Source organism: Ananas comosus, linkage group 10 (assembly GCF_001540865.1).
Source record: "Ananas comosus cultivar F153 linkage group 10, ASM154086v1, whole genome shotgun sequence".
NCBI lineage: Eukaryota > Viridiplantae > Streptophyta > Magnoliopsida > Poales > Bromeliaceae > Ananas > Ananas comosus.
Window position 1 is genome coordinate 3,583,494 of NC_033630.1, and position 67,822 is coordinate 3,651,315.

The window sequence follows — 67,822 nt, forward strand, 5'->3', positions numbered from 1 at the left end:
TATGTTCAACGTGCGATCGTCGATTTGGAACTCCATCATCAAGAAATAAATCGTAGTAAACAGCAGCTTTCACTACCGATAGGTGGTTGACCCAGATTCTCAACCTCCCTCCCCCCTCTCTCTCTCTCTTCTCTCTCTCTCTCTCTCTTCTCTCTCCTAATATATATATATATCTATAGAGATCAGATGACCGAGAACGAGAGATTTTTTTTTGATATTTTTATAATTTTGTAGGTCTTCTTGATCTAAATGGTATCTGTATATATTTGTTGTACTACAGTTTTTCCTTGATTAGAAATATTGCTTAGATGATTGAGCCACTAGGTGGACGGGTGGTGGTGAATGGATATAATTTAACGGGGTCACCGCATTGGTGAAAATGATCAAAGATGGCCAAATCTAACGCCGATAAAAAATTACAAGCTACCAAATATTGGTGTATTTATAAGGCACTATAGCCCAGACTCTCTCCTCTTCTCCCCTCCTCTCTCTCTCTCTGTTCTCTCTATATATAATACTATATATTAGTATATATATATATGCTCTCCGAGCACACCTATAAATTCAACGTAGAAGTTAAAAAAGTCAAAATTATTTTAAGATTAACAGGCCCCGGGCCCCCGCCGAGAGGGCCATAATTACACTCTTCATCTGTTCCGATCCGACCTGATATGATGGACCACAACTACAGTATGGTAATGGGTCCTCCCCAAACCCCTCCGAAAGAAGACAGAGACAGGCACTTTGAAACACATTGATAAGCATCCAGCCTGTTCAACATCCCAATTATCTATTCCAGCCTCCAAAAAATTAAAAAAACCCCTCCACTGTCACCTCGGTGATGATATCTGTTCAAGCTTCGTCAATTCATATATTATTCACATTTCTAAGCTAAATTTTTTCTAAATAAATAAAAGCAAGGATATAGATCACTCATTCTTATTTCTTAAAAAAAAAAAAATTTCCAGCCCATACGGTGCGAGTAAATGAAATATTTTAAAAAAATTATTTATTTTTTAATTTACGTATTTTTTATTTTAATTATTAGCCTACACTCTATCTCCTTCACCTCGCACACTACCAACTCTATACTCTTATTTGCGCTTATCAGTATTCTTATATCCCGGTATTATATTGCATCATATTTGATCCTATATTTCCAAACTTTACATTAGTATATCTTTGACTCCACTTTAGAATCTTAATATCACTTTAACTCTGACTAAATAATTAATTCTATCCCGATAGACTGCATCACAAATCACCTCCTATACAGTCATTGCTATCATATAATTAAACATTTATACTACTTTTACATAAAATGATTATCAATATTTATCAATAATCTACTAGTCGAGCGTAATCTATATTAAATTTATAATTGAAGAATCTAAATAGTGTCGGCTCGGTCACAGTTTGAGACCAGTTTGTGACTGTCTCTTTCTCTCTCTCTCTCTCTCTCTCTCTCTCTCTCTATATATATATATATATATATATATATATATATATATTCCAGCAACTATAAATTTAATAGAATAAAAAATTAAGTCAAATTATTTTAAAATTAAAGTGTCGCAATAATACACCCTCTCATCTGTTCCATCCCGACTGGATATGATGGCCACCAACTACAATGGTTGGTGGCCCGTCCCAAGACCGGCCGAAAAAGGACAGGACAGCACTTGAAACACATTGATAATGGATCCAGGCCTTTCAACATCCCAATAATTCCAGCCCAAAAAAAAAAAAAACTAGGTGATTGATATCCAAGGTTTCAAGTTCGAATTCTATTTGATTCACATTTCTAACTAAATTTTTTTCTAAATAAAATAAACGAAACGAATAGCATACTATTCTATTTCTTAAAAAAAAAAAAAATTTCCAGCCCATACGGTGCAGTAGATATGAAATATTTTAAAAATAAATTATTTATTTTTTAATTTTACGTATTTTTTATTTTAATTATTAGTTAAATTAGTTTAACTAATAATAATTTAAATCGGTATATGTGCGTTATAGATTTTTATACGGTAAATTGCATATTTGATTATTCAAACTTTAATTTATTATGATCTTTGGATCCAACTTTTAGAATTTATACATTAATTGACTAAATATTAATTTATCGCTAACGCAAAAGTGATATAGCAGTATTGCATCAATAATTAAAATGTTATATTACTTTTACATAAATGATTAATCAATATTTAGTCAATTAAAAGTTCGAGCGAAAGATTATAATAAATTATAATTTGAAGATTAAAATATTGTCTGGCTCGGTCACAGTTTGGACCAGTTTGGACTGCGTCTTTGTCAGATATCTCCAAATTAGCATGGAAGGAGCGGGGATAACTGAACTAGATACTGGGGATGTTAAGCAGCTTTGGACTGAGACTACTCAGTCCCCGAATGCCAGGTAGAGAACGAATAGGCTCACACATTTGGCGGCAATCTGGTGGGTGGTATGGACGAAGCACAACAAGATCATATTCAGCGGGGGGTCTCCCGATGCTACCCGTGCAATTGGTCGTATCGCATCATTGACGGAGGCTTGGACCGAAGTGCTTGACCCGTGACCGTTCGGTAGTCCTGGCAGTCTCCATCTTGTTTTGTCTTTTGCTTGCTCGCTTCTAAGTTTTGTATTCCTTTTTGCTCTTCCTATTTTGTTTTCTTTTGCAGTTTTTGTATTCCTTTTTGCTCTTCCTATTTTGTTTTCTTCTGCGGTTTCTCCAGTTCCTTTAGGAGGCCTTAACTGTCTCCATTTCTTGTACGCTAAATTCATTTGGCTTAATGAATGAAGCAAGCTACCTTTTTCTCAAAAAAAAAATATTGCCTGGCTAACTAGCTCATAGTTTGAGGACCAAACATACAATTTACTCGATTTTATAAGAGTAACTAATTAATAAAGCATTGGCACGAAGAAAGGTATAGAGGTAGGAGTGTAATGTGTTTTTCGGGCTGAAACGGGCTCACTGGCCTGAATTTAATTTCGGGGCTGGCCGTGCCGGGCCCAAATTATCTATCCTCTGGCCGCCCGGCACAGCCCTTCGGCCTGGGACGCACGGGCCGTGCTTCGGGCCGGCCTAATAAAATATTTATTTTTAAATTTTTTTAAATTTTTTTAAAATATAAACATCCAATATTTTCATTTAAAATTAATATTTTGATTAAAATAATAAAAAATTATAAAAATAATTATACTAAAATAAATATTTAATTTTAAAAAAATAAATTTGTATTATTTTTTTTAAAAAAAGATAGACTTTGGTCCAATGAACCAAAATATTTTGGTCCATTGGACCAAACTGCACCTCCCAAGGTCTGCCTTGGGAGGAGAGCTCCTGGGGAGGCCCTCCTCCCCAGGAGCTCAGACCACATGGCCCAAGGCAGTTGCCTTGGGCCACGGGGTCCGGGTTCGGCTCGCACGGCCCAAGCGGGCCGTGCCGTGCCGAGCCGCCCGCTTTTCCTAGGCCCGACACCATCCAGGCCGTTTCGGGCAGTGCCATGCCCAGCCGTCAGGCCCCAAAGGGCGGCCAGCACGGCCTAGAGCCTCGGGCCGGCCCGGCCCAGCACGTGTGCTACAGTACCCGTGCCGGGCTTTAGCCCGGCCCGAGGCCATGCCGGGACGGGCGGCCCACGTGCCGCCCGGCCGGTTTTACCCCCTATATAGAGGCTAGCGCGCAAAGCAATCGAGAAGATGATATATGTACAAGTAAATAGCTAATATGAGTGTTAAATAATTAAAACACATTGTATGTCTATCTATATAATTTCTTATAATAATTTTCGATTAAGTAATTTTATTGTTGAAGAATAATTCTGCAAGAACTCGTCAATTAAATGTGAAAAATAAGAAATAATATAATCAGAAAATTTTAAGTTGGCTAAAAAAAAAGAAGATACAATAACTGCAAGGTAATATAATAGCTACTATTTATTAAAAATATTTTATAAAATTATAATATGGAATAATAAATAAAAATTTGTTTTTTTTAGATAAATAAAAATTTGTTCCGTGTAGTAAATATATCATTACATTTTATACAACAGAATTTTTTTTATATGCAATTTTTTCTGCAGTTTATGCCCTGTGGACTTGTGGTTGCCATTAATTTATTGAATTACATTTTGATTTTTATTATTAATTATTAAAAAGTAGGTGTGTTTCATGCTGTATATTGATCAATATCACGCAGATAAAAAATACTGAAAGAGAAATTAATGATACACCTTTAAATTTAAGGTTTAAGTACAAAAATCTCCATGCACTTTATCATATATCTTAAATATATTCCTATAAAATTTTTAAACAATGACGCTTTATGATCTCCTGTCAAATAGGTTTAGTAGTTTATAGATTTTATTAATTTTTGACGAAAGTGTTAATGATGGTGACGTGAAAAAATAACATGCATGAATACTTTTTTATGATTCCTCTTAAAGTTGGATACTTAAAAGTATATTTAATTAAAAGAGTTTAAATGAACTTTAAAATATAGTATCTTATCTCAACGTAACGCCGTTAAAATTAATAAAAAATAATAATAAATATAACGTACTAAAGTGCAGAGGTGATATCAAAGATATTTGAAACATGAGTAGAACTGTTATACTATCGAAAGTATAAAATAGTTAGTGCTTTCGATTTTTTAGTTCTTATATCAATCTCATTGATCATTTCTAACTATTGGATTAATATTATTAAGCAATGGGGACCTCTCAACCCTAAGAGAACCGCTATCATCCCAACCATAAAATCTTTTATTCAAAGACTAAAAAATTTAAAGCAATAATTATTTTATGCTACTCATAGTATAGTAATTCTACACTTAAAACATTGAGCTCTTTATTTACAGCAATAGCTCCAGCATTTTGCATCAGATTGTCCGAGATAGATTCTTCTTATATTATACAGAAAATAAGAAAGGATGAAAGCATTCCGATACAGCATATAAGTGATTAAGTTGGGTCACATGGTGGGGCAGATGGACCCAGGGTCTTCCTCGCAGACGATCTTGCAGCCGCCGCCGGAGCACCGGGGACAGCCGCCAGCACCGCCACAGTGGCCGCAGCTGGGCGGGGTGACGACCTTGCAGCACCAGGTACAGCCGCCAGCACCGCCACAGCGGCCGCAGCTGTGCGGGGGCCACGATCCGCTGTCTTCCTTCCCGCACGTGCAGCACTGGTAGCATCCGATTCCTCCTCGGTGATCGGGGCGCGGCGACGGGCACGGGCACGGGCACGGCTGCCAGCAGCACCTCGGCCACGGACACGCCGGCGGCGGAGGGGGAGGAGGTGGCGGTGGCGGTGGCGGTGGCGGTGGCGGGGGCGGTGGCGGTGGCGGTGGTGGTGGCGGGCACAGTGGCGGTGGCTGGCACGGCCACGGCGGAAAAATACACACCACCTTCGGCGGACACGGCTTCGGCGGCGGCGGCGGGGGAGGGGTCGGCGGCTTATCCGGTGGCTTCGGCGGGGGAACGATCTCGATGCCCGTGATCACGTCGCAGGCCATGCAAAGCAGCTTCCTTTTCAGGCCCTCGGCATCGAAAGGGCCGGAAACTTTGACGGTGTTCTTCTTCTTGTCGTATTCGATGGTCTGGATCTTCTCTCGTTCTCCCAAGTTAGCAAAGAAGGAGAAGGAGAGGCACAGTAAGTAATGTTAAAGAATGTGAAATATTGCAGTCTGCTCCGATACCGTATTTAAAGAAGTAAATTTTGAAAACAGCGTTTTCATATTATGAAATGCATGGCAAGCAGTGCAAGACAGGGACGGAGCCATTGTCAGACTCACAGCCGCCATGGTCCCGCTGGATTTTTAAAAATTATATAGAAATCCTTTATAATAAAAATTAGAATATATTATAAATTTTAATTTTAGGGGAAACAAGTTCGCTATTTTTTTAAATAAACTTTATGTTCCAATTTTTTTTCGAACCTCTTAGTTCTTTTTCTTCAACTACTCTTTTATTACATTATCGCTATTGTCGTCAACAATAGGTGGCCAGTAAATCTGACAAACTCTTTTTCGTACTATTCGAGGTCGAATTTTTTCTTGCTAAATTTAAATCACTTTGTCCCTGGTGCAAGGGAAGCTTGAATAGTAGAGAATACGTACCTTGGAGCTTGCACAGAACCTTTCTGATCTTCTTATAGCAGTGGCAGCATTCCAGGTCTACTTTGATGATTAGTGTGGAGATCTGCAAGAGCAAAAGTGATTGGCATAGAAAAGAAATTGAGCACAACAAGCAAGCAATGCAGCTGATGTGGAGACTGATCAAAATTGAATTGCTAGGAAAGTTAAAACCGATATCGCACTTTGTATTTTAAGGCAATATCAAAGGTTCTGCCGAGTACATATGGACTGAACACTGTAGAATAGAAATGTTGAGACTTCAATTAAGGTCGAGGAATTAAATGAAGTTTGAAGTCCGACGAGGCTCAAATTTGTGAGCTCTTGTTTTTTAACTTTCAATATCATGTTAAATTATGAAAAATTAATAATCATATATGTAATGATCTGATTTATTAGTAATAATAACTTGTTGGACTCAAACTACCGATCCAAAATGTTTAAACTCAGTTATCATTATTAGAATGGAAACTTCAATGGTTCATCCGATGTGCACTCCTTGCTAGGCAATTTTCGGCTGGTATTCGATTCTGATACCAATTGTAATGACTAGTCCGTTACCAATAATAATTTGTTGGGTCCAAACCACCGGTCTAAAATACTTAAATCCAACTATTATTATTAGGATGGAGGCCTTATATATTTTAATCAAAATTATTTTTTCATCCAATATAAGATTATTAAAGCATTAAAGTGTATCTCTAAAACATAAGCTATTAAATGATGGTATTTTTAATATTTATATTCAGTAATGCTAAAAATAAGCAGCATCTTTCGTTATCTCCAAAACAAAACATCAATGAAATTCTCGGCGAGAAAAAAAGCGATGCTAAAAATAAGCATCGTCTTTCGTTATCTCCAAAACAAAACATCAATGGGATTCTCGGCGAGAAAAAAAAACAAAAAGGAGAGAAGTATCAGAGAATTGGAAATTTGAGCACCTTCTCAGCCATTGCTTGAACCGATTGATGTAGAGACCAGCGAGAAAGCAGCGAGGGAAACAAGAAGAGGCATGCTGCTTTATAAAGCTGTTGAACTTCGAAGTCTTTCAAGTTACAGAACGCAGGGCGGAGCCATTGAGGGGCCACAGTGGCCATGGTCCCCCCTTCAATTTTTTTAAAATTACATAAAGGTCCTTTATAATAAAGATTAAAATTTTTTTCCTGAGAGAGGTAGATAGCACGCTACCCGCTTCGTTTATTTCAGTTAGAAATAAATTTAGCTGGATATGTGAATCAACTAAAATTCGAACTTGGGTCTCGGATATCAACCATCAAGTCCTTTGCCACTTGCTCTAGGGAAGGTCGATAAAAAAAAAAAAATTATAGATTTTAATTTTAGGTGGCCAAATTAATTTTTTTAATAAAATTTGTCTTTTTTTTTTCGAATTTTTTTTTGTTCTTTCCCTTCAATTCTCATCGTCTTGTTCCTCTCTAAGTATATTATCGTTATTGTTGCTAGTAATAACTGATCAGTGAATCCGACAAATTTTTTTTCCTTACTATTCGAGGTCAAATTTTTTTCTATCAAATTTAAATTTTGGCTCCCCGAATTTTAATTTCTGGCTTCGTTCCTGCAGAAAAGAACTGAAAAGAAAGTAAGCAAAAAGAACAGACCAGTCCCTGTTAGCGTCTGGCAAAATTTGTATCATAATACTAGAGAGCTAAAGATAGGATGCCATTTAAAATTATGCTATATATAAAATTATTGGGGATAAAATTAAGAGTAGTACTATTTATAATGTGGTTTGTAGTGCATATTTTTTTTGTTGTGCAATATGCAATTTTGGTTGGTGAGCACTCTAGTGGGGTCTAGTATTGGTTTCAGTGACAGTGAGAGAGCCATGGCCATGCATGAGAGTTGTTGCGCTAGGGCTGTCAACGACCGAACAATAGCGAGAAAAGGGTCGGCTCGTGTTTGCTCATTTATTAAAAGAGGTGAAAACGAGTAGATTCGTTAAAATATCAGCCGAAAAAATTCAACTCATACTCTTGGATTTATTGTGTTTGGCATATTACTCTTAGATTTAAAAATAAATAAATAAATAAATGTACACTTTGTTAGCTATTTATTATTAGCTAAAATAGGTCCAATTTTCTGAGGTTAAACAATAAATCTAATATCAAGATGGTTTGAATTAGGTTGAGCCCTTAAGTGCAATAGGTGCTTTCTTTCTATCAGCACATACTTTTGAAATAATTAATTAGTGCTTACAATCCACACACACTTCGGTAGATAATACAATATATTAATTGCGTCCAGAAAATTCAATATTAAATTCGTGTCTTTTAATTTCCACTGAAACCAACGGCATTGACAAATATGAGAAAACATTTGAAATACATGAGCTTGCCACTTCCTGTTTGCCTACTAGCCATCAAGATAAGGATTTTAAGGATGGCAAAAAAAAAGTGAAGATCACAATTTCTGCTAGGGTTCTGTATTCATTCATCCCGTCGAAGTCAAAGTGTCGAAGAAGAAGAAGAAGAATCGAAGAAGAAGAAGAAGAGAGGATTTCAAGTCTATTTTGAAGTTGTAATATGTGACAAGATGAAGTTTAGGTTGACAACTTTGCAAACCCCTTAATGATGTTGATTTGTTTCTTTAAGGTTTCTTCAATATTGTTTACAACCTAATCAATCTACATTGCTAGTCACTTTTACCCCTTAATGATGTTGATTTGTTTCTTTAAGGTTTCTTCAATATTGTTTACAACCTAATCAATCTACATTGCTAGTCACTTTTACTTTTCCGACAAAGGATTTGGTGGCTGGTATCTGAAGTTCCAAGTTCGAATCCTAGTTGATTTATATTTCCAGCTAAATTTATTTCTAAATGAAATAAACGAAGCTGGGAGTATACTACTTATCTCTAAAAGAAAAAACTTTTACTTTTATGACTGCTGTCACTTTAAAATGATAATATTAGAATATTATTAGTGATTAAGAAAATTTAAACGCTAGAAGCTTTTGATTTCTTAATGACTTAAGTCTAGTTTGGTAATATGGTGGTTAACATGCTTCTCCCGTCGTGGCTTAGTTTGGTGCATGTGATGCTCTAATTGATCAGGCGCGGTTAGTATTTTTTATAGCGAAGAAAAATTTATTACTTGTACAAAGTGTATGCATATATTTTATACACAATATTTTTAAAATTCTATTATAAAAATTTAAATTCTCTAATTATTTATGTATAGACTTTGTGCTATTGATCACATCTGTGAGATTAAAATTTGATTTTGTAATATTAAAATATTAAAAAATAGATTGAACGCAGGTACGTAGTCCACTAAAACTTTCGGGTGTACGGAATCTCTTACAACGGTTAAGAGGGTTAGTTGGGGAAAGCATGTCGCTTTAAGCTCCGCCCCAACCACTCTTTAATGTAACTAGCGATAGCGATGTGATGTGGTGGATATACTTTGTAAGTTCTTAATTGCATATGTAAATATATATAGTATGCACTATTTATATAGAATTATTTTATAGAGTCAAACAGTGTCAATTTTGATGTAATTATTCAACACATATTTTATATGGAATCAATTCCAATGTGAAAATATTTTTTGAAGCAAAATAGTATAGTTTATAATATACTTATGTTTTACGTCATTTTGTTCAAAAAGTACATCTCTAATTTTTTTATGTTTGTATAATAATAATAATAATGAGATATACACTAAGCTGTTGTTAGTTGGATGTAATAATAATTAGAGAAATGATTCGGTACTTTTTTTTTAAAAAAATAAAAAAGATCTTAACCGTTGATTAATATAGGGTAAAAATATAATTTTAATACTTAGCAGGTAAAAGGATTATTTTATTCTAGGTTAGTTTGGTAATTAAACAATACAACATTTAAAGAAACTTTTAATTGGGGTCCTAAATTTACGCATTAATTGGCACTAATTTAGAAAATTAATTGATTAACCAAATTTATGCAATTATTAGGCATTAATTTAGGCATCTACTTTAATGTTTTAGTGTTTCTAAAATTATGCATTAATTTAAATTATAGGAATTTTAGAAATAGTTTTATTTCTAAGTACGAAGTACGATGAATTTAAATTTTAAATATTAAATACTTAAAATTTAATAGTGAAATTTAAATTAGAGGAATTTCATATTAGTGCTAATAAAATTGTAATGTTGGTAAATTTTTTTTCAACATATTTAATATGTTTAAGAAACTTTTAAATTCCTATAGTTTAGACATTAATTTTGTATCACTTATTTAAAAAATTTTGAATGTAGGTTAAAATATTTATAATTTAAATGTATTTAATAAGTTAAAAAAAAAAAAGAATTGTTCTACTTTAGACATTAATTTTGTATGACTATTTAAAAATATTTATAATGTTGGTAAAAAACTAAAAAAAAATTAATATCCTATAATATGATAAAATTTGAAAATTCTCATATCGAACTAGAAAAAAATTAACTATTTCATTCTTATTTTATTAAAAAAAAATTTAGAAAGCAATAGGAATGGAAAGAAATTTTAAAGCATAGTTTCTTAAAATTAAACTTATTTACAATATTAAACAAATAAACAAAGAAAAAAGAAAAAATTAAAATATCATACTGTCAAATCATTTGAAAATTTTCTTATATGAAATGCCAAATTATGAAAGGAAAGATAGAGAGAGAAAAAGGAAACAAAGAGAAAATAAAAAATTTGAAAATATAGTAGAGATAAAATGACTAAATTGCCTATGTATTACAAGACAAAAATATCCTTTTTTGAGATACCTGGTAACCGGTACCTCTCCCAAAGTGATCTGCTATTGCAGGTCACAATTTAAAAAAAACTAAATCTAAGCCGTTGAATACGCGTGAATGAACGGTAACAAAAAAAAAAAAAAGTGTAGAAGCATTACTGTAATAATTATAGTAAAATTGTAGATGCATGTATGTGATTAAAATGCAGCAGTTATTGTCACATTTTTTTTGATTGATTGAATGTAATAGAAAGTGTTGCAAGAATGAATAATTTATTTAGTTTCATTCCGTTAGGAATTGTATATCTAAATTTGTTACTTTACATATATAATTGTGAGATCATCTCTAATGTGTGTGTGGGAGCCCGCGAGTGGGAGCCCGCGCGTGGGAGTCCAACTATGATACTTTTAAAAGTATCAAGTATTTGATGTTTGTAAGTTTTTCATCTTTAGATCTATTCTTTTGACCAATTCGACTTAAATTTTGTTATTTTATCAATCACGCACTCAACTTTAGGGGACTGTGAGTGTAGTCTGGTTATTGTGCTTTTAAAAGCACCAACACACTTAGTACTAGTAAAATTTTTCACCGTTAAATTTATTTTTTTTGACCAATTTTATCCCTTAGATTATGCGTTATTTCGCCAACCACTTATTTAATTTTAAGAAACCACTATTATCCTAAACTTAGAAAGTTTTATCTAAAAATGGAAAACTTCTGAGCACTAAAAACTTAGTGCCATTTAAAAACGAGGAGTGCTCGGATTGTAATTCTACAATAACCTCAATGCCGTACCTCTCTTTTTGTCACTAGTCTTACTAATTTTATTTTTTTAAAAAAAAAATTCTCAACACTTTTTGAAGAGTAATTGTATGGATTACAAATTTTTTGGGTAGCAGACTTAACATTTTTCGAGAAGAAAGAGGTGTCATAAATCTATTATAACTTATTTGAATTGTAGTAGTTGTTTTGCAGTAGCTTTTTTGAAAAAAAAAAAGAAAAAAAGATTGACTAGTTTTGCATTTTTGCAAAAAAGGCCACATTTTTATTTCTACATAATTGAATTGATTTTATTTTTCAATTGATAAATCTATTATAACTTATTTGAATTTTATTATTGACTCTCAAAAGTAGTTTTTATTTTATTATTCTTCACTTGATTCCAAGAGTAGAGGATTGCAAAATTACAGGAGATGATAGAGAGAAAAAAATATGGTAATCTTCAAATTGAAGAAATATATACTTTTAATGTTTCTAGAAGTATATTTATCCTTTTTTATAATATTATTATTTTCTTGATTGGTAAGTTTAATGAGAATGGAAAGTTCATCTTTAGTAGTTTTTCATCAATTTTTGCAGACTATTTAAATTAATATTTTTTATTTTATAGAAATAATGATTATTTCGATAATGTCTATCCACCACATCGCGCATGCAACTACACTAGTTTAACATTACAAAAGATAAAATGGAGGAATCCAAATTATATTGGACCTTAGGGTACACTTTATTCGGGCAAAAATTATATGGGCATGGTCTCCAAACTATCAGTTTGGGGACGGTGCCGATAGGCACCGCGTGGTCTGCGCGCGCCCACTGCATGACCAAAAAAAGAAAAAAAAAATATCGGGCATGATTTGGAAGGTGAGGAATGGAAGGTGAGGATGGGCCACGGCGGCGCCCATCGGCATCGTCCCAAATTGATAGTTTTGGAAGGATGCCCATAAAATTTTTGCCCACTTTATTCGCCGGTGGGTGCTCTGTGGATCCCGTACGGATTAGTGAGAGCGAGTGAGAGTTACGCGCACCTCGTCGGTCGGTGCTCTGCTCTGTGGACCCAAACCATCGCCCTTTCTCTCTTACGTAGTTTCACTTGTAATACCGTACATCATCAAAGAATAGAGATGCGACGCCCTATTTCCTATATATTAGGAACATTTATTATAAAATTATTTTAATTTTAGCACACTTAATTTTTTTAATTTCTAAAATTTAGCCATCTCCTAACATATATAAAAAATTTAGCTTTATTATATTTTATATACGAGATTATTTTAAATCCTGAAGTGTCAATCACGATATTTATTATTTGCAATAAAATTAATTAAAAAGATTTGTGGAGATGATCTAATGGCGGCGGGGAGTAGTCCTAAATCTTTGTTTAGAGCAAACGATCGATGATCACAACCGAAAATGAACCATAACTCCCCATTAGTCCCATAATTTTTTTTCTTCTTTTTGTTTAAGAATCAAAAAGGGATTAGTAAATCCCAAACCAACATTATCAGGAGGCCGAAGCATGAAATGAACTTTTTCGATTTAAGCATTCGTCGATCGTGGGGAAGCATGTCATTTTAGGAACAGATTCCTTTGTTTCGTGGAAATCTATTGAAGATTCCCATGGAGATAAATATCATCCTTAATTAGTTGATGCTGGTTGGTTGTTTCTCACATAGTTTTGTAGGATTCGAGCAGTGGGTGATTGAATTTTTTTTTTTTTGTTTTTTTTCAAGCTTCGAGGCCTAGTTGTCTCAGTTTGTAGCTTAGTTCATATCCTTAAAGTAGAATATGACAAGAAAAGTAACAAAAAAAATATACGTGATTCGACTTATAGCCTCTCGAAAAAGTACGGAAGAAAGTGCTAAATTATATAAAATAATTATTTTTTCAAAAAAATGTCACCTGAAAAAAAAATTATGTTTTTATTATTCAATGCTTCCTTCGTGTCTAGACTCGAAAATGATACTTCTATTATTTAATTAACAGAGTTTTTTAAAAAAATGCTTTTTTCATAAAAAAAACTCATATATTCTAATTTCTGTCTATTTAGCTTTTAAAATAACTAATTTTTCTTGTGCTTTTCTTTTTAGTTCACATTTTATGAGAAGCAATGTTTTCGGTTTCTTTTAATTTTTTCCCCGAAAAACAACTGTGTTTTTCCATTTATTTGCATAAGAAAAGCTACAAAACAAAGACACTGACAAATATAAGAAAAACACCAAATTACATGAACTTGTCATATACTTCATATTTCCCTGACAGCAGCCATCTAGATAAGATTTTTAAGGATGGCAAAAAATGTGAAGATCACAATTTCTGCTAGGGTTCTATATGCATTCATCTTGTCAAAGTCAAAGAAGATCGAAGAAGAGGAGAAGAGAGGTTTCGAATCTATTTCAAATTATAATGTGAGATAATATGACATTTATGGAGAAAGGGACTCAAACTAAGGATAATTAAATAATGTTACGAGGATGATGGGACTCGAAGTCGGAACCTTATATTCTGACGTTTGCTAGCACTAAAAACGTGAGCTTAATCAAATGAAAGAAAATTAAATAATGATGGGAGGCTAACAGGACTTGAACTCATGAACCTCATGTTTAGATGTCTGGTTTTGTCGTGCTTCGACTCTAAAGAAAATTAAATAATGTTAGAAGTTACATTTCTATCAAACTCAAAACCTTATGTTCTATTGTCATATTAAATTATATAAAATAACTATATATTTATCTCACTGACTATTCTTAGAGCAAGTGGTAAAGGGCTTGGTGATTGGTACCCGAGACCCAAGTTCGAATCCTAATTGATTCACATTTTTTGCTAATTTTATTTCTAAATGAAATAAACAAAGCGGGTAGCGTGCTACCTATCTCTCAAAAAAGAAAAGAAAAAACTATATATTTACCTCTAAAAGATTATGCCAATAAAGAACGGTTTATATATANATTCGATAGAGTTAATCTTAGCAAAACTATGCAGTAGCAGTAGTGTTAGTGTGGCATCTTTAGCTACAAGTGACAAAGGGTTAGGTGGTTGGTATTCAAGATCCCAAATTCGAATTCTAGTTAATTTATATTTCTAACTAAGTTTATTTCTAAATAAAATAAACGAAGCGAGTATCATGCTACCTAGCTATCTCTCAAAAAAATCTTTAGCAACACTTTGCACATCAAATATGGGCGGGAGAGGAGTAAACAACTATGCAGTACAGTGTAGCATATACTTATAAAATTTTATTTTTACTTTTTTTTCAAAAATTATAATTTAATATAATAGATATTATATTTAATGCTAATTTTCTTTACAAAAATTGTAGGCAAAAATTATTATTATTATTTTTGTTTTTAGAAGTAAGTGCTTTGAAGATAGTCAAATCTGACTGCATAGACATAATCTATAGTATTTAAAGAGATAAAAATAAAAATTTAAAATTTAAAATCTCTTATTTAGAAGTATTTTAACTTTTATATAAAAATTATTGGTAGAAACACACACTCTTACTTAAACTGCATATTATTTTGAACGGACTATCTAATTTTTCAAAATTTTAACTTTACTATTCAATCTTTCTAACTTCAAAATTTAAATACGTCGTTTACTTTTACAGATTTAGTTAACATACTTACATATGATTCTAACAACTATAAATTTAATAAAATAAAAAATTAAGTTAAATTTTAAAATTAAAGTGTTGCAATAATACACCCTCTCATGATCTCATCTGTTCCATCCCCATTGGGTAAGTTGCCCACTAACTACCTTCAATGGTTGGTGGCCCGTCCCAAGAACTGCCGTAAAAGGACAGTACGTATTTGCAACACATTGATTGATACTGCATGGAGCCATGAATCCATGCCTTTCAACAACGCAATAATTCCAGCCCATGCAGTTGTCCCTGGCGGCTGGCGCACGTTGCAAAAAACTTGATAATTGATATCCGAGGTCTCAAGTTTGTATTCTAATTTATTCACATTTTTAACTAAATTTTTCTAAATAAAATAAACGAAGCGGATAGCATACTACCTATCTCTCAAAAAAAAAAAAATTTTTTTTTTAGCCTGTATGGTGCCGCAGATATAAAATATTTTAAAAATAAATTATTTGTTTTTTAATTGTACGTATTTTTTTTATTTTAACTATTAGTTAAATTTGCTTAACTAATAATAATTTAAATCGGTATATGTGCGATATAGTTTTTTATAGGGTAAATTGCATATTTGATTATTCAAATTTTAATTTCTTATAATTAATCTTTGGGTCCAACTTTTAGATTTTATATATTAATTGACTAAATATTAATTTATCGCTAACGCAAAAGTGAAATAATAATATTGCATCAATGATTAAAATGGTACATTACTTTTACATGAATGATCAATCAATATTTAGTCAATTAAAAGTTCGAGCGAAAGATTATAATAAATTATTATTTGAAGATTAAAATATTGTCTGGCTCATAGTTTGAGGACCAAACATACAATTTACTCGATTTTATAAGAGTAACTAATTAATAAGGCATTGGCACGAAGAAAGGTATAGAGGCTAGCGCGCAAAGCAATCGGGAAGATGATATATGTACAAGTAAATAGCTAATATGAGTGTTAAATAATTAAAACACGTTGTATATCTATATATATAATTTCTTAATAATTTTTAATTAAGTAATTTTATTGTTGAAGAATAATTTTGCATGAACTCGTTAATTAAATATAAAAAGTAAGAAAAAATATAATTAGAAAAATTTAAGTTGGCTTAAAAAAATAGAAGATACAAAAAAAGCAAGGTAATATAAGAGCTACTATTTATTAAATTTATTTTATAAAATATAATATGGAATAATAAATAAAAATTTGTTCAGTGTACTAAATATATCATTACATTTTATACAACACAATTTTTTTTATATGCAATTTTTTCTGTTTATGCCCTGTGTGGCATTTATTGAATTATATATATTTTTGATTTTTATTATTAATTATTAAAATGTAGGTGTGTTTCATGCTGTATATATTGATCAATATCACGCAGATAAAAAATACTGAAAGAGAAATGACACACCTTTATTTAAGGTTTAAGTACAAAAATCTCTATGCACGTACTTTATCATATATCTTAAATATATTGGTATAAATATTTAAACAATGACGCTTTATGATCTTCTGTCAAATAGGTTTAGTAATTTATAAATTTTGTTAATTTTTGAGGGAAGTGTTAATGACGGTGACGGGAAAAAATAACGCGAATACTTTTTTATGATTCCTCTTAAAGTTCGATGCTTGAACGTATATTTAAAAGAGTTTAAATGGACTTAAAAATATACTATATATCTCAACATAACGCGTTAAAATTAATAAAAAATGGTAATAAATATAACTAAAGTGCCGAGTTGATATCAAAGATAATATTTGAAACGTTAAGCTCTTTATTTACAGCAACAGCTCCAGCATCTTTCATCAGATTATCCGAAATAAATTCTTTATACTTATTTGAACTGCTAATTATTTTGAACTGTAAATTATTTTGAGCCGACTATCTAATTTTTTAAAATTTTAATCTTAGTATTCAATCTTTCTAACTTCAAAATTTAAATGCGTTGTTTAACATACTTATATATGATTCTAGCAACTATAAATTTAATAAAATAAAAAATTAAGTTAAATTTTAAAATTAAAGTGTTGCATTAATACACCCTCTCATCTGTTCCATGATACCATCCCGACTGGATATGCTGGTCACCAACTACAATGGTTGGTGGCCAGTCCCGAGAACGGAAGAAAAAGGACGCACTTGAAACATTGATAATTGATCCATGTCTCTCAACATCCCAATAATTTATTTTAATTGTTAGTTAAATTAGTATAATTAATAATAATTTAAATCGGTATATGTGCGTTGTAGATTTTTATAGGGTAAATTGCATATTTGATTATTCAAACTTTAATTTATTATAATCTTTGGGTCCAACTAGGGGTGTAATGTGGGCCGTGCCGGGCCCATATTTTTCGGGCCGAAATGGGCTAGGGGCCAGCCCGGCCCGAGATCAAATCGGGCCGGGTCGTGCCGGCCAACCCCTACCCTCCGGCCCAGTACGGCCCCTCGGCCCGGAAGGCATGGGCCATGCCGGGCCGAACCGGGCCGTGCTCCGGCTAGCTCATTTTTTAATTTTTTAAAAATATATATATGAAATCTAAAAAATATAAACAATAATTATTTTTATTTAAACTGATATTTTAACTAAAAAATTAAACTTATAAAAATAATTATAAAATAATAAATATTTAAATTTATTTATATATATATATATATATATATATAATATATATATATATATATATATATATATATATATATATATATATATTTGCATTATTTTTTTGAAAAAAAAAAAGAATTGAGATGTGTTTTTGGTCCAATTTGCTTTGGTCCGTTGGACCAAAATCACTCCTCCTGCTAGGCAGACTTTGGAAGGAGATCTCCTGGGGAGGAGGGCTCCTCCCTAGGAGATCAGACCCCAGGCCCAAGGCAACTTGCCTTGGGCCTGGGGCACGGCCCAAGCGGGCCGTGCCATGCTGTGCCGAGCCACGGGCCTCTCTTCGGCCCGGCACGGCCCAGGCCCGTTTCGGACCGTGCCGTGCCGGACCGTTGGGCCCCAGGTAGGCGGCCCAGCACGGCCTGGCCCGGGTGCTACAGTGCTGTGCTAGGCCACGGCTCGGCAAGCAGCAGTGCCGGGCCGGGCGAGCCACGGGCAGCCCGGCCCGTTTACACCCCTAGGTCCACCTTTTAGAATTTATATATTAATTGACTAAATATTAATTTATTGTTAAAGTGATATAGCAGTATTGCATCAATAATTACATCAATGGTCAATCAATATTTAGTCAATTAAAAGTTCGAGAGTTAAATTATAATAAATTATAATTTGAATATTAAAATATTATCTGGCTCATAGTTTGAGGACCAAACATACAATTTACTCGATTTTATAAGAGTAACTAATTAATAAGACATTGGCACGAAGAAAGGCATAGAAGCTAGCGCGCAAAGCAATCGAGAAGATGATATATGTACAAGTAAATAGCTAATATGAGTGTTAAATAATTAAAACACATTGTATATCTATATATATAATTTCTTAATAATTTTTAATTAAGTAATTTTATTGTTGAAGAATAATTTTGCAAGAACTCGTTAATTAAATATAAAAAGTAAGAAAAAATATAATTAGAAAAATTTAAGTTGGCTTAAAAAAATAGAAGATACAAAAAGTGCAAGTTAATATAAGAGCTACTATTTATTAAATTTATTTTATAAAATATAATATGGAATAATAAATAAAAATTTGTTCCGTGTACTAAATATATCATTACATTTTATACAACACAATTTTTTTTATATGCAATTTTTTCTGTTCATGCCCTGTGGCAATTATTGAATTACATTTTTCTGTACTTGCTAATAGGCTGGAAGGTGTGTTGCATGGTATTATTTCTCCCTCACAAACCGCTTTCCTTAAGGGACGCTCGATCCTAGATTCATTTGCAACCGCAAGTGAAGTGGTAAACTGGTGCTCTAAAACGGGCGTAGAGAGTGTCGGCGTTAAAGCTGATTTCGAGAAAGCGTACGATAGAGTGAGCTGGGGCTTTCTCCTGAAGATCTTGACGTGGCTCGGGGCCGCGCCTATCTGGTGCACTTGGGTTGAACAATGTATTGCTAAGGCGAAAGTTGGCATACTTATTAACGGCACTCCGACCAAATGGATTAAAACCAAGAGGGAACTTCGCCAGAGTGACCCCCTCTCACCCTATCTATTCCTTTTAGTTGCTGAAGGTCTTGCGAGGGTGATGAATAAAGCTGTTATCGGTGGTCTGGTGAAAGGGGTAGGGCCCAATTCCGACACCAAAGTAGCTTTTATTCAGTACGCTGACGATACTCTCTTCTTCTGTGAGGCTAAGAAAAGACAAGTGAAGAACATCCGTTTTGTATGGCACATCTTTGAGTGGGCCTCGGGATTGAAAATTAACAGGAGCAAGTCCGAACTTTTCTATTTAGATGGGAACATCCAGCAAGGAGATAGATTGGCTGAAATCTTAGGGTGTAAGGTGGGTGCTCTTCCTACGAAATATTTAGGGCTTCCACTAACGAACAAAAGACTTTGCAAATCAGACTGGTGGCCAATTATCAACAGGATTGAACGACGGATAGAAGGATGGCAAGCTAAACTTCTTTCTACTGGCGGCAGGCTAGTCCTGGTCAACTCAGTATTAACGAACTTGCCCATTTATTTTTTCTCTGTGTTGAGAGCTCCAAAATGGGTTATCAAGCGTATTGAAGCACTTCGGAGGGCTTTCTTTTGGAAAGAAAGGAGTACTGTGTTAGGGGGGCAATGTTTGGTACGGTGGAAGACGGTTTGTAGGAGCAAAAGGGAGGGCGGCCTGGGGGTCCTGGATCTACAGAATATGAACGTAGCATTACTAGCTAAATGGTGGTGGAGGTACCTCTCTGATAAGAATACTCTCTGGAGAAATTTCATAAGAGGGGTATATTATACGAGAAGGATACCCCTGAGAAAAGGGGCCTCTTTTAAACCGTTCTCCCAGTGGTGGCAGAGTGTAATGTCGACGAGAGAGATTTTTCGGTGCGGGGTCTCCTATAGTATAGAGGACGGTAATTCCGTGAGCTTTTGGAGGGACAGATGGTGTGCTCAATTGTCTCTTCTTTCGTTGTTCCCCAAAATATTCAATGCCGTAGGTACGAAAAACCTACGAGTGCGGGGGTTTATAGGCACGGACGGCTGGAGGTGGCAAAGGATATTCCAAGGGTTTACGGCAGAATCCACTTCAGACGACGACTCAATCCTGGCATTGAAAGATCTAGTAAACTCATGCATCATATCAGAACGTGAGGATGAAGCTAGATGGAGATGGTGTACCTCCGAACTCTTCACAGTTAAATCATTATACAATTTTCTGCAGAATAGTGGTGTATCTGAGATGAAGTTTGTGTTGCTGTGGAAAAGTAAAATTCCGCTTAAAGTGAAAATCTTCGGATGGCTCGTATTGCTGAAGAGAGTACTCACTAAGGACAACCTCGCGAAGAGGGGATGGTCAGGCGAGGCCACGTGCAATTTATGTCTGCATGAAGCTGAGCCTGTTGACCATCTATTCATAAGGTGTTATGTGACGCGAACGCTGCTAGAATGCTTATTACCTAATAAGGACTTCCTAAGGGCATGTTCGTCTATAGACAGTCTCTGGAATGAGTGTCGGGGTAAACGAGGAGCGGTAGGGAAAAAGGAGGTGGTTATCTTACTTGCTACTTGGTGGGCCATCTGGTTAGAACGGAACGGAAGAATTTTTGACAACAGAAAGCTCACGGTGAAACAGGTGTTGACGAACCTGCGTGCCACTATTGTTTTGTGGGAGGATTTATGCGTTTAGTTTTTTTTTTTTTTTTTTCGAATCGAACCGAAGCCTAGCTGCTTCTATCCTATGCTAAATTCACTTTCTTCATGAATGAAGCGGTAGCATGCTACCTTACCCCTCAAAAAAAAAAAAAAAAATTACATTTTGATTTTTATTATTAATTATTAAAAAGTAGGTGTGTTTCATGCTGTATATATTGATCAATATATATCACGCAGATCAAAAATACTGAAAGAGAAATGATATTTAAGTACAAAATGTTGGAGAAAATTCAAAATTTTATTTATTTAATATTTATTTTTTTATTAACTTTTAATTATCAATTAGCGAAACGGCCGCATCAACTACGGCCGTTTCGGCGAGGGGGATCGTGCGCAGATCCGTTCCACTAATTAAGACCTTATTGTTGCTTTGGAACGTTGTGGGTCCAACGTTCCATACTTTAACCTTTTATATTTTGTTACCATCGTCCATGTAATTGGACAGGACATATATATCATATGAGGTGAACACTTTGGAATATAGATCACAGTGAGAAGGATACTATTTGAGAATCATTTGTTTTTTTCTTTCATTTTTATTATTTTTCACGGTGTGAAAGAGTCATTCCGTCAACCTCTTTCCGCGATCGTGCTCGTAGGAGAGAGTTCCGGTCGTACCTTGGGGCGGTGTTTCCGGTTAATCCCGCACGAAGGACGGAATACGCCTTAGGCAGCTGCTTCGCCGCTTCCGGTATCAATTAAATTTTTATTTGGATTTTAGCGATTATCGGTAAGTTGATTTTATAATTTTTCTATCATAAGATTTTATTAGATTTTAAATCACAATCGTTTTCTGTGCGGTATGTTGTCTCAACAATCTAAGCGTAATTTACGATTTGATTGTGATTGAAATCTGACGAGTGCTAATCGTATTAAATTAATTTTATATGTATATAATTTGTTAGTTAATTTGTTTGTATATTGGCATTCAAACATAAAATTTTTCGGAATTATCATTTTTACCTATAATTGCATATTATGTAATTTTTTGTTTAAATTACATTTTATGTTATGGTATTTTAAAAAAAAAAAAAAAAAAAATTGCCTTTCTTGTAGCTTCTTTTGAAATAAAAGGTACGGACATTATGGATTTCAAATATTATGTATATTGTTTTCACTATTTTTTTTTATAAGTTAAAAAAAAAAAAATCAGTGTAACCGTATATATATATATACTGTTCCGTTGCTAATATCTGTTCTTATTAGTTTAATATCTGATATATGTGGCTACTTGCAACCTCGATATTAATTAATTTTTTGGGGAGGTATCTACCCATGATGCTTGTTACTTGGAATTTTATTCATGTTCGTTGCGCTGCACTGCTGTTCGAGACTAGCACACTTATGTATGTCGTTTAATTATTATTTTGCTTAAATAGAAAAAGATACGTCGATGTTATTTTTGTTAGACAAATTGATTGCATGTTTGTCGTTCTATTTAAATAATTAGATTAGTATTTTCAAATTCTAATTGCATATATTTACTTGTAATTGCATATAACTTAATTATCAATTATTATATTCTCATATCGTGTTATAGGGTGTTTTAAGTTTGTTTATAAAAAAAAAAAAAAAAAAAATTTTAGTGTTGCGAATTTCTTGATCAGGTAAATCCATTTTACTTTGTTTTCCACAATGACATTGTACAGATTTATTCAAAAAAAAAGAAAAAAAAAGAAAAAAAAAAAAAAAAAGAGCTACTGTTAAATTATTTTTTTATATTGTACGGCTTAAAAGTTTTGCTACAGTTAAAAATTCTTTGGTAAAAAAAAAAAAGAAGAGAATTTGCCACAGTAAATTAAGGAGAGGTTTGCTACACTAAATTTAGTTTATGTGTACGGATGCGTTCGTACCGCATCACCTAGCTATATCTATCTCTTAGTTGTCACTCATTTGTTACATCTAGTATTTTATCATTGGTTATAGTATATCATTTATTTTGCTTGTGCCATCTATTTGTTGTTGACCCAAATTTATTAGACATGATTAGGCCATATTTTTTAATTCTGATATATTTCAAAAACTTGTGGGGGTACTCTTTTATCAGTTTGAATAAATTTTTGATTATTAATTACTCTCGTAATTTTATCCTAGTGTTCATCTTGGAAAGATTTTGCAAATTCTAAGATTGGCAGGTAAATTATTTTGAGAATAATTTATTAGATGGACTAACTTTTATAATATTAATTTTTTAATGTTTTTCAGATCTGATCAGAATCTTGCAGATTGCTTGACGAAAGGCTGAATAGGACTAAGGTCTAGAGTCATCGAGGGGGATGGGAGCTTTGCCGTAAGGGCCTTCCTGCAGTAGGGAACCACCTTGTGATAGGGAGTCCCTTGAAGAAGGTTCAATGTGGTAAAAACAAGCTGCTAGGTTGGCCAAGGAGACTTCTACAATTTTTATAAGAGCTTTAGCTCCAATTCCATCCCTATTGGTGAGTGTGCTCTGTGTAGTGGATGTGGTTGACTGAGAGTCTTAATGGGATCCAAGGCGATAATTTCGCGAGATGTGACTCTCACACATCTCTGGAGGAAACACTATTAAGAGTATCGTATGTTGGCGACGGCTATGAGATGTGGGTTATCCATAGAAGCTCTTTATGAAAATCAATGGTACTGTGCCGGCCATTAACGCACAGACCCGCGACGGGGAATTCTGTACTATGTGTGTGATAGTTGAGTCGGGTCAAAGGAACGTAGTTCAAGACTGGTTCATCCGATTCCTTCTGATGGAAACTATTTGCCTAAGTGTGAGGTTAAGTCTCTTAAGACACCTTACCTGATTACATAGTATAACACTCGGTGATTAATTGATTTTCTTTATTTGTTGTTTAATTTTTTATTTTATTTTTATTATTTTATTTTAAAATAATTTTGATTTGTGGGGAATTGTTGAGAAAATTCAAAATTTTATTTATTTAATATTTATTTTTTTATTAACTTTTAATTATCAATTAGCGAAACGGCCGCATCAACTACGGCCGCTTCGCGCGAGGGGGGGATCGTGCGCAGATCCGTTCCACTAATTAAGACCTTAATTAGTGCTTTGGAACGTTGTGGGCTCCAACGTTCCATACTTTAACCCTTTATATTTTGTTACCTCGTCCATAGTATTGGACAGGACATATATATACATATGAGGTGAACACTTTGGAAATATAGATCACAGTGAGAAGGAATACTATTTGAGAATCATTTGTTATTTTCTTTCATTTTATTATTTTTCACCGAGTGTTGAAAGAGTCTCCGTCAACCTCTTCCGCGATCGTGCTCGTAGGAGAAGGAGTTCCGGTCGTACCTTGGGGCGGTGTTTCCGGTTAATCCCGCACGAAGGACGGGAATACGCCTTAGGGCAGTGCTTCGCACGCTTCCGGATCAATTAAATTTTTATTTGGATTTAGCGATTATCGGTAAGTTGATTTTATTAATTTTATCATAAGATTTAGTTAGATTTAAATCACAATCAGTTTTCTGTGCGGTATTTATTCCAACACAAAAATCTCTATGCACTTTATCATATATCTTAAATATATTGGTATATATAAAAGACGCTTTATGATCTTCTGTCCAATAGGTTTAGTAATTTATAGATTTTGTTTTTCTCAAAAAAAAAATTTTTTATAGATTTTGTTAATTTTTGACGAAAGTGTTAATGACGGTGACGTGAAAAAGTAACAACGAATACTTTTTTATGATTCCTCTTAAAGTTCGATACTCGAACATATATTTAAAAGAGTTTAAATGGACTTAAACATTTACTTAAAATTAATAAAAAATGATAATAAATATAACTAAAGTGCAGAGTTGATATCAAAGATATTTAAAATATTAAGTTCTTTATTTACAGCAACAGCTCCAGCATCTTGCATCAGATTGTCCGAAATAGATTCTTCTTATATTATACAGAAAATAAGAGAGGATGAAAGCATTCCCATACAGCGTATATATGTACGTGAAAGGTTAAGTGATTAAGTTGGGTCACATCCTGGTGCAGTCGTACGGGGAGTCTTCCTCGCAGACGATCGTGCAGCCGGCGCCGGCGCCGGCGCACCAGGGACAGCCGCCAGCACCGCCACAGCGGCCGCAGCTCGGCGGGGGGCACCATCCGCTGTCTTCCTTCCCGCACGAGCAGCACCGGTAGCCTCCGATTCCTCCTCGGTGCTCGTGCCGCGGCCACGGACACGGGCACGGGCACGGCTGCCAGCAGCACCCCGGCCACACCAGATAAGGATACAGCACCCCCACCACCTTTGTCGGCGGAGGAGGCGGCGGCGGCGGCGGTGGAGGGAGAGGAGGGGGCGGCAGAGGCAGAGGCGGAGGCGGAGGGGGAGGTGGAGGGGGAGGAGGGGGTGGCGGAGGANAAGGATCTCGATGCCCTTGATCACGTCGCAGGCCATGCAAAGCAGCTTCTTTGAGAGGCGCTCGGGATCGAAAGGGCCGGAAACTTTGACGGTGTTCTTCTTCTCATCGTATACGATGGTCTCGATCTTCTCTCGTTCTCCGAAGTTGGCAAAGAAGGAGAAGGGGAGGCACAGTCAGTAATATTAAAGAACCTAAAATATTACCTTCTATTCTGATACCATATTAAAAGATGTAGATTTTGAAAACAAGGCAGCGTAAGGAAAGCTTAAATAGTAGAGAATACGTACTTTGGAGCTTGCACAGAACCTTTTTGATCTTCCTATAGTAGCGGCAGCATTCCAGGTTTACTTTCAGGACTAGTGTGGAGATCAGCAAGAGCAAAAGTGATTGGCATATTAATTAAGCTAGCTCCATGCAGTTGAGCACAACAAGCGTGCATGGTATAGCTGATGTGGGGAGTGAAATATTCAGTTGTTAGGAAAGTTAAAACCGATATCGCACTTTGTATTCTCACTTCAATTAAATTCAAGGAATTAAATGAAGTTAGAAGCCTGATGAGATTCAAATTCAATAAGCTCTTGTTCTGATATTCTATTAAATTATGAAAAGTTAATAATTATATATATCTCCTCAGGCATAGGTTAGTAAATGGTGGTATTTTTAATATTTATGTTCAAAACTGCTAAAAATAAGCACCGGCTTTATTTATCTCTAAAAACGAAACATCAATGAGATTCTCGGTGACTCGACATCTTAGTTTTTCAAAAAAAAAAAAGAAAAAAGGAGAGAGAGAAATATCAGAGAGTTGGAAATTTGTGCACCTTCTCAGCCATTGCTTGAGCCGATTGATGTGGAGACCAGCGAGAGAGCAGCGACGGAAACAAGAAGAGGCATATCACTTTATAAAGCTGTTGAAGTTCAAAGTTTTTTTTTTTAATTTAAAGAACGCAGAAAAAATAACTGAAAAGGAAGTAAGCAAAAAAGAACAGACCAGTCCCTGTTAGGGTTTGGTAAAATTTGTATTATATTACTAGAGAATTAAAGATAGGATGCCATTTAAACTTATTATTAGGGGTAAAATTACGAGTCGTGTGGTTTGGGGTGCATTTTTTTTTTGTGCAATATGCAATTTTGGTTGGTGAGCGCGATCTGGTGGAGTCTAGTGTTGCTTTTAGTGAGAGTGAGAGAGTCAGGGCCACGAGAGTTGTTTGCGCTGGGCCTGTCAACGAGCCCAACACGAGCGAGAAGAGGGCCGGCTCGTGTTCGCTCATTTGTTAAATAAGACAAACATGAAACTGATTCGTTAAAATATCGAGCTCAAAAATTCAACTCACATTCTTGGACATATTGTGTTTGGTATATTACTCTCAGATTTAAAAAAAACAAATGTACACTTTACTTCCTTAGGTCCTACAATATAGTAATTGTATTTAGAAAAATTAATAAAAATTAATATTAGATACGTATCTTCTTTTAATTTTGAAGGGTTTAAGCGTAACGCATGAGATATTCAAAGGACAGTTTGCCCCTTAGCCTCATACTTAAGCACTTTGATTTCCCATGCCTACGAGGATTTAAAGCACGAATTTAAAAGTTATGAATTTGAAAAGTATTTATTTTGCAAGAGAGAGTTTAGCGTTGGTCTCGTTCACTCGTTTCCAGCAAATTATAACACACATGCATATTTAGCCACAAATTATCTAATTATCAAAACTTCCACTATCAAATTATCAAGATAATCAAAGCAGAGGTTGATAATCAGATCTTTAGCCGCATGATTCTACGGAAGCGGAATGATACACATGAATCTCACCATGCACGTTCAATTTGTTTCGAGATTTTTATTTTATTTTATTTAAAAAAAAAAATAGGCGAAGCTCATATATCAGGATTGTTCTTCTGTTTCTCTAGGGCGCGGAAGGACGAAAACCACTGCTTCCAAGAAGCATCCCCTTGCTGTTCGATCCACGACAAGAAGGCGCTGTCCAAAAGGCAGAAGAAATTTACATACAGAAGCTGATACCGCACCGGAACGAACCGGAAGTTTGCGATTTGTACAATCGGCCAAACCCCGCCCCCTAGTATGAGTGCCGGGACGAAATCCCGCTTCACGTCTTCCTTCACTTGTTCTACGCTCCGACCTGAGGCGAAGCCCATGTACGAGAAAAAGATCAATAAATCCCAGGGCCCGAATAGCAGCCCGTCGGCAGTTAGCTTTGCGGCGACAAATTTTACGGATTTGGGTTGTAGGTGAAATCGATAACGAATGACTCGGTCCAAGTATTCGTACCTGTAGGAGACAATATAACTAATGATCAGAAGGAGAAAAGCATATTAGCAAAGCTGTTTGCAAGTTGCAACAGATGTTGGCCCTTTTTGGCGAGGAAACCCTAAGTTATCATTTTGGATTCATTTTAACACAAAATTCAAAAGAGAGATGTGGCCCATGTTCTGACCTGGTCTAAAATCAAATTATCGCTAAATTTAGGAAGTAAAAGATTACACAGCCTGCTGATTACAGCAAACTCCAAGAGTAAGTGACCATTGCTCTCCTAGTCTGCAAAAATGTGTGTAAATTTGTTACCTAAATTGCACCGACATTCCCCAGATTTTTCTTTCTTTTTTTTGTAAAAATAATAATTTTCAGGCCCAAAATGAGACTAATAAGAGAACAATGAACCCTAGATTTGACAATCGCGAATCTCTCTTTGACTCTCTACAAACCACATTTCATACTATCAAAGCTCGACAAAACAAGCCAAGAAAAATAATTTTTATCAAAAAGAGGGATTGCCCAACGTATGGTTATAAAAAACTAGTAGTCATTGCGCAAGACATTATTTTTCCTATATCAAAAAATTTGGCAAGAAACCATCTAGAGTCCACCTTGAGTTACAAATATAGCAGACGATTAGCACCTAAGAACATCATAGGACCATTTCATCCCCTGTTGGTCAGGACAAATCGCAATTCCACTAACTTGGAATTGGATGGTCGGTCCACACTGCTGAATTACACAGTTAGATTGTGTTGTTAATATGCACATGGTACAAGTACCCTTATAAAGTTTAGGTCTAACAACTATTCGAGAAGAATCACAATAGTTTCATGTGCATAAGATGGTCATCCTGATCTAGGGTATGCTATGATCCTAATCATGACAAAAGAGAAATGACGACTAAGAAAGAACAACTTAGACTATCTACCTGCTTGGCCTAGTTCTTGAACACGTAGTCTACTCAAAAAAGCAAAAGCCAAATGCTTGATGAACAGATTATCTAGAGCTTCTACTTAGCTGGCGAGCTGAAATTAGCTTCTAGACTCTAGACTGTAAACTCTAATTCGAAATTTCTGCTCAGCAGTTGCCAAAACCTTTCAAAAGTATTTTAATGAAAAAAGTGTACGTCTTCAAACAGTTTTATTCAAATAGCACTTTTGCAGAAGCAAGCCAAATGAGCCCTTAAAAGAGATGATATGATGCTTGAGAAGCATCGTCTTTCTTCTAGTTACTAAACCATTCCCTTTAAAGTAATAATAAATACAATATCTTGTATCCGAGCCAATTTGCTTATTTGTCTGCAAGCAGCTCTTCTGGCTAACTTTGCTCAGAAACATCAGCCAAGAATAAAATAGTAAGCACAAGAGCTGAGGGATGATATATCAAAATTTTATTCACAAAATTCAAGCAATTTGGAAAGAGCGACTTACCAGAAGTGCCCAACTGGCCCAACAAAAGCAAATCCAAACATACTTGTGATACCCACCCTTTTCCAATTGATTTTGAACTCTTTATCTTTCCCCTGAGAAAATAAGAGATTTTACCATCACATTAGCCACTAGTATAAATTATGCCAAATTCCAAGGAAGAGATTCAAGTCGGACAGCAACCAAATAAAACATGCCATCATTGAATATACTGGTAATAAATCATGATTGGGATTATTACCAGTTTATTTCATAATTGGAATATTGATTTAACATTCACTACTGAACTGGCGACATGAATAAGAAACATTTAAACCAGTAGCTCTCGCTAGCATATCTACTCTCTTTTCAGCAAAGAACTTCATCGTTCACGCATTATTAAAGCATTCATATCTCACAACAAAAAACAGGGCTTTTCTTTTTTTTCACCTACAAACATGAATCACCCCATTACACAAACAATTGCAAAAATTGGTCTTCTTTTTCCCCCCAAACACGAATCACTACACTATAACAGATTCTACTGGATCTTCTGTGGCAACCACAAAAGGAAATCACTAGCGAGATTGCAAATAATCGACATAACAGCGATCTAATAAGAAGAAGATTAGATGCTGAAAATTGCAGTGAGAAATTATTATGATACAACGCAGCTAACCCCGGGACAAAAAACCTATCTCCGGAACAAGAAAACACCTAACTTGAACAAGTTTTCATCTTTATGCATCAAATCTTCATATCCCACCACAAAAATCGTTCTATTCTTTCCTACATCTTTTGGGGCAACTACAACCATTATTACCCGATCAAAGCGACAACAACAACAACAACCATGATGCAAACAACTAACGCGGAATCCGAATAAAACGGAACAATAAGGAGATTCTAAAGATCCAATAGAATGATTCGAGATGATGATGATGATGATGATGAGGATGAGGATGAGGATGATTACGTCGGCGTCGGCGGGGAGGGGGCGCTTCTTGTTGGAGGAGGCGTGGTGGGTGACGGCCTGAGCTCCGATGTCGCCCAAACCCCACAAGACGCCGGAGCTGATCATCTGCGTCTTCACCGGGTGCACCGCCAAGCAATTTTGGTACCATTTCCACACCCTCAGCATCACCACCACCACCACCACCACCACCACCACCAAGAAGAGAGAGAGAGAGAGAGAGAGAGAGAGAGATTGGTTTAGGGTTTATTTGGATGAAGGGGAAAGGGTCGATTTCTTCATCTTCTATTTGAAAAAAATAAAAAAAAATGCATCGGCTTGGAATCACACAAAAGATTCACCGATTTGCTAATAGTGACGCAACCTGATTTTTTTCTTTTACTTTTAAAAATTTATACTTTATTTTTTAAAAAAATAAAAAATATTTTCAAAAAATTATGATATCAATAGAGAGCAGGGCTATTGTGTAGCACAGTAGCCTTGATACTCCTAAATTTTTAATAATTCATCAATTTTGATGAATGGTTAGGATGAAAGAGAGAAGAGAAATTGAAGAGAAACCAGAATTCTTAATTTCTCTTTTTTTTGAATATCTTCTCCATTTATCTTTTCTCTCTCATTCTAACCATCCATCAAAAATTGATAGATTATATAGTAGCCCTACTCATTAATAGAAGGGGTAAAATAACCAAATTATTCTTATTTGTTCTAAAATATGTTATTTTATATATTTTTATTATTTTTAAAAATATTTTCAGTATAGATTGTAAAAAATAATAGAAATAATGATGGAACTTGCTGGAGGGAGATAAATATATCAATTTGAAATTTTAAGAGAGTAAAATATAGATTTTTAAAAAATAAAAAAACTAAAAATATTTAATTTTTTTTTTATATATTTGACTTAGTACTTTTCAAAATAAATGACCTGTCTACTTTCGTATCATCTCCCACGAAAATACAATTCAAATCAATGATCAAAATTACTAAACCTAATTTATAGGATATTAATTTTTTAGGTTTCCAATTTTATAATTTGAGACATAATTTATTTAGTATTAATTATCCAAATGATCTCAACATGGATATTTTCTAATAGTTAATATAAAGTGATTTGAGATCCTGATCACTAATCACTAGGTCAATAATATTAAAAATAATTATAAAATTTAATTTTGAAAATTTTCAAATAGCCTGAATTTATCCATTATCAATTAGAATGTCTGTCCTCGAGAACGATACAAAAGTAATCTAGTCACTCCTAAGCGTCTTATCACGGTCTTAGGAATTTTGCTCGCAAAGCTGCGCGGCATCCATCTTTCTTCTCGAAGATGGACAAGTCTAGCTCACTGTTACTAGTCTGAACCTCCGTGTCCTATGACTAACTATACCAAAAGAAAAAGGAGGCAGTGATTCTTAAAAAACTAAATATTCTACTATTTACAAAAACAGAATTACAATACACAACTCTTTTTTGGTTCGGCCTTAATTATTTCTATAATTTATAGGCCTAAGATACAATGAATCTAACCTACCATAACTTACACACTAAAGTCTACACATAGTAATAAGCTCTCATAAATGTAAGGTGAATTCATGGATTGCCTATGATTTGATTGTAGCAGTTGTATAACCTTTTATCTCCCAAAGACTGTTGGTTTAGTACCTTTTGGCTGCCCATTTAGTGAAGTTGAGTTAGGGACTTGTTTTTGGCTTTCCACTTAGGGAAATTGGGCCAGGGAGTTGGCTGAGCTGAAAGTTTTCTAAGTCCTAACAGTATGCTAGCCTAACTTAAGGAAACACTAGTGAAGGAGCCCGCGCTTTGCAGTGGATAGAAACCATAGTAGTAATTAGTAATAAAAAAATATTAAACATTATCCTGTATGTCTCATTTAGTATATCCAGCAAAAGTCTCTTACTGTTGGCGGCGGATATGAGCCCGACGATGCCTTCTCCAGCGATGGTGATAATGACGGCGACGACGATCCCTCCGACCGCAGCGGAGGGGGGAAGTGGGCGCTCATTAGTGAGAGAGAGGGCAGGAGCAAGAGAAGGAGGCGATGATATATAGCAAAAGATGAGAGATAAAAAATTGATGAATAGATTGGAGATAAAGAATTAAAAGTCCGATGGAGGGAAGAAAAAAGACCATGATGAATAATTAAAGATAGAGAAGTTAGAATTGTAGATAGTAGCAGGACCATTTAAATATATTAATTGGAAGTTGGGTAATGGGGCCGTTGCATTAATTGAAAGTATAGTGGAAGAAAGGAAAATAATCATGATGAATAATTCTAGATAGAAACTATAGAATTGTAGATAGTAGTGGACAATTTAAATGCACTAATTGAAAGTTTGGTTGGTGAGATCTTTAAAATGTATATTAAAAATTTGGTGAAGGGAAGAAGAATGGTCACATGGTAGTGAGAGTGAAAAAGAATTTGCCACGTAGCAATAAATATTGAGGATTCATATAAGTTATAGATAGATAGATGTTCTCAATAATAAAACTTAATAATCGAGACGGTGGCTGCAGAGACCCGACTAGCCAGTCCATCTGGATACTTAAAACTCCTTTGAAAATCAAGATATTTGTCTGGTGGCTACTACGGAATAGACTTCTCACCAAGGACAGACTGCGCACCACGACTGGGCCCGAGGAGGAAACCTGCGTCCTCTGCGCCAGCGCCCCGGAATCGTGCGATCACCTGTTTGGTAACTACGTGTATGTTAAATACCTGCTCTTCAACGTTGCCGGCCCGGAGCTACTCGCCGAACCTCAGATAAAGGCCCGAGAACTATGGATCAGACTTCTAAGTCAAGGAAACGTCAAGAAAAGATCGAAGGGTCTTTCTACTTTGTCTGCAATATGGTGGGCGATATGGACTGAGCGAAATAACACTATCTTCCGTTCGACACCCCCCAACCCTCTGTGCTCGCTAGATCGTATTAACGTCCTCCTAAACAATTGAGCATTTTCTGCTGAGCGCTGACCGTTTATTTAGCTCTTCCTTTCTTTTTCGTCTTTTCTTCTTTTTTTTGGCTCCTCGCACTTTTTCGTTTTCCCTCGGATGCCTTAGCTGCATCCACCTTGTAAGCCTAGTTCATCCCCTTAATGAATGAAGCGGGTAGTTCGCTACCTTATTCTCAAAAAAAATAATAATAAAACTTAACAAAGTTACTGTTAAATGGGTAAACTTCAATTTACCCATTATGGTGTGGTTCAACAAGACCATCCAATGATTTATCGGTAAATAAAGTATTATTTTATATTTTTTAAATAATTTATTTTGCTATTTTATTCGACGGCAGATTTTTATGGTAAAATAAAAATAAAATAATGAGATAACTAACTATAATTTTTGAACCACGGGATAGTAAAATGTTAATACACTACACCATATTAGGAAAAATTGAAATTTATCTTTATTTTATTTAATAAAAATCTAATTAAATTAATGAAAAGGTTGAGAATTTATTTCAGTCACTGTGCATTTTCTTTTAGGGAAAACTTCAAAACCCCCACGTGGTTTCACACTTTTTTATTTTAGTACCATGTGGTTTAAAGTGTATCAAGTTAGTACCCTGTGGTTTCTCACTTTATCACTTTAGTACCATGTGGTTTAAAGTGTATCAAATTAGTACCTTGTGGTTTTGCACTTTATCACTTTAGTACCCCGTGGTTTCACACTTTATCACTTTAGTATCCTATGATTTAAAAAACCACAGGGTATTAACTTGATACAAAATTAAAACCACAGGGTACTAAAGTGATAAAATGCAAAACCACGGAGTACTAACTTGTTACACTTTAAACCACAGGGTACTAAAGTGATAAAGTGCAAAATCACAGGGTACTAACTTGATACACTTTAAACCACAGGGTACTAAAGTGATAAAGTGAGAAACCACAGGGTACTAACTTGATACATTTTAAACCACGGGATACTAAAGTGAAAAAATTGAAACCATAAGGGGGGTTTTTGAAGTTTTCCCTTTCTTTTAACTTAACACGATATGCATATTACGTAGCACACTCTCCACTATATATATTTTGTGATAAAAATAATTATTATCTATATTATATATAAAAGAGTATAGGAATTCTAACAATGACAGACGAAATTCAAAAAAGAAATAAAATAATATTCTCTACGAATGGTTATGATCGGTTATGACTAATCAATTAAATCTCTGCTATATTCAAAAAAAATAAAATAATATTTACTACGAATAGTTATGATTAATTTGTTAAAAATATCTCAAATAAAAACGAACGGTTATAATTGTTACTTTATATAAATATTTCTTTGTGCGGGAAATTATGCATTCCTTATATTAGTGTATACTATATTAGTTTTCTTACCAATTCACAACTCACCGTGTATTAGCTTGATCTCTGCTTATATAAAGAGGTCTTTTGTAATTTATCAAATTAGAAAGAAATATATTTTCTTCTCCAATTATTCTTTGTTTCATAGTATCAGAGCGCGACTAGCTTAATACGCAAAAGCTCGTCGTCACAAGATCGCCGTCGGTATCTCTCGACCTAATTCTGTCATGACATCCACACCTCCATCGATGCCGCCTGTACAGGTTCCTACACCAACACCTCCATCAATGCCGCCTGTACAGGTTCCTGCATCGACTATTGCCCAGCTCGATGTTAAACTCTCCGGGCCTAATTATCGTGAATGGTCGGTGTTCATTCAACTCTTGTTTGATGCTCTCGATCTTACTGGACATATTGATGGTGCTGGTCCACCAACCGATGATTCCAAACTCAAGGACTGGCTCGTTGCTGATCGACGTGCTCGTGGAATTATTTCTACATCGGTAAACATAGATATTCGGATGCAGCTTATCAATTGTCCACCACTCATCAGATGTGGTCTCTTCTTCGGCAGATGTATGAGCAGTCTAGTTATGCTCAATCATATGCTGAGTTTCAAGAGATCTCCATGGCTCATCAAGGTGAGCGTAGTATCCAAGAGTTTTACAGTTTTATGCAGGCTCGTTGGCGTCAACTGGCGACCATGGATGAACCCTTGTGTCGCACTTGCTCAGCTTGTCAGTGTACTGTCAAACAAAAGCAGGTGCGTGATCAACAACGATTGTTCCAGTTTCTTATGCGCCTACGACCTGAGTTTGAAGCATTACGTGGCCAACTACTCCATCGAACTCCCTTCCCTACTATTGATGTGGCTCTCGCGGAATTGATTGCTGAGGAGACACGTCTTCGAGTTTTGAGTTCCTCTTCTTCCGCAATGCCTAACGTTCTTGCTGCTCATGGTCCTGCAAGTCCACATCCCGTGCCAGCGCCTACTTATCATCAACCGCCTTCTAGTTACATTCCAAATCCTGGTACTAGAAAAGACAAACGAAGCATTCAATGTCGTTACTGTCATCTTTGGGGTCACTCAATTCAAGATTGCCGGAAAAAGAAGTGGGCAGATCAGCATTTACGATCCTCTCGTAATATGCCTACTGTTGCATCTGCTCCTTCTGTTCCTCCGGTCAACAACGCGTCATCTACAGAGCAGCAACCTTCAACTATTCAATTGAGTCTTCCTCAACTACTGCAGATGTTTCAGCAACACCAATTGACTCCATCCACTTCGTCAGGGCAGTCCTCCTCTATCTTTTCATCTACGCCATCAGGTTTTGGTATGACTGGTCCTGGAGGTACTTCGGAACATTCCTGGATTTTAGACTCAGGCGCATCATTTCATATGACACCACATGCTTCTGTACTTTCTTCACCTTCTCAATTAAATTCACCTTCACATATTTTTACTGCTGATGGTACCTCTCTTTCTGTCAATAATAGTGGCGTTGTTTCACCTAAATCTGATACTTCAGGACGCTTTACTATTCCCTCTGTCTTACATATACCTCGACTCTCTCTTAACTTACTATCTGTCAGCCAAATTACTGATCATGATTGCACAATGACCTTTGATTCTTCTTCTTGTCTTGTGCAGGATCGTCGGACCGGGACTTTGATTGGACAGGGCCATAGACGTGACTGCCTGTACTACATGGACTATCTGCATCTTCCTCCTAAAATTAATTCAGCAAATATTGCTACAACTTCAAATTCTAATCTCTGGCATCGTCGTCTCGGTCATCTTTCTTCTGATAAGTTTACTGTTTTAGTTCGTAGTGGCGTATTAGGTCCTGTTTTTAATTCCTAATCTGTTTCTTGCATTGGATGCAAACTTGCTAAACATTCCATTAAACCTTTTCCTGTTAGCAATTCTATTTCAAGTGCACCATTTGATCTTATTCACTCTGATATTTGGGGACCAGCACCTATATCAACTCGTGTTGGAAATAAATATTATGTTATTTTCATTGACGATTACTCACGCTTTACCTGGGTTTATTTTATGCATAACAAATCTGAATTTTTTCAATTGTATCAAAATTTCGCTGCCATGGTTCAAACTCAATTTGGTGCCACTATTAAAACTTTCCGCTCTGATTCTGGTGGCGAGTATCTTTCAAATGAATTTCGCCAACTTCTCGCTAAGCATGGTACTTTGCCACAACTCTCTTGTCCTTATACTCCTCAACAGAATGGTGTTGCTGAGCGTAAACACCGACATATCCTTGAAACCGCTCGATCTCTTCTAATTGATGGGTCTGTGCCTAAACAATTTTGGGCAGATGCGGTTTCTACCGCAGTTTATCTGATTAATATTATGCCCTCCAGTCTTTTCTCCGGCGTTTCTCCTAGTGAGCGATTGTATGCTAAATCACCATCTTATACTCATTTGCGTGTTTTTGGATGTACTTGTCTTGTTCTTTTGCCTCCGCATGAACGAACCAAATTAACTCCAAAATCGTCAATTTGTGTTTTCTTAGGATATAGTCTTGAGCATAAAGGGTACAGATGTTATGATCCTACTGCTCGCCGCATGCGAATTTCTCGAGATGTCATTTTTCTTGAACATGTATCATATTATGCTCAATCTAAGTTAAGCGTTGATACTTCTGCCGTTTCTTCACCTTCTGTTATTGATCTTTCATTTCTTGTTAATTCTTCGTCGACCACCACATCTTCTCCCGAAGAGCCCCAACGAATTGTCGCTCCGCCCACTGAATCTTCGTCTTCTGCAGAAGTTTCTATAGTACCGGCACCACATGACGACCCACCAATTACTGTTCCTTCCGACGATCAAACGACTGCTGAGCGTCGCTATCCACTGCGTACTCGCCGCCCAACACAATTTTTTGGTTGTCTTGCCTCTCCTTCTTTTTCTCCACGATATCATGCTTTCTTTGCAGCCATCTCTAATATCCAGGAACCCCGTACATATCGCCAGGCCGTTTCCATTCCTGAATGGCGAGATGCAATGACCACCGAACTTACTGCCCTTCATCGTACTGGTACTTGGGAACTAGTTCCTCTCCCGCCGGGCAAGACTCCAATATGTTGTAAGTGGATTTATAAAGTCAAGACAAATTCTGATGGCTCAATTGATCGCTATAAAGCCCGTTTAGTTGCTCGAGGGTTCTCTCAAGAATATGGCATTGATTATGAGGAGACATTCGCCCCTGTTGCTAAAATGACCTCTGTTCGCATCCTTATTGCTCTTGCTGCCTCTCGTAGCTGGCCTCTTTATCAACTTGATGTCAAAAATGCCTTCTTACATGGGGATCTTCATGAAGAAGTTTATATGCAACCACCTCCTGGTCTTTCCCATTCATCTGGTCATGTTTGCCGGCTACGGAAGGCTTTATATGGCCTTAAACAAGCTCCCCGAGCTTGGTTTGAAAAATTTCAGTCTGCTATTCTTTCCTTTGGATTTCATCAAAGCGAAAATGATCATGCCTTATTTATTCATACATCTTCTCGCGGGCTCACTGCCTTACTTTTGTATGTTGATGACATGATAATTACTGGTGATGATCCTGATTGTATTCGTTCCGTTAAATCCTATCTTCAGCAACAATTTGACATGAAGGATCTTGGTCCTCTTCGATATTTTTTGGGGATTGAAGTGGCATATAGTCCTCGAGGATATATATTGTCTCAACAAAAATACACTGCCGACTTGCTATCTCGTGTTGAGCTAACTGATACTGACACTGTGAGTACTCCTATGCAGCTCCACCAAAAACTAACTCCAACTATGGGCGAACCTCTCACTAATCCTACACGTTATCGTGAGCTAGTTGGTGCATTAGTCTATCTCACTATATCTCGCCCCGACATTGCTTATGCGGTTCATATTGTTAGTCAATTTATGCAGGCGCCTACTTCTGTTCACTATGCTGCTCTTTTACGCATCTTGCGCTATTTACGAGGAAGTATTCATCAAAGTCTATTCTTTTCTTCCTCTTCCAAGCCTCAACTTCGTGCATATTGTGATGCTGATTGGGCTGGAGATCCTACTGATCGTCGATCTACGACTGGCTATTGCGTTTTCTTTGGGGATTCTTTGATTTCTTGGCGTTCAAAGAAACAAGATAGTGTCGCAAAATCTAGTACGGAAGCTGAATATCGTGCTATGTCCTCTGCAGCCTCAGAAATTGTATGGCTTCGCCGACTCCTTGGTGACCTCGGTGTCCAGTGCTCTAGTCCAACACCTTTATATTGTGACAATCAAAGTGCTATCAAAATTGCGAATAATCCTGTCTTTCATGAACGTACTAAACATATCGAAATTGATTGTCACTTTGTGCGCCATCATTACATTAATGGAACGATATCTCTGCCGTTCGTTCCCTCTGCTCAACAACTTGCTGATTTTTTCACCAAATCTCAGACCACTCAACGACATCAGTACCTTCTATCCAAACTCTCAGTGTTTACTCCACCTTGAGTTTGCGGGGGGGTGTTACTTTATATAAATATTTCTTTGTACAGGAGATTATGCATTCCTTATATTAGTGTATACTATATTAGTTTTCTTACCAATTCACAACTCACCATGTATTAGCTTGATCTCTGTTTATATAAAGAGGTCTTTTGTAATTTATTAAATCAGAAAGAAATATATTTTCTTCTCCAATTATTCTTTGTTTCACTATCAACATATATAACAATGTCCACATCAAAACCGGGGGAAAAATACCACCAAAAAAAAGAATGTGGTAGAGTATGTCTTTATATGTACATATGAAAGAACTTTCTTAATCAAGAATATGGTGCACAGTTGTTGTCAAAAATGAACTTCTACGTACGTACATATATTATTATAAATAAAGACAACATTGATTGGGTTGTAATAGTCATACAATGACAAATAAGTCAAACAAAACAAATAAATCTTATGACTATATGATAATGATCATTAATTCCAAGTCATCTACAAATTACAACACACACACGCAAATATATATATATACAAATTGGAGCAGATACTTATACCTTTCAGTTTGGTTTGGATCTCATTCGATGGACATAAAATTTTATGTACATGTTAATAAATAATACGAAACAACCGTATATTATATTTAACACTGCCCTCACGTTTGGACTCGAAATATTTTGTTAAGCCCGTAATGTACGTAGACTTAAATTTAAAAGAAGAATTAAGAGTCTGACATGATTCGAACTTAGAACTTTTTATTCTAACATCATGTTAAATAATGCAAAATAATCATTATTCTCCATTGAATATAAATATTAAAAATATCGTGCTATGACAACTTAAGTTTTTGAGAAAACTGTTGTTTCATATAACTTAACACATATGATCTTGAGTAACATCCCTACAATCAGATTGAGATGAAGGATCATAGCCTATTTATATAGTCCGACTACTATTCTCGTGAAAGGACTGAGGCATTTTTCATAGTAAATCATTTTTGATGGTCGGAATTGATAATAGGTTTTGATCTAGACTATTCGAAAGGTCTAAAGTCCTAATTTGTATTTCTAAAATTGTTATCAAGTTCATCAAAGAGTCGCAAAATGAGCGGCCGAAAATGTATAACCCGGTAAACTTGGATTTTAGACCTCCTCAGTTAAAGATCGGAGTTGTCAAATATTATCTAGATCGTAAAAATAAAAAAATTAAATAGTTTGAATTATTCGACATTGTTAATGAGCAAGTGTGCAATATAGCATGTTAAAAACTATCGATTTTGAGCTCTTTAATAACAAAGTAAATAATTTTTAAAATTATAAAATTTAGTTTCTAGACATTTTCAATACTTTAGACCAACTCTAATGGTGCTGTTCCTTGAGTTGATTTTGAAATCCCACAATCAAACAATGACTTGATACAGTGAAGATCCCCGTCCTTCTAAAAATATAAAAGACTTTTAGTAGCTGCAGAGGTACGGATTTGTCTCTACAAAATTTTAAATATCAAAAATATTTTTATAACTCCTCAGAAGTTCAAAAATATTGCCAAATTTTCTAACCATACCGTGGGTTGGCCATTAATTTTTCGCTGTTACGATCATTATCAAGATTTCTTAGGAGCTTAGGACTTTGAATTGAGAATATATATACAACATGCATGAATGATAGGATAAGACGATAGAAATTAATAATATTATTAATCTGCAAGTTTACTATTTAATCTGTAGAGCTGTACTTACAATTTTAATAGAAAGGGCAATACTACTTTTGAGAAACTAATCTACAAGTTTACTAATTTGTAGGGATATGTACACAAATTTTCTAAACATGCAATTAATCTGGCAGTTACACTATTGATAATTCAAAGCAGATGAAACCAATAATTTAAGTTCAAAGACTTAAAATTCCTCATTATTGTTTAATAAATCGTGCACCAATTACTAAGAATATGTATTTGATGCACGTTTCTCGCTAGGGTTGAGATCGAATACTAATTTTGCCGATATTCTAAAAACTATATAACTTTACATGATTCTGGGATCGTGTCCTTTCTTTTGATCCTAGATAAAGCTATATATAGAGAGAGAGAGAGAACTTTACATGATTCTGGGATCGTGTCCTTTCTTTTGATCCTAGATAAAGCTATATATAGAGAGAGAGAGAGAACTTTACATGATTCTGGGATCGTGTCCTTTCTTTTGATCCTAGATAAAGCTATATATAGAGAGAGAGAGAGAGAGAGAGTATGACTATTATACTTTTATGATTAATTATAGAGTCCTTTATACTCATAAGCTGTTTTCGATGATAGAGCTTTCGAATCGACGATCCATTCCGTTAAATCTAGAGTATTTGCAACTTAAAAAAAATTTGTAATTTTTCAAAATCATAATAAAGTCCATCAAGCAGGCATAATTAGAATGAACAATCAAAATCGAACGACGTTCTAAAAATAGATGATTAGATTTTTCAATTTAAAATCGGAGTTACTGATCTTTATCTAGATAGCAAATAGAATTTTCTATCAAAAATTCAACCGATTCCGATTCTTTTATACCAAACTAACAAGTATTCCATACTGACCGTTAACAATTGTCAATTTTGAGATCTTTTGATCATAAGGTAAATGATGTCAAAAAATTATAAAATTTAATTTCTAAAAATTTTAAATGCTTTAGATAATGTTTAACGGTATGAATCGTCAATTCGGAAGCTCTATCATCGAAAACGAGTTATGAGTACGAATACGATTGTACTTGTAAGAGTGTTTACTAGTCGGACCCTATATATATATATATAGAGCTAGGCTGGTATAATATTGGTAGCACGGAAGCCTCCATGCTATCAAATTATTTTCAATGATGCAGTTTCCAAATCGACGATTGGCTCTGCTAGACTTGATCTACACTGAGTATTTGAAAATTAAATTTTATAATTTTTCGACATCATTTGGCTAATGATCAAAAAACTTTAAACTTGACAATTTTAATGGCCGATGTGATGCGTTTGTGAATTTAACGGTGTAAAACAATCCAAATCTGATGAAAATTTTATAGAAATTTTTTTCACTATTTAGAGTAAGATCAATATCTTTGATCTTAAATTCAAATCATTTATCATCATTTAGAGATTTTTATTTTCAGCCATTCATTTTTAGACTACCCGTTTGATAGGTAAATAATATTAAAAAATTACGAAATTTAGTTTCCAAATATTTTCAAAAGTATAGATCAAGTCTAGTGGAGCCGATCGTCGATTTGGAAGCTGTATCATTGAAAACAACTTGGTAGTACGGAGGCCTCCGTACTATTAATAGTATACCAACCTAGCTCTCTCTCTCTCTCTCTATATGTATATAGTTGAGCTAGAATACTATCGGTAGCAAACGAGCTCGGTGGCAAAAGGCCTTGATGGTTGATACCCGAGATCCAAGTTCGAATCCCAGTTGATTCACATTTCTAGCTAAATTTATTTCTAAATGAAATAGACGAAGCGGGTAGTATGCTATCTTTCTCTCCAAAAAAAAAAAGAAAAAAAAGCAAACGAGTTTGGTTGCTACCCATTTGTTTTCGATGATGGAGCCTTTAAATCGACAATCGACATCGTTGAATATGATCTATATCGCTTGAAGTATATAGAAACCAAATTTTTAATTTTTTTCAACATCATTAACCTAATGATCAAATGGTTTCAAAATTTGTAATTTTAATACTCGATATGAAACATTTTCTCGTTTAATAGTGTAAAGATATCCAAATCGATTGAATTTTGGTTAGAAAATTTTTTAAACTATTTAGAACAAGATCTATATTCTCGATCTTGATTACAAGATTTCTATCATCACTTTTTAAAGAACATTCATTTTCAGCTGTTCATTTTGTGTCCACTTGATGAATAAGAGAACAATATCGAAAATGCATGAAATTTTATTTCTAGATATTTCAAATGGTACAAACAATGTTCAATGGCACCGATCGTCGATTTGGAGGTTTTATCATAAAAAATAGATGGATGGCAACGTGGCTTGTTTGCTACTGATAGAATTTCAGCTCAACTAATTATATATATATATATATACAATGGATATTGTAGTAACTAAATTTGACCGTTAAGCTGTTCTTAAGTATTTATCTGTTCTACTTTGAATGGAGAGTACGTTTCGCCTCTACTAATATTTCTACTGGAGAGTCCTCTCAGCTGAAAACTCGGAATTTGAAATTAACTTTTCCTCGAGACTTAATCAAATATCGTACAGGTAAATCGCGAATTCGGAGCTTTTCTCGAGAATTAATCAAATACCGTACCACAAGAATATTAGTGGTTTAGCGTAAATATTTGAAGCATATGAGAGAGAGAGAGAGAGAGAGAGAGAGAGAGTTAGAACACGGCAAGCAATATGGAGCATGTCTAAAAAAAAAGTCGGCACCGTCTTGAATTGACGTGACAAGGACAGCAGAGAAAGTGTTAAGTGAATACCCCTTTTGCATTCTCTACTAGAAATCTAACCTAATCTAATTAGATCCCGTTTGGTTTATATATTTATTTATATATAATATATTGACTTGGGGCCCTCTTGCATTGTCACTTTCTCACCATTCTTTCTAAATTGTATTGGCCCTTAAATATCCATTTGGAATTATATATATATATATATACATATTAAGATTACTATATTTTTATGAATATAAACTTTTTGTATTCATAAGTTTTCGATTATTGAATGAAAATCTATACGATTAGAATGATAATGGTTTTGGTTAGAATGATAGTGGTCTCTTAGAATTGAGTGGGTGGTTGGTTGAATAGTATAATTTACCAGATGAAAATAATAAAAAAGATAGATCTAACGATTAAAAATTTATAAATACAAAAAGATTTATACTTATAAAATTATAATAGCCGAACTCTCTCTCTCTATATATATATAACCTAGAGAGAGAGAGAGAGAGAAAGAGAGTCATGGGGCCTGTAGAATCACATGACTATGGCCTAACAAATTAAGTCACGTTTCATTACTCCATTAAATGAAACATGACAGGGTAATGCTCTTTAATTTCAAGCTTTTTGGTGGGGGTTCCATGAGTGGGGTTTCACCGCATGATACATCACTCAATCACATCCACGCTTACATGGAGGATTAGATAAAAAAAATAAAAAGAAAATGCCATATGTACGTCCTAATTGAAGTGTATATTTTACATCCCACCTATCTAATGGGTGGGAGAGGATCGCTAGTCACATCCAATCAAGATGTATATTTAGCATTACTTATAATAAAATGTTAACTTAAATTAATTCTTTGTTATCAATAAGTATACAACAAAAATTAAGTAGCCTTTTTTACTTAAGTAATAATATTAACAGAACAAAAATTATATAGAAAAATTACGATAGTTTCTTCTCAATATTTAATAAACTTGGGCTGAATAAATAAATATATATAACGTGTCTCTCATAAAGGTAATTCTATACACGAAACTTATAATCTGAAGATTGATAATCTCTTTTCAAATAAGAACACAAAATTATACGCAGTTTGTTTAGACTTGTTTATGACCACTTAACTAATTAATAATCCTGCAGGTTTAAAAAGTATGCTGGTTCGTTCTCTTATTAGAGCTATAATTGCGTTGATATATTCGCCTGAAGTTGTTGACGTGATTCTTTAAAGTTTAACTGTCACGTAGTAGTCGGAAACTTTGGACTATAAAAAAGTTGATTAATTCGTTTGTTTGAAAACGCAAGGAATATGATTCACGGATGATATGGAGAATGAGCACGTTTAAACGTTACTAAAAATAAAAAAAAATATAATAATTGTATAATTAAATTTGGCTAAGAGAACTTGTTCCAATTAATCCCACATTCACAATAAAGAGTGGGGTCGCGTGCTTTGGAAGCATGCATATACATGCATACAAACAATAGCATATATACGAGAAAAAGCTTAGCTAACACGAGAGTTTGGTTGCTCATAAATTAAATAAGAGCTCCATGAAAAGTTTTTTTGGAAAAAGAACTCGTACTAAAAAGTAAAAAATCTTTCTTTTAGAAGAATTTTAAATTTAAGATTTTGAATACTAGCCACTAAATTTTTCACTAACTGCGCATAATATAGTTGATTTTTTTTTTTTTTTCGTTCTTTCGCTCTTTTCATTTCTACATATACGACAAAAATTTTCTCCACATGTAAAAAATAAATTAGCAAGTGATGGAGATTAAGATGATCCATGAATCAAAATGGATTGCAAGCTAAAGGTGCACGTAAGGCCACGTACGCAATCGTATATTGATTGTATGATGATGGTTTTGTTTTTTTTTTTTTTTATTTAGTTACATTTACATCATGCATGATGCGTGGATCGCGCAATGTACAGAATACGGCGCCGTTTTCTCTTCTTGCACGTACTTTTCGGCGACGAATTCTATGTGAAGGTATGTGGTTTGTAGTAAAGTTGACACGACTCCGCGTTAGGTGACCATTTTTTTTATTGTAATTAATTTATGAAAGTGATCAGTTAATTACTCACGTTTTATTTATTAGTAGTAGTATGATAAAAAGTTTGAGTTACTTTTGGGCGTGTTTTTTGGGAATTTGAATAATCAAAGTATATAATTATTAATTAATACTTTTAGATGCGCCTACTTACGTATATCCTCCCACTTGTGTATTTTTTATTATAATATATAATATAATATATATGGTCACCTTTATCACATGCACACGTTTTTTCAATATATATATATATATATATATATACACCTTTTTTTCTCCTTTCCTTGTATAGTTGGAATTTGGGAGTGTGTACAGAGCCAGTTAGGTAGCTGGCTAGCTTAAAATCAAATTCCAGTCAAATTGGTTCAAACTAATTAGCCTAGCTATCGAAACCAAATTCGACCTAACCTAGAACTAATTAAAAATTGTTTGCTAATGTTGGATCAATGATTGAACAACTGGTCGAACCGATACAAATCCAAGCAAAATATTAGGGATTTACGATCGATTATTAGGCTCGTAAAAAGAAAAAAATCTAGATTCTAGACCTTAGAATATTTTTTGGTCGAACCACATGTTTATCGGCATTTTTCTAGCATGAACAGTTTTGATTTTTTTGGATTTCTCTTTATTTCAAACCAACTTTTAGAAAAAAGAATTAAAGCAGTTGAATGTAATTCCATGAAATGTTGCAGTACAAGTTACAGTACATTGCCGCATGTAATTAGGATTCATGTGTTGTGATCATTATGTTTATATCAAAGAGCAATTTAGTCAAGTCAATTTAAACTCCATGAGCCCTAGCCCAAAGATAAAAGCAAAGAGAACAACTACAAAACCATATGGATAATTAAGGTACCTTTTTTGTACTAATCTACAATAAAATAATGGAGAGAGATTGTGGTAACTTTCACCACAGCATCAAATGAATTGAAAAAGCTACGCGAAGGTACAAACTTCTTTCTTTTTCCCTTTTTTTCCTTTTTTTTTTTGTATTAGTGCTCTTTAGCGTATGGAACTCTATTCGTATATTAAGAAGAGAAATACTTTGGATTCCTTCGATAGATACTGTAGGCTTAAAGGGAACAGCATCCTGCGTTGTGCCAAGAGGCTGAGTTAGGTCAAGTCACGTCCAGAATGGCATGAGACGGGATTGGGCCGAGTCATTTTCAAAATAGTGTGAGACTTATTGGATCGAGTCACAATCAAGATCCATAAATGTTATATCCGTATGCTTTAAGTGAATTAATTATCTGTTTCTAACCACTCGAGCTTTTAAAATTAATAGTTAGCGCCAACAATCCGACATATAGAAAATATGCTGGTTCGTATTATACAAAACAATATACGTAACATGGGAGCTTGAGGAATTCGCTCTCAACATGCACGGAGCTGTATCTTAGTCCTCTTGAGTGTGAAAAGGATTCTGAGAGGGAATTTGCAATCGTCAATAGGATAAAGTGATGGTATAAAGTGTGTGAAATTTCTTCTTTAGCTTTCGAAAGTCTCCCTTATGATTTATTTCTTCCGAAGAAAAGGAACTACATATTGTACGTTGTCAACACGAAGAGAGAGAGAGAGAGAGAGAGAGAGAGAGAGAGATTCAAAGAGGGTGGTTGTATAGGTGTGGGAAATTTTGCTCTTCTGCATTAATTGCTTGATTTTTCATGCTTTTTTTTTTTTTTTTTTACGTCCCTTGAGAGGGGCGTTAAGAAGGGTTCTTAAGAGGCGTTTGGATAGACGTAATAATTGTAATTCAGCCGCATTAAGAGGGCGTTTGGTTAAAAGCAATTGCAATTCGGGTTTTGCGTGAGAGTAGAACAATAATTCTGCCGTCAACCAGTACAAATGCTCAAAAGATCCATCATTGGTTGTTTGTGTTTAACAGTGCTTGCAAGTTATAGATACTGTAACAATCTAGCAATCCCACCTTTGATGATACGAAAGAGTGTTGTATGACTAGCATGTTAATACTAATATCTGCTAGGTCAAACCATCGGCTCAAAACTTTTTAAGTCCAATTATTATGTCTAGTCTAATCAAATTTATATATCTTCACATATAGCCATAACCCAATGTGGGATTATCGGCAGCCCCTAATGTCCTCGTCAGTTCTAAACACACACATAGTCCAAAATCACCAGGAGCAATATTTTGTGAGACTTATCTCACTAGCACATACATCAACATATATAGCCCAAAATTACTAGACGATGTGAGACTTGTCTCACTAGTCTTATTATTTTGATCGAAACTTGTCTCGCTAGTCTTATTATTCCAACCGTGAACCGCTAGCAATAATAACTCGTTTGGCCAAACCACCGGCTTAAAATGATTAAGCCTAGTTATTATGTCTAGCCTAATCAAGCTTATATATCCCACATCTAGTCATAACTATTCGATATGAGATTATTGAAGTGCTACAAATAGTTTAGAATCCAACAGATTATTCATGCTAATAGGCCGAATTTAGTCTCAATGAGTTATTTGTGCTAGCAAATCGGGTTGCTACAAAAAATCTCTTACCAAGATTACTGATGATACCTCATGCAAAGTTCACCTAAAATATTAGTATCTTACAAACGACAAACTAATTTCAGTTCAACACTACAACTATAAATGATATTACTCACTCAAACACCAGAATCAAATAACTCGTTAAAGCAAAAAGGAAAGCAGGAGGCTCGTATCAAATGAAATCATGTGCAATTAAATCAAGAGAATAGCGAAAAATACCATAATATATCCTAAGAATTAAATTACATGCTCTTCAATGAAAAACAGTACATTTTAAACCCAAACCAACAACCCGAATCACTTACGTGAGATATCTTGTACAAAGTGCCAAGTCCTTCAAAAAAAATCCCATATTGAAGCCCTAAATCATGCACTACAACAGCTAATACTCAAAATATGTGAAGCATCAGTAATGTAAACTAAGTTAGTTATCAAACTCCATCACCGCAGATCAAGCCACACGAGGTGACATCTTAGGCCCTTTCAGAGAAGAATTTGATGCCTGGACCTCGTCCACCATATCAGCTACGGAGACCTCGAGATCTACCCTCCGTTCTATCTAATACCCATCATGAGGCCCGAGAGGGGGGCCACGATAACCTCCTCTGGTTTATTCCTTCAAGAACTTCTCTCTCCTCGCCTGTTGAATCATCAGAGCTTGTCGTCCCTTCTCTCCACTGAGGAGGCGTCAAGAACTTGGAATTATTAACCCCATCGGAAGAGTCACTTGGTGTCATTGGGGCCGACGAAATAGGGCCCACACGAAGCTGTTGGAGAGTTGCGAAAGACTCCCTCATCGCAGACATTGCCTCAAAGAATCGTGTGCATGATGCAAGAGCCGCAGGTATAGGGCGTAGCATTTCCTTTTTGAATAAAAATATATCAAGGCAATATTAGATGGCCGATCACTAATCATCAAATATCAATACATTTTGTACGGCTTTCAAGCGAAAATGTTGATAAAGATCACAGAGAATCCAAAATGTCATCCCTAAAGTATGATTCCTATTGCAATGAACTCGTACAATAATGCTGGCCAGACTCTCGTTTTTTTTTTTTTTTTTTTCCCTCCAAAACAGAAGCATAATGAAAGGGCTTAAGGACATGTTTGGTTCATACATTTTGGATCCGGAATGGGAATCGGTTTGATCAAATCCTGCAAACTTTGTTTGGTTCACAGGAATCGGTTTGGAACTCCCATTCTGGATCGGAATGGGAATGGCCGATTAGCTTACAAATTGATTCCGGTCTCCAAGCCCGGATTGAAGTTTCAATTCCAAACTCACACTCACCTTTTCCTCAGGCCCAGCCCAATGTTTCTCCATCTTATCCATCCTTTCTCTCTCTCTACCAATCTTTTCCCTCTTTTCTCATCATTAAAAAAAACGTGATATATTATTTTTTATTATAATTTTATTCAAAAAAATTTGATGATTTTTTTTTGTAATTTCTTGGATAAAATTTTTTAAAATAAATTTATTTTTTTGGTATAGCTCTAACTTGAGAGTAGTATTACTTCTTTTTTTTTATATAAATTTTAGATAGTTTTATAAAATTATATTTAAAAGCAAAATTAGTATTATGTTATTCAATTAGTTTTTTACTTTGTATCAACCAAATAGTGAAATAGAAATAATTCATTCCAATTTCTAATCCATAAATGAACCAATCGTCTTGGGGGAGTGAAGTAATGCAATTGCCACTCCAATTCATTTCCATTTCATTATCCATTCCTATTCTACTCTTGAACCAAACAAGCCCTAAATGTCCCGGAGACAAGCTTTAGGGAGTAAATTGTCAAAATTGAAACTATGAGCGTCTAACTAAAATCAGGATTACTTCTTAGAGCAGTTTGTATCTAGCATAATTCTCTTTTATAATGAGAAGTACATCTAAGTTCTGGTCAATTGTTTGTTACCCATGAAACTTGTGAATAATACAATTATATGAAGGACAAAATGATTCAAGTTACTAGTCTACCAAATGATAACAACATTTGCAGAAATATGACATGTAATCAATAAAAAAATCTCCGAACATACCCCCCAAACTGAAGGTGATTCTCTGAAATTCTGGCTCCACTGAAAATCAGCAACAGCTGCTGTCAAAGCCCCATAGTCGCTGGCAGCCTTCAGCAACAGCTCTGAGAATTGTTTCTGAATAACAAGCAAGTAACAAACAGAGAAATCCTCCAGATTATAAACCATATGCAATGAATGGCACCACTGGTTGTCGTGGAAATAAGATTAATTTGTTACATGGGAGACATTTGCATGTATGTCAATTTCTGGTCAAAATGAAGGATAAGCCATACAAAGGTTCAAAATACAAAGCTCAAATAAACAACCAGCCTTATCTATTTTGGAGAGAGAACATTATTTTTTTTTCCCCTTTAAACAAATCATAATTTTCAAGACGATTGATGTGCCGGCCCTTGATGTTATGCCAGAGACATGGAGCTCCACGAACTATGATTGGATAATAAAGAGTAATCGATTTACAAGAAGCAAAAAGTATCCAAACTTATAAGAATAAAGCTCAAAAAAGAAACAGTACAATACATTTCAATTCTCATGAAGAATTTAGACCACCCACCTGATATTCAGCTTCCACAGGAATGCAGTCGAGAGAGTATGGTTGTTGCAGCCGAGCAATGATACGGTCCTGAAAGAACATACTACATATTATTGCCAAAAGACAGCATACTATAAAACAAATAGATCGGCATTATTTTCCTAGCAACCACTGAGTAGATCAAATACTTAACAATTTAGGAATACTATACTGATACTCACTAGTCATACATAACCAGGCAATGGCATTTTATGAGCATTTTGACCATTGTATGAGCAACAATTGTGATACTGCTCAGCTGATCAATGTTTGAAGTATTGGCTAAAACCGATTGCACTTATGCAGCAGTGACTCAGTTTCGACAAACCCTCTACAACTAAGCAAGCAAAGTGAACTTCGATATTTTTGTATGTATATTTTGGCAAGAATTTTACCTAAAACAAGATACGATGGAAATATAATCCATACAAGCAACCGAGAGCTTAGATTGTCATCCAAAATATGATAATAAGAAAATTTCAACACTATTTACTTAATGCAGTATGACAGCCAAACAAGATATGCAATATTTTTCAGGCAACTTTTATTTCATAGACTACAAGCACAAAAATAGCATACATAGAAAAGAATAAGAACTGGAATTTGAGCTTGACAAAGATGCGCTTACAACAAAATTACATAATGCCAACTATTTCCTGATTATACTACCAATTTGTAAGGACATATATCTGGTTTGTAAACCGGATGAGAGCACTATTAGAGATCAGAACCATAAAACTACAAAGTGAACAAATATTAGAATATCTCCCAGCTTCCTATCTCCCAGCTTCCGTTACCTTGTTTTGAATGACATCTTTCAAAATAGCAGTAATTCTGGCCAAGGACTCGCACTTATTTTCCATTTCACTCACATGGGTTAGATGTGCAATGTTTTTATCATCCTGAGGAAATTGAAACACAGATAAGCAACACTCTTATCATTCTAATCGAATTTAATGTATTTAAATGGAGAAACGACTTTGCAAAAAGAAAACAGAAGAAAATAAGAACGGAAATAGATATAAACAAATAAATTCTTTGGACAATGTGTATTTTGCCAGGTTATTTGTCAATTAATTGCCAAATAGTACGAAAAACTACTAGGTATATGTGCGATCATGGACAGGCTGTAGGATTAGGAAGTAAACTAGGTTCTACATTAGGCAGCATGACTTGCCATAGATATAATGATATCCTAAAGTGATGAATCACAAAAGTAGATTACTAAATTGAGTTATAAAGGCAAAACCTTTCTTCCTTGAAGTTCCACTTGCAAATTGGCGATGTTCCGCTGAACCGAAGTAAGCTCTTTCAAAACCTTTATCAAGTCGTCGCTTTTGTCTGCGGCGAAGGAGTTGGTTTGATCGTCCTATGAGAAGGCACAAAACCATGTCACACAAAAAATTAGACAATTTTGATAGAAAAAAAAACAAAAAGTGGAACTCAGAACAGATTACAATGAACTGCAATGTCCTCACACATATTGTGTTCAAGTTCAACTATTTTGATGTTATTCAAAGATCACATTTTTTGAATCATTAATCACATCTTACTCGATGTTAACCAAACCCAATATCTCAGTTCACACACAAAAATTCGAAGACAACTCAAAATTACACAAAATGGCACAAACTGATAAGCTCGATCGGAGTGCTAAATGGAAACAAACATTGCAAGTAACCATCTTGTAAAGAGAAAGCGGTAAGAAGAGGGCAAACCTGAATGAAATGGAAGAATTAAACCCTAAATTGGGAATCAATTGGGGGAAAAATTCGCATACCTGAAGGGCAGGGAGAGTGAACCCGAGATCGGAGGCGATGGAGAGGGCTTCAGCCATTCCCCCGAGGCGCTTCGGGGGCTTCTTCCCGAGCCAATACGCATCGCCCGTCGCCGACATTTTAGGGTTTCGAAGCCGAGCTCCAGGGGAGCGATGAGCCGAGGAAGACGACAACGACGACCGCAGCGTCGTTTCATGCGACCCGATAACTCATCGGGTTCGCAAATCATAAACTATCGGATCAAACCAACTTGTAGGGCCCGTACAAGAAAACCCGATCTGATATCTTGGACTCGGATCGAGTCCGTGCCGAACCGGATTAAGCATGTGGATTTGGCCAGAGTCCGGTTCATGTAAAAAAAGCACACTTATTTTCATTTTTTTTAAAATTTAAATAATTCAATATACATTTGATTTCGAGAACTTCCAGTACTTCAAAATATATTTAAAAAAATTAAATAGAAATTAAATTTTACAATTTTTGCACTCTTACCCAGAAATCAAAAGGTCCGAAAAAATTTCAAAAAAAAAAAAAAAAGAGAAGAAAAGATGGGAACACTATAAATCCCACAAGACCACAGCTAAGAAGGTAACGGCTTCAGCCGCGCTGCAACATGGCATGGATACTGTAGCATCCGTGCCAACCAGGTCCGGTCCTGAAGGAATTCTACATTGTCACACTTATATCACGTCATCAATAACAAGCCAATCACATTTCTTCTTTTCAAACAAAAGTACAATAAAAAAAAAATTATAATCATGATAGAACATATATCCCTAAAAGGAGATATTAGATTGGCTTGTTACGCCACGTCACCGATATATCCGTTGCATTCTATAATTTTTTCTGACCCGGACCCCAAGGCCTTGGGGTCCAAGCTCGAGCTTTCCTCTCAAGGTGGCAGACCTTGGGAGTAGATTTTGGTCCAATGGACCAACCAATTTTAGTCCAGTTGTTTGGTCTATTGGACCAAAAGCCCATATTCTTTTAAAAAAATAAAAAAATAAAAATTTAAGGGGCCAATACAGAGCACGGCCCAGCCCGGCCCGGCCCTTCCAGATCAGCGGGCCGTGATGGGCCAAAGGGTTGTCAGCTCCAGCCCAGCCCGGCCCGGCCCGGATTTGAAACTGGGCCGGGCCAGGCCATACCGATCCCTAGCCTGTTTCAGCCCAACTAATGTGGGTCATGCCGCCCGGCATGGCCCACGTTACACCCTGGCCACAGCTCATTTTTGGAGTGACAGTAATTAACCTACTAAGAACATACTCATTCAGGAGAATTTGAGAACATCAATACTTTTAGACTTTGATCTTTAAGCAAGAATTCATGTCATCAAAAACATCACAAAATTACAGATAGAAATTACGACGATGGCGAGAATCTCTGAATTACCGGCGACAAGTTTTGCAAAAGAGAAGTGTGAAAAAAAAAAGAAAATACTGTACAAAAATTACAACGTAAAAGAAAGTTTCAGAACGAGGTTCATCGACGAATTCGTTTCAGTGGAGGCTGCTATTGAGATCGAAGCTCTCTAGAAAAGCCAGTACTTCCGTTTTGTCACTCGAGTTGGAAGGTCTGTCCATTGATCACATCAGTAACATGCAAATTTCATTTCAAACTGCACAAATCAAATTCAAATCGAAATTAAAAGAAAATAAAGAGACTCACCATCAGCAGCATACAAGGAGTTGTAGTGTACTTCACTCCAAAAGCTAAGCCAAAGCTCTGAAGCACAAGGATTGTGTTCAGTTGATCAGAAAAGAAAGCCATCCAATTCAAGAAACGAAGTATCACAGGTTAAATATAGTTTAAAAAGAAAAAACTACAATATGTGAGGCATTATGTAGAAATAAAGGATTAACTACTCTAAACATTGTGCTGTTCTCTGTGAATTTAGGTAGCTCTGTTGTAGCGATGAATTTGGTAAACTATGCTGTCGCATGTTTTGTTAAGAAACTTCTGGGTGAAAAAAAAGTGAATGTTTGATAGCCAATTATAAATTTCCGTCAAATTATATGTTAGACAAACAAGAATGAAGGCGGAGATAAATCCTCGACGGCCTTCCATTCATATTTCATTGTCCGAGGAATAGCTGTCGAGTTTCAAAATGTTCGCAGGACACAAGGTTTGTCTAAAGGAATTGTTCGCTTAGCTGGTCGTACATTTTTCTCCTCCGATATACAACCCCCACATTATGTTGGGGATTCCACCCATGACCTCGCAGTCAGAATATTTTGTTTTGTATGTCTTAAGAAGCTTTCTACACACTCTAGCCCATATAGTTTGCATCAACTGTTGTATGTTCGAGAAAGGAGATTGCAGAACTGGTATATGTAGCCAAGTTTCACTCGGTGTTCTTGTGAATTGTGCATTACTATGCCTGCCTCAGCTAAGGGTTTTTTTTTTAGATATTCAAAAAATTGAGAACTCCTTGTCAACTACAAAAGAAATCGCAACTTGATAATAAAAATACCACAAATGAAATAACTCGTAAGGATGGTGACCTTTACCTCTTGTAGGATTTTGATCTTTAGGAACAATTTCGATGAAGCATCTATCTCTAAATGAGGTAAGAAGACAAATTTTGGCACCAAACTGCAAGAACGAAGTGGAAACCAAATGACTTTCTAAAATATCCTCGATGGTAAATTGCAGAACATTAGAGAATACAATACAATGAGAAAGGAAGTAAAGCATGTATGTATGTATATGATATGCTATTTTAGACTTTACTGAAAAGCTGTGTATGTTCCTTCCAACACCCCAAAATAGTAATGCACAAAAACAATAGCAAGTAATGCATGATGTTACCCGATCTGCCGCAGCTTGCAACGTCAGATGATCTCCCCATTCCCCGGATCTACAGTTTGGTTAAAGAAAAGCTCCAGTGAAGATGCCCCATCACTAAATAGATTGACAAATCGAATGTTTTAATGTGAAAGAGATAGTAAAGTTCAAAATATAGAACCTTTTCATTGTTTTCAGATACGTCTTATAATCCATTGGAACATAGCCTTCATAAAATTTCCTGAACTTCTTAAGCTAAAAAAGAAAAGGAAAACCATTATCAACATAAATCATTATAAACAAAATTAGCTTCGCAATTTAGCTAGTAGTCTGGTGCATCCAAGGGAGTCAAAGTAATATGCCTGCGTAGTGGATTCAGGCAATAATACGCTCCAAGAAATGATTCATTACACATGAGCATGGTTATGCATGAAATTCGTCAAAAACATAATGGTACACATTGTTATTTTTTTACAAAAAACTTTTTCCAGCTGTTGGCTACAAGACAAAATGGCAATTGAAGAATCACACGCAAACCACAAATTTTGTATTTCTTTTTGCTACAAACAAATTATCCCATTTAATACTCTTCGTCGCACACTTGAAAATACATGTTCAAGTTTTGATTCTCATATCTATGTGCATGCAAACTCAATCTCATCCGGTTTCAATACCTAATATTAAATGTTAAAGTGAAAAGAACAAGTAAGAGCCACAACAGACGTAAAGTGGGAAAAAGATAGAGCCTGCTAATTAAAAAGCTTTGCTTACTCATTTCCCCTTTTTAATCTTTTGAAATAACCAATATATAGATTATGCACAATACCAAGCACTTGACCACATTAGACAAGAAACAAACCTGCTTTACAACTGCCTTTCGCACATGCTTGTGGTAGTCAGGATTGCGGAAAATCTGATCTGCCAAAGCTCGTAGCTGTCCTATAAAATTTCAGAGTAAAGAATCAAGAGCAAGCAGTGAAGTCGTGGCAAGGGACTACTAGTTTTTTTTTTTTTGTGGGAGATCAAGGGACTACTAGTTATCGTATAGAAATATATAATTGTTAATGTTAATGTTATTTTGCGTGACTTACAAACCTGACAATTCCCGTCTCCTTCAATCTGTAATTCAGCTAAACCATATGTAGTAAGCCTGCCAACAAAAATACCAGTGAGGATACATGATACTGATCCTGACCAAAATAGTGGTATACAAAGGAATTAGCTTATGGAATCCCGCGATATCTGCACAAAAAGAAGAGAGTGGCGTGGTTGAGTATGAAAAATTTACCTTTCTGACAGTCGTTCGTGATCTAAGGTAGCATTATCGACGTCAGGAATTTGGCCATTAATTCGAGGTGTGTGCTGTCAATAAGAAGGTAAAGACCCATATGTCGAGGTAATCAGGAACTAGCAACTTCCGAAAGAGGTATACATCACGAAATAAAATAACAAGAACAATCAATTGTTAAAGGATTGATGCCACATAAATTATGTCAGTCAAAATAGCAGAAAATCGAAGAAGGCCAAATCTTACGGAATTATGCAAATAAACCAAGAGGGGAAAGTATAATATAATGAAGTTTGGGAGATCATGAAATCTTAAAGTTAAAAAATAGGAGTAAGTTGAACAAGGTAAAGATGCAATTTTATAGCCAAGTCATCCAAGATGGCATATAGTTACTAAAATAAGAACCAGACAACATTATGTGATTATAATGGTCGAGGCGTTACCGGAATGGAATCCAAATGAGAGAGGCGCTTGCCCAGGCTTCTTCTGTTGCTTTTACTTGCTTCTGCCAAGAGGCTGCCGATTGTTACTTCATCCTCAGTCTCCTGCAAGCTGCTACTCACGCTTGAGCTAGAGCTTTTGCAACCATAGTCAGGCTGTTCAGACATGCTATTTCAAACAGAGCATCTGGCCCAAGAGCGCTTGTGGGAAGTGGAGATCAATTTTCTCAGTAAGAAACAGCTCTAAAAGACAAAGAAAAATGTAAATGAGAACGCACATGCGTGCCTACTCAATACGCCATCTTAGTTTTGACAAGATTATATGACTAAAAATGCTGTATACAAATGATGGTCAGAAAAACTCATGCCGACGACCGGGTCCAATACTCAAATAGTTTTTTTTTTCCCCTTTTTTTTTCTTCTTTCCATTTATCTCTCTCGCAAGGTAAGATGAGATGAGAATTTAGTTATCACAGAAAAACAAGGATTTGCGTTCATATTGTAAGAGTTTTACAATAAGAGTTTTACACATGATTCTATAATCTTTAGAACCGTTATTTTTGGTGTGAGGGCAAAATTTTACTGTCATATCAAGGAGTATTGGAGGAAATTGTCTATGTATGAACAGTAAATAATTAGCGCCAACTCTTGTCTAGCATATGAGGAATATAATAAGATGATGACAATAGAAACTGTAAAGAGTTGTGTAAAAACACAGGTATTTGCAATGAATTTAAAAACATTTTTCATAATCAGGAGATTCTACATAGGGAAATCAGATTAAATGTGCAAAAACCACTTCCAAAGACATTAAGAACAACCATAGGAGCAAACTTGAGCAAACCCCAAATCCCAAATCCAACAAAAACTTAAAAGTTATACTTTCAACACGAAAATTCCAGTTTAAAATACAAAAAAAAAAAAAAAACTATCGGAAACAAGCAGTACAGATGAACAAAATCCAATTTCTGAAGAATCATATAATTCCAAACCGATAAAAAAACAGCTTTAAAGACAAGGAGAAGGAATCAAGGGTTCATTAAAAACTGCGAAAGAACACACAATCAATTCCAAAATTACAGGTACAAATCGGTAAATTAGTGGAAAAGAACAAAAATTTGAGAGATCAAGCACAGCAAATAATTATAAACTCACATAAATATAGATTCGAGAGCTTACAAATTCTTCGTGTTATGCGACACGCAGCTCCTTTGTTCCCTTTCGAAGAGAAGTGGACGGAGAGAGAGAGGGATTGTTGTGATCTCAATCTCACCCGTCCCTACTCGAAAGCGACGGTCTCGGTTTCGAAGCGTGTGATGTTGAACGACATTGTACCCAGAGTTGATCACGGCCGTCCAATAATATATAAATAAATAATGTATGGAGACTCCCCCAACTATGCGTAATTTAATAGTTCTCGCTATGTCATTACTAGTCATTGATAGATTTTCTTGATACATAAAATAAGAAAAAAATTAAATACATATTAAAATCTTTAGGATCAAAATAACATAAGATAACTCATATAGCACTATATAGAAAAAATTTCTCATCAATCTGCGAAAGCGAGAAGTTCGGCTATAATATGAAAGTTACGAATCGAACTTGGATAATTTAATTTCTCCTCCTATCTCAGGCACTCTGCCGCATGGTATGGAATCGATAATAATTCTTCATCAGAATACATATGAGAAGGTTGCAAGATCAATATCCCTTTTTATAGACTTCAGATCGACTTCCCATCAAAATCTGATTAGAATTTTATTTAATTTAAATAGATAGGATAGGATAGGGATAAAATATACCATATCAATAGTTCTATATCTATTAGAATTGGCCTTTATTTATATTAAAATTCAGATTTGAATATAATTAATTGAGCCATAATTTATGGAAATCCTAACCGTCATTACTTGAACTAGTGTGTTTTTGCTAAAAAATAATCGTAAATAAAATTAATAATGTTTTAAAATCTGTTCAGTAATATTATTTAATTCTAAAAAGTTGATCAATAAAACGTGGAGGGGCCTACATCAGAATAGCTATAACTGAGGGGGTCTCTATACATTTTAACCTCAAGAAAAGACCGTGCGGTCCACAGATGACGTGGCGGGCGAAGTCCGCGTCTTTCTTCCTACAGTTCACGGGTGGCTTGGTGCACTCGGTCCATTAAACAGGTCCATGTATGATAGTGTCCCTCTGCTCGCTCGACCCCCACCAACCGCTTCTCCGTCACGAATAAAGCATCTGAACACGCGCGAGGAAGAAGACGAAGAAGAAGAAGAAGACGAAGACGAAGAGGAGGACGAAGCATCAAAATCTCCATTTCTCCATGAATCGATTACACCTCCTCCCCTCCTCCTCCTCCTCCTCATCTCTCTCCACGCGCCCGCGATTTCCCGCCATACCCTGGAATGGCGCGAAGTCGACTAGGATTTCGCCGAGGCGACCACCACCTGGTAGCGGAAGCACCGGAAGTGTCAGATCGTTGAGAGTAGTTGTCTCCGAATCCCAAACCGAGAGGCGATTCCCGAGGATCGGGGCTGGATCGACGGGGCCGATCCCCGCCGCGGAGCTCCTCGGAGTCGTTGAAGCTGCCGCGAGGACCGGCGCCGAGGTTAGCCCCCTCTTTCTAGTTCATTTTATGCTTATTTTGGTTAAAATTTAGGTATTTTTGATGAGTTGGGATAGTACTTACTTAGATATGTTAAATTCTGAAATTAAGAAGAACCCAATTTGGATTGATTTGAGTACTTGCATAGTTTAATTTTTAGATGAGCTCTCATTTTTCTTATTCCTGCTCACCAAACTGCCAAAATATTGTCACTTCTCACTATTTAGATGGTTATGCCCTTAATTTTATGATTTACGGTTTACGTAAATTGGCATATAGCTAATTTAGAAATTCACGAAAATCAAACGTAAAAGCAGTTAAGAAGATACTTATTTTTCATTCTTATTCCTTGTTCTTCCAGTTTTCAGCCCAATAATTTGATTTTCGGAAAAACTCTATTTTCACTCATGCTGTCATTGTAATTGTGCTCACTCTGTGAAGTGTTAGGCACTTGCAGACTTTTCTTTTATTTTCTTTTCTTTTTTTTTTTTTTAACCAAACTAATGTGGTTACTGCATTTCCACTTAACTTTCGTTGTTTACTATGCTTTGTAGGTTGTGATGGAAGCTGTTAATAAGCCTCGAAATATTAGTTACAAGGGCCTTACCGACTTGGTGACTGAGTAAGAAAACACTTGCACAAAATGCTATTCCGCAAGAAGCGTTTACTAAGTTTTTTTTTTTTAGTGGACTGTAGTTTAGTAAAGTTTTGGCTTCTTACGTATATTAAATCTTTAAATTATAGAACTTTGAGCAAACAACCGTAGCCGGTTTTTTTTCCTTTTTATGATTGTTGGAGAAGGAATGTTTTACAAAACAACTTTAAGTGATTTTTTTTTTTTTTTGCTAATGGTTATTTTTATTTTTGCAAAACATTTTTGGAACATATATTGTTGTACAGATAAACAGAAACAGGGCAATGCAGAGATGTTTATTTCTGATATCTAATGTTTTTTAGCAAATAAAGAGATAGTCATGATTAATACAAAATCACCCCTAAATATTGCTCACTCGTTGTTGACAAAATCACAGGTTTGGGAACAAAACCATTGAGAATATTTCTCTGAGCAACTGTTTTCTGCAAAATTTGAATTTTTTATGCTTACTAACCTTAGCAAACTTGAAGCTTAATTTGTCACATTGTTGCAGCACAGATAAAATGAGTGAATCAGCCATCCTAGAAGTTGTGAGAAAGAATTTTAAAGGCCACCTAATTCTTGGGGAGGAAGGTGGCCTTATTGGGGATTCCTTGTCGGATTATCTCTGGTGCATTGATCCGTTAGGTTTGCTTCTCTCAGACCGCACCTTCTTTTATGAGTTTTGTGAATTGAAAAAACTCATTGATATATTGGTTTGAGGGTTTGTGCTGTTGTTAAGGTGATAATATTGTTGGTTTTGGACTTCTTTTCCATTGTAAATAAGTTTTTCTTTTACTTGCTTGTGTTTGATTGGTTATCTTCTGGTCTTGTAGATGGAACGACAAATTTTGCACACGGTTACCCCAGCTTTGCTGTATCAGTCGGTGTTCTTTTCCGTGGAAAGCCTGCTGCTGCATCTGTGGTATCTTCCTTTTCTCTGTAACTTGAATTAAACTCAAGTAAGTTGCTTGACCTTTTGTTATGTTCTTGTCACTGATATGACAACAAAATAACTTGAAAACTTCCTCAATATCTTTTTTGTTTTATATTCTTTTTTAAGGTTATTTAGTTCAGTTGTTTTGAATTGTGTTGATATCTTTCTGGCCTACTAATATCATTCCTGCTGGGAAATTTCCTCAAGGCTAAGCAACTTGATCTCCCATAATTAATCCATTTTTTTTATTTGTATCATTCCTCCTTTTTTTTCCAAAATAGTTGTCCTTATTCTTATTGTAGAATCATATACATTTTCTTTTTCCCTAGGTCGAGTTTTTGGGTGGTCATATGTGTTGGAATACTCGCACATTTGCTGCATCATCAGGTAAGAGCTGAAAATTACCTGTAATGTCAAATTTCTGCCAGAACTTAAAACTCTGTGATTAAATACCGAAATATTTACGTGCTTCTTTAATAGGTGGTGGAGCCTTTTGTAATGGCCAGAAGATTCATGTTAGTCAGACCGATCAGGTAACATTTTCTTCTTCTAAAATTATTGGGTAATTTTTTATTTAATGCCCAATTTGATCCTAATTTCAAATTATTTCCTCCTTTTAACTTTAATAACTGCCCCCTAGATCACAATATCTTGCAACCACCTTCCCATTAAACAATATGTTATTATGTATTTCTGTCAGTCCTCAACATAAACTGGATACAGAATTATATGCAAGAAAGAGAAAATGAAAAATAAAGAAAAAAAGGTTGCATGAGATAAGCCAAGTGAGTTGATTTATCAAAATGCTGACATTATAAACAGTGATATGTCGGTTATTAAGAAGAGTGTGATGTTATAAATGATTTTGTTCGGACTAATTGTATGATGCATTTTCTCTCAGTTCTTGTTCTACAAGCATGAAATGTTTGTTTTGATTGTGTAAATAGTTCCTTTCTACTGTATAGGGCTTTTAAGGAAGATACATCCTCTCCTTAGTTTTACCTCAACATCCTGTCTATTTCCTCTCATCCTTTAGGTGGAACGATCTCTTCTGGTAACTGGTTTCGGATATGAACATGATGATCCATGGACGACCAACATGAACTTATTCAAGGAATTTACTGATATTAGCAGGGTACATGGGAATTTTAACTATACTTTATATAAGAATGTCCTCATATTACTTCTTTCATTTTTTTAAAAGAAGGCATATGCAGGGTGTGAGAAGGCTAGGTGCTGCCGCAGTCGACATGTCTCATGTCGCTCTAGGAATTGTCGAGGCCTACTGGGAGTACCGTCTAAAGCCATGGGACATGGCAGCTGGTGTGCTGGTAATCTTATATACTCGAGTAATTATGAATTTGGCTACAAATGTATGGATAGTCCCTGTACTATCTAGATATCATGTCTTAGTTCCTACAAGTTTCCAGTTTAGTACCATAGCTTTCTCGTATATTGTAATTCCATCCCTGAATGTAATTAAAAAAAGGAAAAAATTTTATTTCTCCTGTTAGCTGATAAGTTGAGACTCCCTTTTTTTCGTTATTCTTTTTTTCTTTCCCGAGGCTAAGCCTGTAGGAATTTATTCATTAAAGTTGAGCTTGATTACAAAGTTTTGGGTTAGAGAATGAAGCGCGCTCTCCAAATCCTTACAAGATGAAAGAAACATGCAATGAAGCAGAGTCCCCTAATCCTAACATAAATGAAAGAAACACAAAATAATCCTGAAAATCATGTGAAGATTTTGAGAACGGTCTCTTAATCTAAACAAACTAGACAAGCAAGAGGAAAATATAGACGACGATTCCCCCAGCTAACCAGCAAGTGCTAGAAAATCAAGCTCTATTTTTGTGGAATTCCACAAAAGAAACAAAACAGCCAAAAGAAGAAAACCACTGGAAAATACCATTGCCAGAATGTTTATTCCTATACGCTGTGATTTTGGAGCAGATAGTTGAAGAAGCAGGTGGAGTGGTCACGCGCATGGATGGTGGAAAGTTTACGGTCTTTGATCGCTCCGTCTTGGTTTCCAACGGCGCCATTCATGAGAAGGTGAATCCTAATCCTGCTACAGAAAACAATAATATTTATTTGCTAGCGACGGCATAGTTTGTATTGTTAAGTAGCATATCGCTGCATCTGATGTCATAGTTGAAAATGCAGCTTCTGGAGAGGATCGGCCCTGCCACTGAAGAATTGAAAAAGAAAGGAATCGATTTCTCTTTATGGTTCAAGCCCGAGAACTACCCTACAGATTTCTGAGTTTGCATGATCAGCGTAACATTCAGTTTCCCTCGGTGCCGACAGTGGTGGCAGAATCTTTGCCTCGAATAACTGTTGATTTTTACCGTGAATTTTCACACGGGTATTTATGGCTGTATGCATCAGCTATCCTCATTTGGAAAGAGTTTGGGGATCAAACAACCGGAAAAGGAAAAGGAAAAAAAGAAGTGATGTGTAATCAGATTGGATTCATCTACTCCCATAATTTTGATATCTTCTCTGATTAGATCACTGCTCGATTTATGGGCTTTTTTGTGTTTTTTTGCCGAAAAATTGCAGTAGCGTAATTAAACTTCAAGTATAGTTTCAATTTTTCCCCTCAATCTTGTTACAATTGTGTTGGTCTTTTTATTTTTCTCTGGTGGGAAAAGTTGCTGCATGTTAAATTTTGTTGAAGCTTGATAAAAACTGCAGTGAAAAAGAACCTACTAAAAGTGGAGAGATTGAAATGCTTTACCCTGGGCAATCCTATCTGTTTTAGGGAAATATTTTTCTTTTTTCTTTTTTCCTTTTTTTGGGGGTTGGGCCAACACAAACTGTACATTGAATATGTTGTAAATTAATTGTACTTTTCCTAACGCAAGTAGTAAAAAAACTTGGGGCATGTTTGGTTCACCTATTTTAGATTATATAATCAGAATGAAATTTATTGATTTCAAAAGTTGTTTTTATAGGAATCGAATTTATTTCGATTCCTATTCCACTCCGGTTTGATCAATTCGGCTGTAAATCTCGAATTGACCCATGCCAAAATGAACTATTCAAAATTCTTTTTCACCAGCACCTTCCTCCTCTTCCTTCATCACTTAATTTCTTCTCTTTTAATTAAAACTCTCTCTAAAAAATTTTGTATTTTTATTCTGATTTTCATTTCAATAATAATCAAATATTTTTTAATGATTCGTTATTTTATTTTTCATTTCAAAACAATTCAATTTTATTTTTCATTTTTATTTTAATCGTGAACCAATATTGCCCTTAATGGTCAGTACTCAAAATTTTAAATTCTAATTACTGTAGCCACGTAACCGATTAAACTATACATAATATAATAACATGGAAAGATATGTAACGTGGTGTCACACATACAAATAGACAATACACGCATATCTTGTTTCGGAGCCAAATGTCAAAGATATGGTGGAGCAGTTCGGAGCGGATGAACGGCCCGAATTAAACCGAGTACTTGTAAACAGAACCTCCAAAACACTACTATTATCTCCGCACCTCCGCCAACCAAAAGCGCTCTGCGTCAGAGCGGAAGCGATACAAAACATGTGACTCCGCTCACGCAAACGCGCTCCTTTTCTTGTGCGACCAAGCTCGATCGTAATTACATTTCTATATAGTAACAAAAGCAATGTGTACATGTATTTTATATTATAAACCATTTTGCTAAAATACTAAAATATAGTAAATTTGTAGCCCCCAAAAATTGATGCTTTATGTATATATATCATTTGTAATAGAATACTTTGAACTATTACATGATAGTAAATTACAAACATGGTTACGACTGCAGAAATATTTTTTGTAGTACAGTTTAAATAGTAGATAGATATATATATAACAACAAATGGCTTAAAAAGTTGTTGTGTTGTAAGTTGTAACAAGTAATAACAGGGGGAGAGAGAGAGGGTGACATCACCTGTACATAAGAAAACAAGCAGCAGGCCCCCCTGCATGCTCCCTTCCTGATATGAATGAATGACAAAAAAACGCGTTGTTGGAAGTAGAAACCGACCTTTGAATCCCTGTCTAAAATTTAATTACTGGTTAGAGAAATCTCCACCTTTAAGCAATCAACATCCTCATATGTATATAATTATATGTATGCATCCTACATGCATGCATGCCTGATCCCCTCTCCAGTACTCCTTTTCTTTCTTTCTTTCTTTCTTCTTCTTCTTCTTCTTCTTCTGCTCCTAGTCACTTTTCTAGTACTGTGAGAAGATGAGTTACTTCAATCAGCAACAAGCACCTCCTCCTCCAGGTATCGATCTATATCTATTCTCCTTCTCACCACAAAAAGACTCTTTGTTTCTTCAGATTGACGGGCGGTTGATTAGACTATCCTTTAATATTGCAGAGGCTCCCTTTATAATTTTTGTCCATTCATATATGTGATACTACATGAACAGCAATATATATTAATGAATTGATTGGTTGATCTACATGCAGTGTATCCGCCGCCGGGGCAGCAGGCCTACGCTTATGTGGTGCCACCGCCAGCCGGATACCCTCCGAAGGACGGCGTCGCCGCCGGTTATCCTCAGCAGCAAGTCCCCCTGCAGACCAAGGAGCGCGGTCATCATGATGGTTTCTGGAAGGGATGGTGAGAAAATAGTTATGACTGCTGCATGCATTTCCTACGTACTATTGTTCCATTGATTAATTGATTGATTGATTGAGTGTTGTTTGATTATTTATAATTTATTTTGTTTCTGCAGTTGCGCTGCGCTGTGTTGCTGCTGCCTTCTCGAGACGTGCTTCTGAGAGTTGAATTATTGTTAGTTCATTAAATAATGTTGGTGTTACCTTAATTTGTGTGCTCTTCATTTCCTTTAATTTGTGTAAGGGTGTTACACTTACACACCCTCGTCGTTTGTTGAACCATTCATATCCCTGTTAATTAACTATTATTGTTGTTCCTTTAATTAGTTCTAATGTGAGCCAAATATTATATATTATTTGTTTTACACTCTTTGTTACCTTAATTTTCAGCTCTGCCTAAGTGTAATATTAATTAGCAAAATCCATGTAGCCAATGAATCATTAATTCATTTACACAATCCAGTTAACTGCACCATAAACAATGGAACACAATATTACACTTGGGAAATATCGTAGCAATAACTCAGATAGTTAAATTGATAAAAGAGTTCCCTGAAGCATATCATAGGATTACCCCACCATTTCTCCTTTTTTTTCTTTTTTTTCTTTTTTTTGGCCTTTTTCAACCAAAGTAAGACGATGCAACAACACTAAATTTTAAGCAATACTTTTCATTTCCATAACGTAACATGCATAGATATTAACAGTACATTAGTACATACCAATTAATTAATTACCCGGCATAGAACATCGTGCCGTGGCACATTAGCCGAGTAGTTAACAGATCCATCTAGACTTGTATTTACATTTAGGCTTATATACATCAAATACTTTTACGTAGTAGGCGGATTATCCGCATAAATAATTACACTATACATCGGAATATAATTATTATGCCTGCGAAGAGTTCAATAATCTATGCATCGATGGCGATACCCACGGCCCGAACTTCAACATGTTGAATCCCATCATTTTGAGGATGAACGACGACCGTCGCCTGGGCTTCTTCTAACAAACCCTCCTTACCCTCGCAAGATACCGATAATGAGCCCGCCATAGCAGGAATTTCGGCGGTGGATATCTTATCGGAATCGCCGCCGGTGCTCGAAGAAATGATCTCCCAGTCTTCCTTGAGAGAGGTAACCTGCATGTTTTCCTCGCGGTGCCGCTCGACCTCAAAGGCCGTGGGGAGGATAACGTAATCGTTGAGCGGGTTGTAGAAAGGATCGGGTTCTCCGGCCTTGAGCCAAGTTTTGAGGATTCGGAAAACGTGCCGGTCGCACAATATCCCACGGTGGTCGGCAGGGACAGCAACCCTTGCCACCGCGTCGAGGCCATCGGCCTGCAAGGTTCAAGACACACGGTCTTGTTAGAGAACTTACGGTATATTTTATGCATATATAGTCCCCTTCTCCCCACAAACTTGGCACGTGCGCACAACCGAAGCATTATTGTGACTGTATATTATGCTGGCTTTATCGAAATGCTTAACAGCAGAAGCAAGGCATGGTATCAAACAGAGAATCAAATACACAACTGAAAAACAGAAAATAAGGATGGCATACCTTGGCTGATTCTACCGGAACGGTCCCATCACCATCAACACAGATATATTTTGGCTAAAGACACAAAATAACAATGCATTAATTCAACTCAGAAAGCTAGCGATAGTAAAGGAACTCACTCTGCAGTTCTAGATATATTTCATGAAGAAGAGAGTCAGATTCCCCAAATTTGTAGCAAAGAAAATTTTTGGAAAATTGAGCTATCTCATTATAAATGGAGGTAGGAAATTACCTCGCAGCATAATACTTGCTCAAGATCAGTAACAGGGGCATCTTCACTCCCATAGCTGCAAGGGCAAAAAATGTAGTAATTGAAGATACTAAGAGAAAAAAGAAAAAGCACCTGTTAATCAGGGAAATTCCATCAGATTTATTTAGAACGGCACGCTTTTGTGTTTCCAAAAAGTGATGGTGCTATCTAAGATATAGCAAGTTTGGCTGTAGATATGATTCCACTACTTCCATATATAAAGAGAAAATGGCAAAACAATCAATAGAAATGTTACAAACATGAAGGGAAGAGGAAGACCATACCACACGCTATGGGGTGTCGAATTATTTATTCCATAGATGTTGTAAAACTTTACTGTTGAAGG

General features: G+C 35.5%; 9 protein-coding genes across 11 annotated transcripts in view; 3 read left to right on the plus strand and 6 right to left on the minus strand.

The window, feature by feature from the left end:
* LOC109716496 (protein PYRICULARIA ORYZAE RESISTANCE 21-like) lies at positions 4,774-7,242 on the minus strand. Its single transcript, XM_020241975.1, has 3 exons — positions 7,072-7,242; positions 6,116-6,197; positions 4,774-5,613 (listed from the first exon to the last, which is right to left on the minus strand). Exons 1-3 carry the CDS (start codon positions 7,225-7,227, stop codon positions 4,970-4,972), a joined length of 882 nt encoding a protein of 293 aa, XP_020097564.1. The 5' UTR covers positions 7,228-7,242; the 3' UTR covers positions 4,774-4,969.
* LOC109716498 lies at positions 24,902-26,370 on the minus strand. Of its 3 annotated transcripts, none has more exons than XR_002217943.1 (3): positions 26,281-26,370; positions 25,747-25,905; positions 25,449-25,595 (listed from the first exon to the last, which is right to left on the minus strand). XR_002217943.1 is itself a non-coding variant. In XM_020241978.1 (2 exons), the coding sequence occupies exon 2, from the start codon at positions 25,492-25,494 to the stop codon at positions 25,066-25,068; it is 429 nt and encodes a 142-aa protein (XP_020097567.1). In that variant the 5' UTR covers positions 25,495-25,595; positions 25,747-26,355; the 3' UTR covers positions 24,902-25,065. The 3 variants fall into 3 exon arrangements, 1 of the variants encoding a protein (XP_020097567.1); XR_002217944.1 differs by having other exon boundaries at positions 25,747-25,815; positions 26,281-26,360; XM_020241978.1 differs by having other exon boundaries at positions 24,902-25,595; positions 25,747-26,355.
* On the minus strand, positions 27,156-30,444 carry LOC109715966 (protein Mpv17). The gene is made up of 3 exons (XM_020241225.1): positions 30,120-30,444; positions 29,168-29,259; positions 27,156-27,749 (listed from the first exon to the last, which is right to left on the minus strand). The coding sequence occupies exons 1-3, from the start codon at positions 30,282-30,284 to the stop codon at positions 27,338-27,340; spliced, it is 669 nt and encodes a 222-aa protein (XP_020096814.1). The 5' UTR covers positions 30,285-30,444; the 3' UTR covers positions 27,156-27,337.
* LOC109716638 lies at positions 31,336-33,088 on the plus strand. The gene is made up of 3 exons (XM_020242174.1): positions 31,336-31,362; positions 32,022-32,128; positions 32,653-33,088. The coding sequence occupies exons 1-3, from the start codon at positions 31,336-31,338 to the stop codon at positions 33,086-33,088; spliced, it is 570 nt and encodes a 189-aa protein (XP_020097763.1).
* On the minus strand, positions 48,146-52,548 carry LOC109716855 (AUGMIN subunit 2-like). The gene is made up of 6 exons (XM_020242458.1): positions 52,347-52,548; positions 51,816-51,935; positions 51,364-51,468; positions 50,549-50,617; positions 49,996-50,109; positions 48,146-48,816 (listed from the first exon to the last, which is right to left on the minus strand). The coding sequence occupies exons 1-6, from the start codon at positions 52,461-52,463 to the stop codon at positions 48,523-48,525; spliced, it is 819 nt and encodes a 272-aa protein (XP_020098047.1). The 5' UTR covers positions 52,464-52,548; the 3' UTR covers positions 48,146-48,522.
* Positions 53,629-58,001, minus strand: LOC109716450 (OTU domain-containing protein DDB_G0284757-like). The gene is made up of 9 exons (XM_020241911.1): positions 56,863-58,001; positions 56,420-56,493; positions 56,227-56,281; positions 55,991-56,065; positions 55,313-55,386; positions 55,156-55,204; positions 54,855-54,939; positions 54,013-54,069; positions 53,629-53,919 (listed from the first exon to the last, which is right to left on the minus strand). Exons 1-9 carry the CDS (start codon positions 57,025-57,027, stop codon positions 53,876-53,878), a joined length of 678 nt encoding a protein of 225 aa, XP_020097500.1. The 5' UTR covers positions 57,028-58,001; the 3' UTR covers positions 53,629-53,875.
* On the plus strand, positions 59,075-63,676 carry LOC109716449 (phosphatase IMPL1, chloroplastic-like). Its single transcript, XM_020241910.1, has 10 exons — positions 59,075-59,476; positions 60,028-60,095; positions 60,622-60,755; positions 60,944-61,032; positions 61,374-61,431; positions 61,525-61,577; positions 62,081-62,179; positions 62,262-62,375; positions 62,995-63,096; positions 63,208-63,676. The coding sequence occupies exons 1-10, from the start codon at positions 59,192-59,194 to the stop codon at positions 63,304-63,306; spliced, it is 1,101 nt and encodes a 366-aa protein (XP_020097499.1). The 5' UTR covers positions 59,075-59,191; the 3' UTR covers positions 63,307-63,676.
* LOC109715990 (cysteine-rich and transmembrane domain-containing protein B-like) lies at positions 64,966-66,026 on the plus strand. Its single transcript, XM_020241255.1, has 3 exons — positions 64,966-65,320; positions 65,509-65,662; positions 65,778-66,026. Exons 1-3 carry the CDS (start codon positions 65,281-65,283, stop codon positions 65,821-65,823), a joined length of 240 nt encoding a protein of 79 aa, XP_020096844.1. The 5' UTR covers positions 64,966-65,280; the 3' UTR covers positions 65,824-66,026.
* The window catches only part of LOC109716640 (lecithin-cholesterol acyltransferase-like 4), a 2,208-nt gene continuing 963 nt past the window's right edge, over positions 66,578-67,822 (minus strand). The window contains exons 2-4 of the mRNA XM_020242179.1: positions 67,459-67,513; positions 67,227-67,280; positions 66,578-67,003 (exon numbers count right to left, since the gene is read on the minus strand). Of these exons, the coding sequence (XP_020097768.1) occupies positions 66,578-67,003; positions 67,227-67,280; positions 67,459-67,513 (535 nt within the window). The remainder of the gene's footprint in view (positions 67,004-67,226; positions 67,281-67,458; positions 67,514-67,822) is intronic.

What these genes read in the sequence shown, in the direction of transcription:
- LOC109716496 (XM_020241975.1), bottom strand. Translation starts at nt 7,227, where the DNA reads ATGGCCACTGTGGCCCCTCAATGGCTCCGCCCTGCGTTCTGTAACTTG. An exon ending in TTCAAGCAATGGCTGAGAAG is followed by an intron (nt 6,198 to 7,071) that starts GTGCTCAAATTT and finishes TTGCTCTTGCAG; the next exon opens with ATCTCCACACTAATCATCAA. An exon ending in GGTTCTGTGCAAGCTCCAAG is followed by an intron (nt 5,614 to 6,115) that starts GTACGTATTCTC and finishes CTAACTTGGGAG; the next exon opens with AACGAGAGAAGATCCAGACC.
- LOC109715966 (XM_020241225.1), bottom strand. Translation starts at nt 30,284, where the DNA reads ATGCTGAGGGTGTGGAAATGGTACCAAAATTGCTTGGCGGTGCACCCG. An exon ending in CCCTCCCCGCCGACGCCGAC is followed by an intron (nt 29,260 to 30,119) that starts GTAATCATCCTC and finishes TTATTTTCTCAG; the next exon opens with GGGAAAGATAAAGAGTTCAA. An exon ending in GGGCCAGTTGGGCACTTCTG is followed by an intron (nt 27,750 to 29,167) that starts GTAAGTCGCTCT and finishes TGTCTCCTACAG; the next exon opens with GTACGAATACTTGGACCGAG.
- LOC109716638 (XM_020242174.1), top strand. Translation starts at nt 31,336, where the DNA reads ATGTCTGTCCTCGAGAACGATACAAAA. An exon ending in TCCTCGAGAACGATACAAAA is followed by an intron (nt 31,363 to 32,021) that starts GTAATCTAGTCA and finishes TAGTATATCCAG; the next exon opens with CAAAAGTCTCTTACTGTTGG. An exon ending in GACCGCAGCGGAGGGGGGAA is followed by an intron (nt 32,129 to 32,652) that starts GTGGGCGCTCAT and finishes CGGTGGCTGCAG; the next exon opens with AGACCCGACTAGCCAGTCCA.
- LOC109716855 (XM_020242458.1), bottom strand. Translation starts at nt 52,463, where the DNA reads ATGTCGGCGACGGGCGATGCGTATTGGCTCGGGAAGAAGCCCCCGAAG. An exon ending in TCACTCTCCCTGCCCTTCAG is followed by an intron (nt 51,936 to 52,346) that starts GTATGCGAATTT and finishes GCCTTCTCATAG; the next exon opens with GACGATCAAACCAACTCCTT. An exon ending in CTGTGGAAGCTGAATATCAG is followed by an intron (nt 50,110 to 50,548) that starts GTGGGTGGTCTA and finishes CTTGTTATTCAG; the next exon opens with AAACAATTCTCAGAGCTGTT.
- LOC109716450 (XM_020241911.1), bottom strand. Translation starts at nt 57,027, where the DNA reads ATGTCTGAACAGCCTGACTATGGTTGCAAAAGCTCTAGCTCAAGCGTG. An exon ending in TATCTGAAAACAATGAAAAG is followed by an intron (nt 55,205 to 55,312) that starts GTTCTATATTTT and finishes ACCAAACTGTAG; the next exon opens with ATCCGGGGAATGGGGAGATC. An exon ending in CTCCTTGTATGCTGCTGATG is followed by an intron (nt 53,920 to 54,012) that starts GTGAGTCTCTTT and finishes ATCAATGGACAG; the next exon opens with ACCTTCCAACTCGAGTGACA.
- LOC109716449 (XM_020241910.1), top strand. Translation starts at nt 59,192, where the DNA reads ATGAATCGATTACACCTCCTCCCCTCCTCCTCCTCCTCCTCATCTCTC. An exon ending in AGCCTGCTGCTGCATCTGTG is followed by an intron (nt 61,033 to 61,373) that starts GTATCTTCCTTT and finishes CTTTTTCCCTAG; the next exon opens with GTCGAGTTTTTGGGTGGTCA. An exon ending in AATTTACTGATATTAGCAGG is followed by an intron (nt 62,180 to 62,261) that starts GTACATGGGAAT and finishes AGGCATATGCAG; the next exon opens with GGTGTGAGAAGGCTAGGTGC.
- LOC109715990 (XM_020241255.1), top strand. Translation starts at nt 65,281, where the DNA reads ATGAGTTACTTCAATCAGCAACAAGCACCTCCTCCTCCAG. An exon ending in ACAAGCACCTCCTCCTCCAG is followed by an intron (nt 65,321 to 65,508) that starts GTATCGATCTAT and finishes ATCTACATGCAG; the next exon opens with TGTATCCGCCGCCGGGGCAG. An exon ending in GATGGTTTCTGGAAGGGATG is followed by an intron (nt 65,663 to 65,777) that starts GTGAGAAAATAG and finishes TTGTTTCTGCAG; the next exon opens with TTGCGCTGCGCTGTGTTGCT.